This window comes from Leuciscus leuciscus (assembly GCF_965113295.1).
Source record: "Leuciscus leuciscus genome assembly, chromosome: 3".
Taxonomy (NCBI): domain Eukaryota; kingdom Metazoa; phylum Chordata; class Actinopteri; order Cypriniformes; family Leuciscidae; genus Leuciscus; species Leuciscus leuciscus.
In genome coordinates, this window is record NC_138727.1 from 29,651,717 (window position 1) to 29,723,805 (window position 72,089).

The following is a 72,089-nucleotide window of genomic DNA, read 5'->3' on the forward strand; positions in this document are numbered from 1 at the left end:
TGACTGTTCCCAGGAAAGATACACTCTGGCTGGGAGACAGTGTCCTTTTGGAAGCAGTGATCCTGAGACCTAGGCATTCTAGATGGCTGAGGAGCCAGGATCTGTGAGTTATTAACTGCGCCTCCGATTGGTCTATAACCAGCCAATCGTCGAGGTAGTGCAACACTCACACTCCCCGTTGACTCAGGGGGGTGAGAGCTGCATCCATGCACTTCGTAAACATACAGGGTGCTAGGGACAGACTGAACGGTAGGACTGTGTACTGATTAGCCTGCCCCCGAAGGCGAATCTCAAGAATGGCCTGTAATGGGGTGTTATCTGAATGTGAAAATAAGCATCTTTCAGATCCACTGAGAAAAACCGATCCCCTGGGCGAATTTACGCAAGGATTTGTTTGGTTGTCAGCATTCTGAACGGGCGTGTCATAAGCGCTTTACAGCCCCTTTTGCTAACAGTTTCGACACTTCGGTGCAAAGGACGTGAGCCACGTGATGTCTCGACCACGGCTAAAAAGCGTGGAGGTCTGCGAGCAAATGTAGCGAGTAGCCTCGTTTTATTAAGTTCAACACCCATTCTGATATACTGGGGATTGCTTCCCAGGCTTTGGCCTGCATAGCTAGGAGTTGAATGAAGTCTGGGGACGGGCCGCTTTGTGATAAGTCTGGGGACGGGCCGCTTCGTGATAGGGACCCGGCTGCCCAGCTGTTTTGTGCTTGTGATACTGTGTGAACAGTGCTTATGTGCAGGGGTGCGTACTTTATAGTGGGCACACAGCCTACATTTAGAACACCTCCAGCGCGAGCTGGAGGGAGAACCGACAGAGGAAGAGTGCTTATGTGCAGGGGTGCGTACTTTATAGTGGGCACACAGCCTACATTTAGACCATCTCCAGCGCGAGCTGGAGGGAGAACCGACAGAGGAACAGTGCTTATGTGCAGGGGTGCGTACTTTATAGTGGGCACACAGCCTACATTTAAAATATCTCCAGCGTGAGCTAGAGGGGGAACAGACAGAAAAGTGCTCTTTTTGTGTTTGTCTTTGTCTTTTTGGCTGAGGGAGCGCCGCTTTCTTGTGGCGGCCCGAAGCAGAGCTGGAGCATTTAGGGAGGAAGTGGCGCATAGCTTGCAACGCTTTCTGTGCCTCTGTGAAGCGTTCCACGAAACCCTTTACCGCTGGGCCGAACAGGTGGAGATAGGGGAGTCCAGGAAAGCGGCCCTGTCCACGTCCTTCATCTCTGTCAAGTCCAACCAGAGATGTCGCTCTAGCACCGTCCAAGTTCGCCATGCTCCAACCAATCGCCTGGGCGGTTGTTTTAGTGGCGTGCAGAGCCAAGTCTGTGGCACTGCGCAGGTCTTTGAAAGCTTCCGGGTCAGGTCCAGACTCGTCCATAGAGCGGAGAAGTTTGGCCTGAAAGACCTGGAGGACAGCCATGGTGTGAAGCGCCGAAGCAGCTTGGCTAGCGGAGGCATAAGCTCAGCCAGCGAGAGCTGAAGTAGTGCGGCAAGGCTTAGACAGGTTTAGCTTGCCATCCCATAGTGGTGGGCGGGCAAAGGTGTGCGGCCACTGCTCCTTCGAGGGGGAGAATTTTCTCGTATCCTTTCTCCTCAGCGCCGTCGACAGTCAAGAGCATTGAGGAGGTGGAGGGTTTGAGACAAGCTGAATGCGGCACTTTCCATGACTTCGTTAGCTCGTCGTGCACCTTGGGGAAGAAAGGAGCAGGCCTCTGCTGAGGGGCCTGTCGGCGCCCCTGCAGGAACCACTCGTCCAGCCTGCTTTGCGTGGGTTCCTCGGGTGAAGACCACTTGAGCCCGAGGTCTTCGACAGCCTTAGTTAGCACGCGGAGAAGCTCTGAGTCGAGGCTGGCTCTCATGCCGCTGGCGCTGGCTTGTGTTGAGGGTGCGGGGTCGGCTATGGAGCCCGTCCACCCCTTGCATTCAGATGCAGCAAGGGAAAGGCTGTCATCCTTCTCTTCCTCCTCCTCTGATCCTCCAAAGGAGACGAGACCGGCCGCTCGGTGAGAGGGGCGCTGGTCCGCCTGTGTGAACAGGACCAGCGAGGAGTTTTCTCTGGGTGAGAGCCAGGCACGTGGGGACTGGGCCCGGCGTGGGCTCGCTCGCATCTGTCCGCTCTGGTATCCTCTGTCCGCGGGTCATCGTCTGCGAAGCTGGCCAGTCGAGCCCGCAGGGTGGAGCCCGCCCTTAGAGAGTGCAGCCTCAGCATGGTCAGGGAGCAAAAGCGAACAAGATGTGACGATCCACGCCGAAGAGAGGGCCTCTGCACGAGGTGTCTCGAGGCATTTGTAACAACGACTTAGAGAATTTGCTCTTTTAGATAAGTGAGTCTATAGTTGAACTAATGTAGGGAATATTGAATGAGGGTATAGGGTGTGATTTGGAACACAGCCTCTGAGTGTCGACTATGAGCGCTGTTAATTCACAATATATTCCTGTTGGCTATTTTCTCGAAAACGACAAATACAGTATAACAAAGAATGCATTGTTTTCTACGGTAGATTACTGTTTTAATGGAAAATGGTATGATAATGTCAGAATTTGACCTTTTTTTCTCATAAACAAAAATACAATAGCATCATCCTTGTGGGGTTTGTGTGTATATGATATGAGCAGATCTAAGCCAGCACATTGTTTCAGAGGTCAGGAAATGGTGGGCATTTTCCTGAGAGATACAAGAGATTTTCACTGATGTTCTGCTGTGAGCTGAACCCTGCCATCCATAATTTACACTCTTCTCTCCCCCCTCAACTCTCTCCCCTTCCCCTCTTGCCCTCCCCTCCTGTCTATCTGTCTATTCTGAGCCTGGAGAAAACCGGAACAAGACAGGGGAACACAGTGTACCGTGCAAGCACAACGCTCAGACGCACTTGTTTTTCTATGATGATGGGGACTTTCCATTGACTTCTATTGTTTTTATAATGATCTAAAGGTACTTTTTATCTCATATATTTTAAACCTAACCATCACACAAATTATTTTTACTATTACAAACAACGTTTTTTTATTTTTTTATTATTATGTTTAGTAAACCATGTTCCTAACCCAAATGTCCACACTATGTATAGATAACATATTATCCACCTACACACACCACTTTCATTCATCCATGTATCTTCTCTCTCTCACTCTTACTGATATATAATGATGTTGTTTGGCAACAGATCTATAGAAATCATTATAATACTGTGAGGTATTGTGCATTTATGAAGACAATGACAGTATTACGATCTTTGCCACAAAGATCACATGGATGCTCCACCCCCACCTCCCAGACACAAGAACAGGCACTGGAGGCTTGAGAACATGTTTACCACCTGCACTAATAAAACACAGAATTAAGGACTGTTTGTAATAAATAAACTCTTAACTGAAACTGATTTGGTGGTTTATTACCTTATTTTTGTGCCCATAAACTGTCTTTACCTGTTACAGTACATACGCAATATTGCCTGGCTCTCTTACTGTTTGTTCGTGTGAGCACAAGTCTTGCACTGTAAAAAATGTCTAACCTCTCCAAGTCAAAATTTTCTAGTGACTGGTCACATCTAAATTTTTAAATTGGCCCAAGTGCAATTCTTGTTGCAATAGTCTGTTAACATTGGCTCAATGAGAAATAATACGTCAGACTAATTGAAAAATTTAGATGTTATCAGTCACTAGAAATTTTACAAGCAAGCAAATATTAACCTGAATGAAGTGTAATGGAAATGACAGCTCATCTGGGTTGTTTACAAAACATAAACTTCAATGAAGGATTTTTGCAAGATACAAGATACATTTTAAAAGCTTAGCAGATGTTATGTTACTGTAATCAAATCCTGGTATGATTTGTTTGATTGTTTCAGTTTAAATGTTGATCAGAAGTCTTCAGTTTTGAACTGATGGTGCACGTGGATAGGTTGAGTTGAGCTTCCTGACCTCAATTTCAGGATTACCGATTACCTTGTGTTTATGTAGCCTATTGTAAAGGCTGGCACACACTAAAAGATTTTTAACATTTTATCAGATTTCAAAATGTGAGAGACCACAATGTCATGTTACTTGCTCTGGCCCCTCTTAAAATTAGCTGATTCAGTCAAAAGATTCTGAAGTGTCGCTCAGCGCTGTCTTATATAGGTTGCGTTCCAGCCTCGATTTTGCGCACTTGAGCCCCATAGTCATTGCGGGGCAAATGGCATTAAGCAAATCAGGCTTCAGTACTAATGATGTTATATCCGTGGACACAGCGGATAATTTGTGGGTTGGGCGGTTCAGGTAATAAAACAATTAACATTCCAAAAATTGCGGGTGGTTCACGGATGGATGAGAGATGAATCTATGTGTTGATCTTAAAAATAAAATGCAACAAACGTGCATCAGTCTTTTACTTATGTTTTCAACAACAAAGTAATTCACTTCGGGGAAAACCAATCAAGAAAAAAAATGCCTAGAGCAACTCATAGTGGTCAAAACACACAATAACCTACATGAGACATTGCTTAATAACTTGTCAGCTTTAACTAAAAATGTACACAAGCTTAAGATAAATTATTCTGATAAGTGTTTTCCAACATAATGATGGTAGCAATTTTTCGTAAAATCTGTTTTAATTTGGTCAAATTTATGCAAATTTAACGGTGTTCTCTTCAACAAAAGCAATAGAATGGGCTTTTTTTATTTTATTTTATTCATCATCAGCTAATTTCAAAATCAAAGATCACAATGGGAGAGAGGGGCATCGATCAGCACTGGTAATATAATTTTGTCTTGCTATTTTTAACGAAGACTGTGTTGAGCTTTAGGATGCTGAACATTAAAGTTTAATTTGCGGCATTTTGCGGATAAGCTTGCTGAAGAGATACTGAGCTACTCGAAACACATGAAGCGACCAGCATGAGCGCTGTTTACACATGCATCACCACCATTGTGATGTGTGTGGAATGTTTAATGCAACTTTATATACTTGATATCTCTGAAATGTTTACCAATAACTTTGTTTTTTAAGAGCAACAAATAGCGGAACAAGCTGTAAGCTGTCAGTCAGTAACTTTTGTGTGACTGTGATGTGCACGCATGCTGCTTTGTATACAGTTTATCTACAATGCGTGTCCGTGGATTTTCCCCCACACAACAGAATTTATCATTGTAAATATTCAACATTTACGATTTGAGATTGGTGCGGCCTGACACTCTTCCAAGCAGATTCAGTCACTCTTAACACACATCACACCACAAGAAAATCGGATAAGATCATCTGTAGACCCATCAAGATAATTGGGAGTTTACCTAGGATTGTTGGAAGGGGATAATTGAGCCCCAAATGTGCCCTATTATCTTGTAGTGTGTGGGTGTCTTAAGCTGGGGCCACATTAAAATATTTTCAAAATGTGAGAGACAACAAACATGAGGATAAAAAAATCATAGTATTAACATTTTTGTTCCTCTAGTGTGTGGAGTGCAGCGATGTGACTAGGAAAGCACACCACACACTAACAGATTCCATTCACGAACAACCAGTATCCCATCTGTGAACACTGTAAATCTTGCAAAATATCGCTACCGACTGACACTCAAGAACATTTTCCATTTTCTTAAAAATGTCTCCATGTAATTGTGCATTGCTTTAGAAAACATAGCCACTAACCTGAACATGCCTTGTCATTAATGAGACATACATAAAGATAATCTTCAGATTAAAACAGTTAAACAGCAATTGTTGCTACATCCCTGCTTGTGTTGACTGCGCTATGTCCATTGTAATTTTCCTGTGTGTTGTTTAGAAAAAGTTTGAATCGCTCAATTTTGCTTCTTCCTGCAGGCCCCATCATAGCACAGAAACTGCGCTCATTAAAATGACAAATTACTTACTTCTAGCTTCTGACCAAGGCTGTATCTCAATACTAGTTTAACTTGATCTCAGTGCTGCATTCGACACTATAGATCATAAAAAGCTCTTAGATCGACTACAAAACTATGCTGGTATTCAGGGACAGGCATTAAGGTGGTTTAGATCATACCTATCAGACCATTATCATTTTGTCTATGTACAAGGGGAAAAATCTAACGTCAGTAAATTATGGAGTGGCGCAAGGATCTGTGTTAGGCCCTGCAAGTTTTTCAATATATATGCTGCCACTTGGTAATATAAGAAAACATGGAATCAGTTTCCACTGTTATGCCGATGATACTACGTTTTGTATATAGAAATATACTTTATATATTTCATCACGACCAGATGAAATCTCTCAATTATCCAAGTTAAAAGAGTGTGTTAAAGATATAACATATTGAATGACCTGTAATTTTCTTCTATATAATTCAGACAAGACGGAGGTACTACTTATTAGACAAAAAACCTGTACACAGAATCTCTTAGAATATAATCTGCATTTAGAAGGATGTACTGTTACTACATCCTTTACAGTAAAAGACCTGGGTGTTATATAAGACAGCTACTTGTCTTTCAAAAATCATATTTCATATCTTCCACCTCAGAAACATCGCTAAGCTACGGAACATCCTTTTTGTTTCTGATGCGGAAAAATTTGTTTATGCATTCATGGTGGTTGTCCTGCATCCTCAATACACAAGCTACAATTAGTCCAAAATGCAGCTACAGTAGTTCACTTTCAGTCGAGAACGTCAGACGTAGTCGACGTCGACTGAATGGGATCACGCTAGGGGGCCTATCTTCTTCGAGCATGCTTGAACGAGCCAATGTGCGCAATGGCGACGTGAATTGCATCACATGCTCCGCCCCGCGAGACAGGTATAAATACGGAAGCGGATGCATACACCATCTGTCTTTTACTTCGGAGCCGATCGTTCTTCACGTCGATGTCTCTGAAGAGTGTTGTTATATTACAACGAGCGAGTGTGTCGGTGCTTCTTCTAGGAAGACTCTCCCAGCTGCTGGTGATTCTACAGCGCGAGTGCAGCGGTGATCGCAAGCGTTGAGCTCTCAACTGCTGTTTTAACAGCATCAAATTGCTTCAAACAGCTTCACTGTTTCAGTTCACTGTTCAGTGTTGCCGCGGTCATTCCCCTGTGTGCTCCGGCACTGGTGATGTGTCCCATTTCCTGAAAGAGCAACACGGGTGCATTTGCATCTTTTTCAAGATACCTTTCCACCCGTGCGTTTCTGGATGCGATCGTTCCCTGTCCCCCCATATGGACGGTCACAATGGTTGTATCACGTGTTTATAATATATGTGTATATAATGTATGTGTATATATGCAGCACGTTGATGCAGCTTTTGTGGATAGTTTATGTTCTCATTGCGAGAATATGACTATCGCGGTGTTGAGATCGAGACTCTCCTTCATGCGTGAAGCTGGAGTCCCCATTACCACGCCCCACTACAGCGCCGTGTGGGATGGGTGATCAGAGGATCGTAGTGAGGCTTCCCCGCCCGGTTACCAATCCCTGTGGGCTCCTCACTCCTCTATCACATCGCAGCCGGTGGAGCCCCGTTGAGCGCGCTGGTCCCTCTGTAATGGACCGACCAGCCGTTTCATTCGGGGCCTCTCCAGGGGACTGGATGCCGATTGCAGCATCGGAGGGTGAGCTGACCTCTGGAAATGATGACTCTGCTGCGTTATCTCCCTCTGGGAGTGTAACATTGCCTGAGCCAGATCCAGTAACATCAGCTATGCTGAATCGGGCCGCCAAGGCAGTTGGGCTCGACTGGAATCTTCCACTGTGTCCCGAACAGTCTCGGTTGGATGATTGGTATCTCGGGACGGGCCGCACTGGTTCTCAGCTCGCCGCTCCAGTGCCTTTCCTTTCCTGCATGGAGAGCTTACCAGGTTGTAGACGGAACCTTTCTCTGCCAGAAACTTCCTGAATAAGTTTTTCCCCCCTCGCTACCCTTGACGGAGGAGCGGTGAAGGGTTGCGAGGCTGTCCCTCCAATGGAGTGGTCTGGCGCGACACAGGTGCACCTGTGTCCGGCGGCCGCTGCTTTTTGGATGCGGCCCCTCGTCTCTCCCCTAAGGCCTGTGAGTTCTCGCCCGTTCCGATGGGCAGCGCTTACAAAGCCTGTGGGCAAGCCGCCTCCTCTTGCGTGCCATGGCGCTGCTTCAGGTCTATCAGGCCAGGGCACTTATGGACATGCACAAGGGTAGTCCAGACCGTGCACTCATAGGTGAGCTCCGCACCGCATCCGACCTCGCCCTCCGGGGCAAGAGTGTCGTAGCGTGCGTGATCGGTCTGGCGATGTCCACGTTAGTGGTCCAGGAGCGCCATCGTTGGCTCAGCCTGGTTGTATGGTGGATGGGGACAAGGTTCGGTTCCTGGTCTCCCCAATTTCCCAGGTTGGGCTGGTCGGCGATGCGGCGGAGAACTGTGCCCAGCAGTTTTCTGCCACCCAAGCGCAGGTGGGTGGGCAGGAGGTATTCCTTCAGTGGCAGTTCCTTCGCCTGCTCGTCGCCGAGGGTGTTCGGTACCTTCAGACCCGGCTTGCGATTCATTTCGCTCGGCTTCTGCCCAGGCTCAGTGATATTCATCATACCTAGGTGTTGAGCAGAAATGCTCCTAGAATATTTTTTTTAGTGAGATCCATCACACCTAGGTGTTGAGCAGAGCTCCTGTCCTGTGTGTGTGCACCGCAGTCCTACTGGCGAAGGACGCGTGCTAGGTGGCCGTGGCAAAGCGACACCTATCACTCGTATGCACTGGTGGAACCTGTGTTAGGCTGGGTCCATATGTTGTGATCCCTACGGCGATCCCATTATCCCAGTATTATTCCACGGTACGGCTCCCTGCTGTGAGCCCGTGTCACTGTTGGTTGATCCTCCCCCCATTTATAGGCTGGAGTCATCCCAGTGACATTCCATATGTTGTACTGCCCGGTCATCCGCCCAGTCCATATGTGTATGTCGACTACGTCTGACGTTCTCGACTGAAAGGGAACGTCCTGGTTGTGTATGCAACCCACGAGGACGTAGTCCCTTTGCCACTATAGCTGGACCACCGCTGACTCCGAGTTACGCTCGGCTCCTCAGCGAAAAACAGATGGTGTATGCATCCGCTTCCGTATTTATACCCGTCTCGCGGGGCGGAGCGCGTGATGCAGTTCACGTCGCTCAAGCATGCTCGAAGAAGATAGGCTCCCTAGCGTGATCCCATTCAGTCGACGTCGACTACGTCCTCTGTTCCCTCCTTCAGGGAGCGGTGGGTTGCATATGCAACCAGGACGTTCTTAATATACTGTATGTCAAGAAAATATGATCATATAACACCAATTTTATCATCTCTACACTGGTATACCTATTAAGTTCTGTATCGATTAAATTGTTTTGCTACTGACCTAAAAGGCCCTAAATGATTAAGGTCCTGTGTATTTAACCAATCTTCTATCGCCCTACAATCCATCACACTCTTTAAGGTCCCAAAACTCTGGACTTTTAGTTGTACATATCTAAGTCCACTAAAAGAGGGAGAGCATTTTCTCATTTAGCTCCTAAACTCTGGAATAGCTTTCCTGATAATGTTCGGGGTTCAGACTCAGTCTCCCAGTTTAAATCTAGATTAAAGACACATCTCTTTAGCCAAGCATTCACGTAATGCATCTCATAAGCTTCTACTCCAGTTATATCAGATCAAATGCACATGATTATCTTTGCTTAATGTTATGAACAGCAGCTACGCTAATTACTCATTTGCTTTTCTGTTTTATCTCGGGATGCCCATCCTGAGGTAACTAGAGAGAATGTCAGCTCCAGTTTCAATCCAGCCTTATGAATACTTCAGATGCCCCAACACCTGTGAAGAAATGACTTGAGAGGACTCCAACTCCTGGGAGGACTTCAGATGAAGCTAACTCTGAATCAACATCCAGCTGTGCTATATTTTCTATATTCTAATCATTTTGTTAACAATATGTATACTTCAATGAGATCCTTGTGTCTGCCTTAAATGAATACAATGTAAGCATGATTTGTATATGTACATTTCTGTAATACATTATTTGGACACAGTCACCTCTGATAACAGATCACTCTAAATTGTAACACATGCATTTTCTGTAAAGCTGTTTTGAAACGATATGTATTGTGAAAAGTGCTATACAAATAAATGTGAATTGAATTGAATTTAGTTATATGGCCTTTGAGTGTCCCTTGATAAAGGCAATCCCAGTCACCCATCTATCTGTCTGACAGGTTTATATCCGGTACTGTATTTGCCACACACACTAGTCTATAGCTGCTGATGTGAGATGTACTAAGGCAGTGGAATGTCTTATGAAGACAGAAAAGTGAGGATCAGTGTTTTGCAACACAAGGACAAATAACTATTTTTTCACATGTATAAAATTCCTAAATGCTAGTCTATAATCAAAACATTTAATAAAAAAAACACATTTTATTTCCCATTTAAAAGAGGCCAGCGTTTTTGTGTTGTTTTGTCTGCACTGTTTTGCCTCTTCAAGCTCCCAGACTATTTCAGCTCATTGGTCTGCCTCAGGCTATCCACATTAATCTGGATAAATTTGAAAAAGCCACACTGAGATGGAGTTTTTTTTTTTTTTTTTTACCAAGTGGAAAAGCTTGAAAATGCTGATTTCCCATTGTAGTATGGACTGTGAAAACAGTGGTTTTTTTAGGCATGTAACACAGTAATCAACCCAAAACAATCAAGATGCAATCCCTATTTAACATTATTGTTGTGCCTGCTGTCCACTTGCATATATAGTTTTGATAAAGATTTTTTAATAATTTTACTTTTATTATTATTTCATTCCTGTCCTGAGACAACACATAAGGACAATTGCATTTAGACCATACTGGACATGAAATGGCCATTTTCTATGCAATCTGGACACAGAGATGGGGTATTTTGCTAATAAAATCATTATGCCTGAAGACTGACTTGAGAACTTTGTGTTTGGTCTCTCAGTATCATCTCAGTGAGCTTGTATGGATTTTAATACATGCACAATACAGTGATTTAAGTGTTTACAGATGTTTGTGGATAAGCAATGTTTGGGAAATGTGGACAGAGTGTTTTGAAATGAAAACATTGTTTTCAAATGTATCCAGATTAATGTGGATTTAGTTATTTACTGGAAGTACTGTGGTTTGCACTGTCCCTTCAAAAAGGCTTAAATATCTCTTTGAGGAACTGTAACACAGCACAACATATTGAAAGGTTAATTTAAGTTCATGTTGAGGTCAGAAAGTCAAAACAGCTTTCAGTCATATGACACAAAGACTAAAGGAAATGAAAGTCAAATCCCTCAAAATGAGCATCATCTCTTTGATTTCCCGTCAGCTTAGAGCCTGCACCTGTGGGCCAAAAGGTAAAAGTCAAATGAATCTGTATAGTGCTTTAAAGTCAAAGTTTTAAAGTCATACTGTTATGTCTATAATGCCTTAATGTCACTTGGCACAGGCTGCGAATTGCAATCGTTGGGCATCAACACATAATGGTATGGTACATCCTATAGGCCAAAGTTGGATCTAGAAGGCCCTGGTACCCTTGGGATATAATGCCATGGTTGAAAAGAGAGGGAAACGCAATAACATTACTGCAGATGCCATTCACATGTAAATTGTTTCCAGTTCTAATACAGTATGACTATGAAATGAAGAATAAAAAGTGTATGCTAGGCTAAAAAGATGAGTATTAAGCCTATACTTACACTGAGAGTGTGTGTCTGAATCCTAGGAAGACTATTTCAAAGTTCAGGAGCCATGCAGGAAAAGCATCTACCTCCTTTTGTGGAATTTTGGGTACTATCAACAGACTGGAATTTTGTAACTGTGGTGACTGTGATTGATTATAGCAAGATAAAAAATTACATATATACTGCGGCGCTAGATCATTCGAGGCTTTGTAAGTAATTCGAATTTTTAAATCCATACGAGCGGGTTGAGATGATCAAATTTGGCTGATGTGATCATATTTCTTAGTTCTAGAAAGCATTCTAGCTACTGCACTGAACCAACTAGCTTATTTATAAAGCCAACAGGGCAACCACCCAATAAGGCACTACAATAATCTAGTCTTGAGGTCATGAGCACATTAATTAGTTTAGTAAGCATCAGAAACAGCATGTGCTGCAGTTAAGGTAAAAGAAGGCTGTCCTAAAAAATATTGTCAATGTCACTATCTAAGGATAGATTGCTATCAAACATAATACTCAGGTTTGTAACTGTAGAGGATGACACAACTGTACAATTATCAAGTGACTGATTATATTATAGCATTTTCTGTCTAGATATGTTTGTTTCAATAAAGAGAAAGATTTTTTTTTAATCTATGTTTGCTCTGAAAAAACATTGTACACTTTATTTCTAATGCAATGTGAACTGTAAAGCTAGTGCCAGATTGTCTTGTTCATGAACTTGAGGTGCACCCTCTTCCCAGATGTAGTGGGTGAACACGACAGATGATTTGAGATATTATTCCCTAAAGGCAAGATACTGAAGATAGTATGGTGCTATTATTTTAAAACAAAAACATTTGCCATGAGGCACTGGTTTCCATTACAAATACCAATCCTGCGTTGAAATTCTTCTTTCTTCAAGATCATAAAAAAAAAAAAAACATAAATATGGGAGACTGAACAACAGTGTCTTAAATGCATCCATAAAAGTTCCTTACATTTACATTCAATCATTTAGCAGACACTTTTATCCAAAGTGACTTACAAATGAGGTGAGCAATAGAAGTAAAAAAAACAACAATAGGGCAACAACATGCAAGTGCCATGGCCAGTCCCAGTTAGTCCAAAGAAATAGAATAGTCAGTGTTAATATTAATGGGTCAAGTGTTGCTGAAAAAGATGCTTCTTCGGCAGTTTCTTGAAAATGGCTAAAGACTCAGCAGCTCGGTTAGAGATGGGTAGGTCATTCCACCATCTTGGAACAGTCAGGGTAATGGTCCGTGAAAGGGATTTTGTTCCTCTTTGCACTGTAAAAATAAATCCTAATTGTACAGAAAATAACGATTTATTAATAAAGATTTTTTGACGTTCATTTTCTTTAATTTTAAATTGTACTCAAAACTCATAAATAAATAAAAATGTATGTAAAATTACAAATATAATCTGTAATTAAACAGTAACAAAACAGTTTAATGATTATTTAACTGGTATTTCCTGAATTATCACGATCATATACCTTTATTGTAAAAAAAAATCTTTAAAAAAAGGGTCAAATGACTGACAGCCCAAACAAAAAACATAAAATGTAAGTAAAATATGCTAATTTAAATAAAGTGCTAACAACTTTAACAGAACGCTGATGTCACCATGATGGAGATCAGTGTTTGCTTGGGCTCATGACCCTTGAATTATTAACATTAGCTTTTCCCTGGCAGCTTTAACTGTGTTTTGGATACACATTTCTTATGGCAAGAATTTCTCATCAGATCATGTTGGTCACTTTGATGTTATAGTCATCACATGGTGGCCTGATTCACTGATATGAATTGTTTCAAATCTCTGAGTGAATTAGTTGAGTTTATGTAATATATAGAGAGAAAGAATTTAATTTTATAAATGTATGTTTAATGTAACAGTTTTTCACATGACCCTTTTGATATTGTGGCATCAGTATTATGCCATTCTGAAAAAAAAAAAATATATATTATACAGAAAATGTTTTGAGCTGTGTTTTAATTATTTTTTAATTTTTTTTAGGAGTATAGAGACATCAATAGCCTAATCAACATATGATTCTCAACAATGGTGACAATGAAAAAAAGCTTTTTGTGACTTTAGTAGCTTGTTTTGTGACGAGTTCCCCAGCTAACAAAAATATGTCCTAAGAACGTTGTGGGAACGTTGACTTGAAACGTTCTAAAAATGTTGAAATGTCCAGTTTGCGAAACGTTGCTGGAATGGTATCTTAATGTTAGGAAAAACATTGCTGGAACGTTATCTTAAGGTAAGCATAACGTTGCCGGAACGTTAGCATAACGTTGCTGGAACATTGTCTTAAGGTTTGCATAACGTTGCTGGAACGTTAACTTAAGGTTAGCATAACGTTGCTGGAACGTTAGCACAACATTGCTGGAACATTATCTTAAGGTTTGCATAACGTTCATGGAACGTTATCTTAAGGTTAGCATAACGTTGCCGGAACATTAGCATTACGTTGCCGGAACATTAGCATAACGTTGCTGGAACATTGTATTAAGGTTTGCAGAACATTGCTGGAACGTTATCTTAAGGTTAGCATAACGTTTCTGGAACGTTAGCACAACATTGATGGAACATTCTTGAGGTTAGCATAACGTTCATGGAATGTTATCTTAAGGTTAGCATAACGTTTATGGAACGTTATCTTAAGGTTAGCATAATGTTCATGGAACGTTATCTTAAGGTTAGCATAACGTTCATGGAACGTTATCTTAAGGTTTGCATAACGTTGCTGGAATGTTATCTTAAGGTTAGCATAATGTTGCTGGAACATTAGCACAACATTGCTTGAACATTCTTAAGGTTAGCATAACGTTCATGGAATGTTATCTTAAGGTTAGCATAACGTTCATCTTAAGGTTAGCATAACGTTCATGCAACGTTATCTTAAGGTTAGCATAACATTGCCGGAACATTGGCATAACGTTGCTGGAACATCATCTTAAGGTAAGCATAACATTCCTGCAACGTTATTTCCCCCAAAATGTTATTAACAATACAACATTCAAAGAAAATTAAAATGTCCACTTTCTTTCAAGTTAAAATGTTATTTTAAGGTTATAAAAAAAATTCTGCACAATTCGTCCAACTTTATTTTTTATTAACACAACCATGTGAATTATAAGCGAATTTCATATGATTATCATACATTTTAAACACTACATTATAGCTTAAAAAAACAACAACAAATATTTTCATATAAGCATTTAAATGAAATGAAAACAGTGTTTACCAAAAAATTCTGTCAGTATTCACTCACCCTCATGTTATTCCAACCCCGTAAGACTCCCGTTCATCTTCAGAACACAAATTAAGATATTTTTGATTAAATCTGATAGCTGGCTCACTCCTCCATAGGCTTCTAGGCAATTTTATTCTGGTGAGTTTATCAAGTGACGACAATAATTTTTATGCACAAAAAAACAAAATAAAGACTTTATTCAACTATTCATTTTCTTCCGTATGGGCCTCTGAGTGACTTCACTAGTGCTGGGAGAAAAAATCGATTCACCTAGGCTAGGTATCGTGTTGTTGTTTTTTAAACAATCTTAAAATGGATTATTTTTTTATTACAGAATCGATATTAATTCAAATTAAATTGCTTTATTTTTGTCCTTGCTTATAGACGAGGTTGACCGAAGTAAGTCACTTTCGTTCCAACAAAGGATGAAATGTGTTGTTAAATTTTGAGTGTCGAGTAACGTAATATCCCTTTCAAGTGGACGCGTGCATAAGCAACGTGAGATTAAATGCATTGATAAGCCCTCGCGCTACTCATACTGGGAGAGATATAAGACAATAGAGCTGCACGATTCATATTTAAAAAAATGTGATCTCGATTCAAACACCCACACAATCTGCTTCCATTTCGTCTGTCTATTAAACCTTTGACAAAATCATATCGCAACATTTAAAGCTGTGCTGACCTGGAGAGAGTCGTCATGAAACAGCTTCACAAACAGTCTTTTCAACCTCATAGTATCATTATTTCTGTGATACAATAGGCTAGTTCAAATTATCATAGAAGTACTAGGATAAAAGTTTAAATTTCAAATATAAACACTGATGTTTATGATAGCGATCAAAATAGAGTAAAGCCCCAATCACACCTAACGCGTTTTTCCGGTTCGAAAACGCGAGGCGCACAGCACTGCCCCAATCACATAGAACGAGCAGTGAACTGCGTTTTTTGTTGCTAGGCAAACACAGAAACTGCTGTCCTGTCAGTCAAGTAAACGTCAAATCAGACTTTTATTAACTTTGTTTATTTTCTGTTAACATTGTGGTAGTTACGATTCGTGAAGTCATTAAGCTCCTGGTAACCCGCGAGAGCACCACAAGTTTATCCTCCATCATCGCTCTCTCCGGCGTTCAAAGCAACTGTAGCTTTCATCACTACAATGGAAGACCCGCCTCTCCATTCATTCGATTCGAGTTGATTTTTTTTTCGACAGCTGGCGGTTAAACGCGAGGCGCCTAGGGCGCATAAACACAAGTGAATGTTACAAAATGTATTTGTTATTGAATCATTTATTAAAGAGAATGTAGTACTAACTGTATGATGCTTCTGAAATAAGTCAGAAAGATGTGATGAATTGTTTTTGTAAATATGACTCATTTTATACATCATGTAGGCTATACAGTCTGTAAAAGTGTATGATTTAACATTTTCTGATGGTCTATTGTTAAAAATAAAATAAAAATCGCAATATCGAATCGCAATTCTTAAAAAAAAATCGTAATACCAGCAGTATCATCACCAAAGTATCGTGATAGTATCGAATCGGGAGATAGTTGTATCGTCCCGGCCCTAGAGTTCACGAGAGCAGCGAGAACTGAGATGATGACGCAGATGGGTCTCGATGTAGTGCGGCACTTTTGTGAACTCACTCAGAGGCCCACACATAAGAAAATGAATAGTTGAATAAAGTTGTTATTTTTGCACACAAAAATTATTGTTGTTGCTTGATGAACTTAAGGTTGAGCCAGTCACTTGGACTATTTTAACAATGTCTTTACTAACTTTCTGGGCAGCTCTCATATTTCATAAAAAATATCTTAATTTGTGTTCTGAAGATGAACGGAAGTCTTAAACAAGGCTCGAAATTGCGACCATTTTGGTCGCATATGCTCCTGAAATTTAATCTGTGCGACCTAAAAATATATTTGGGAGCATTTGTGCGACTAATTGTAATTCAGGGTTCGTACACATTTTTACCATTAAATTTCCATGACTTTTCCATGACTTTTCCATGACTTAAAGGTAAATATTCATGACATAATGTTCCATAAAATGTCTGTGTATACATGTAAAATAAGAATAAAAATCCATGTTCAAATTTACCACCCCATATCTTGAATAAAATAAATGAACAAGCAATGTTTTAATACAAAATAAATATTTATTCAAATATGCTGGCATAGTAACACAAATAATGTCAAACCCTGACAACTCCTTAGACATTTATTAACGTAAATCCATAGGATAATGAACTCCTTGCGGGCAGGTATGGAAGCTTGTTTCCGCCACTGAATAATAAATAAATAATAATAATTGCGACTTTATTTCTCAGAATTGCGATATATAAAGTCATAATTGCGTGAAATAAAGTCACAATTGCGTGTTATAAAGTCAGAATTGCGTGTTATAAAGTCAGAATTGCGTGTTATAAAGTCAGAATTGCGAGATATAGTCAGAATTTCTTCTGGCAATTGCGACTTTATATCACGCAATTCTGACTTTATAACACATAATTGCGAGTTTATATCTCGCAATTCTGACATCTTTTCTCAGAATTGTGAGATATAAACTCACAATTGTGAGATATAAAGTCCAATTCTAAGGGGGAAAAAGACGGATTTTTTTTTTTTTCAGAATAGTTTATATCTCACAATTCTGAATTTATAACACGCAATTGCGACTTTATATCATGCAATTCTGACTTTATATCTCCCAATTGCGTGTTATAAAGTCAGAATTGCGAGATATAAAGTCAGAATTGCGTGTTATAAAGTCAGAATTGCGAGATATAAAATCAGAATTGTGTGTTATAAAGTCAGAATTGCGAGATATAAAGTCAGAATTGCGTGATATAAAGTCGCAATTGCGAGAAAAAAAGTCAGAATTCTGACTTTATAAGACGCAATTCTGACTTTATAACACGCAATTGCGACTTTATTTCACGCAAATCTGACTTTATATCTCGCAATTCTGACTTTATAACACGCAATTCTGACTTTATATCTCGCAATTCTGAGAAATAAAGTCAGAATTGCGAGATGTAAACTCGCAATTGTGAGATAAAAAGTCGCAATTATCTTTTAAAATGTTTTATTCTGTGGCGGAAACAAGCTTCCATAAAAATGTGCTTGAAGAGCTCTTTTCCAAAACGCGATAAACGCCATAAAAAAAAACGAGATTGTCCCTATTCACTGCTCCATCAACGTTTCATGCCAAATCGCTATATTTCCTTGTTTAAAATGTAGGCCACTGCAAGATGCAGTTTCTTTCCAAACCGAGAAGCGCCGACCCTATTTTTAGCCTAAACGGATAAATCCTCTCGACTAATCAGAATTCGGTGAACGTTCTATCTTAACAGATCATTATAAGTCCTCAAAATGAGTCAAACTAATCATATATTCTCTCTCTCTCTCAATTTTAATTGTTTATTAATAAACAAGTATTTTCTGTGTCGACTGCAAAGACGAAGTTGACTGACTCGCGATCTTCTTAGTAGTGAACACGCCGGAGAGAAATGCACATTTCATACGGATTAGGCTACATCGGTTTATTTTGTTTTGAATGGTTCTGTTTAAAAGTAGAGATTTCTGTAGATAATAGATATAGGCCTATTTCAGTTTTGTTTAGGTCTGTGAGGCGAGTAGGCTACCTTTTATGCTGAGTTTCGGTTCATGGATGATAGCTTAAGCTCCAGTTCACTCCGGCGCCACTGTGTCGTGATTATCTATTTTCTGCTATTTACTTTTTATTTATTAAGCAATTGGTTAATGAAACATATTTTAAAATCAAGATACAATTAATACAAAACGAATTTTTTTGAAAAAGGCTTTGTGCTTTCTGTTTGAGGTCTCTGTGTAAGTTTTAAAGTCTTTTAGTGCCGCATTCAGAGCACTCATTACCGTAATGGAGAACGGTCACGTAACATTGTTTTTTCCTCATAAATGCCAACACGGAAAATAAAAGACAAAATAATTTTTTTTAAAGAAAAAATCATCCATATTAATTTGTATATATTTTAAATGTTTAACAAAGAGGCAAAAAGTCATCACAATCAAGGGAGAAACATGAAGAAACTTAGCCTATATATGTGCTGTTTTTCATAAGGGTCTTTCCCTGACATTAATGCTTGGATAAGACACGTCTCCTTCCATTAATAATAATAATTTGTAGGGCGGTGGCTGAGATATAAACCTACTAACGTCCTCCGTTGCCATGATTTTTGGAATGACTGATCGCGAGAGGAAAAAAATAAGTTTTAGTTGCTTAACATCGGTTAATGGAAACGCCGTCATTTTGCAATAGTTATTTATCGATATTTAGAAGAAAAAAAAAGTTTTGCTCAAATCTGTAATGGAAAGTCGCATACAGACGGTAGCTAGCCTATAGCTAATATGAAAACGCAAAGCAGCTTATTTTCATTTGAAGCACTGAGCTGAGGACAGCGACACAAGAGCCACACAGGTATGGCTACTAGTCGCTGTCCTCAGTGCCGCAGAAAAGCGCTGAAACGGACATGAAGGGGAACCCATTTCTTTTGGTCCATCTAGTTTTCTGGAGGCCCACCTACAATCAAAATCCGCCGCAAGTGAGTCACGTGATTCGACTGATCACCCTAACGAAAAAAGTATTGCAATTTGTTTCACCAATATTATTAATTAAACAAATTCAAGTACACGGATATTTTGAAAAACAAATTTCCATGACTTTTCCAAAACTTTCTGAGTTTATTCATTTTCCAAAACTTTTCCAGGCCTGGAAATTGCCATTTTAAAATTCCATGACTTTTCCAGGTTTTTCATGACCGTACGAACCCTTTGCAAATTACTTCACAGTGTATACCTTAAGTGCGCTGATACGCGATGGCCGGACCGTCATTCTATCCAACGTTATATAACCAATCCAGGGGTTTTCCTGCATTGAATTTTTTATTTGAGCCTTATTTGCCTTATTTGATCGGTGAGTGACTGCTGCGCTTGACAGGGCCGCGCGCGCGCGCACTCTCACGCTCTCTCTCTCTCTCCCTCGCGCATATGAATCAAAATCATTTACACGATAGAAAAAGGGCGGAAGACCGAAGTTTCATGTGGAGCATTCGAAGATTTGTTTTCTCCTGAATTACCGCGGAGTGTGAATTGTGCTAAAAAAAAGAAACTGCCGGGATAATCAGACAACGCTGGCTACACGTCCACTAATGACACGTCCGATTCGCGAACTAATGACTCATTTGAACCGATTCACTTTAATGAATGTTCCATATATTAAATTCTAGTTAACTACATTAGTTAACATGTACTATTAATAAACTGCACTTTGTTAATTTGTTAACCATTGTTAATGTTAATTTCAACATTAGGCTACTAATAATAGCCTACATTATTTATTTTTTATTTATTTTTTTTGTTAAAGGAGAACTCCGGTCAATTTTAACATTGAGCTAATTTTTTTTGTAAATTTGGAGTGCTGTCAATACAGAGAACAACGACAAAAATCGGTGTTGCCTACACCGTGTTATCCTCTTTTTAAAATTTGCACCCTGTTGACTTCAATGGGGCAAGTTTTAAACCTGCTTTTAGCCTCTTAACGTCCTTGATGTGTCATTACAAGTGCACAGCCATGTGAGTGATTCCTTCAGAGTGAACATGGGTCAATCTGACTGCAGTAGATGTGAAAGATATGAATAAAAATGATGTTATTTCAGCCAGCGCACATAGGCTACCTGTATTTACATCCTGTTTTCGGTCGAAGTCCATAGTAATCGATTGTCGAGTTCACGCGCATAGGTTTAGTTACTATGATCACGCGCGTGAACTCGACAATCTAAATTAACGACCGATTTTTGTCGTTGTTCTCTGTATTGACAACACTCCAAATTTACAAAAAAATGAGCTCAATGTTAAAATTTACCGGAGTTCTCCTTTAACATTAGTTAATGCACTGTGAAGTAACATGAACGAACAATGAACAGCTGTATTTTTATTAACTAAGATTAACAAAGATTAATACAGCATATTAATAGCAATAGAGTGCCAAAAAATGCAGGGACAGGTGTGTGGCAAACAAATCAGGTTCATCAGGTTCGATTATTAAGGCTTTTAATGGGCAGGATGCTGCTGGTCGTTCCGCTCTATCGGCAAAGCTAATTATACGTCAGATATAACACCGCATACACCATCGCCCAAGAAGAGCTTGCCTTCACTAAATTTAACCCTATGTTGCAGCTCATGGAAAAAGAACGGAGTTGCGATTAACATGACGTATGCAAATGACAAATCATGTGCCAATATCATCGGGGTGAGATGATATAGAGCCAGAAGACCAAATTTCAAATCTTGGCCACAGGATGTGTAAAGCCCCAGTGAAATGAAATATGTTAATATATAATTTGTAGTTGTGGTGCTCCTAAATTTTTGCTGGTCCTCCTAACTTTTTGAAGTTGGGAGCACCAGTGCTACCAAGTAAAAAAGTTAATTTCGAGCCCTGTTAAAGGATAATTCCGGTATTTAGCACTTTGAGTCTCTTTTCTGGTTTGTTTTGGATGAACTAGAGTGGTGGACACAGAAATGTTGACGATGGGTCCTGTCTCGACTTTTTGACTCGTTTAGAATCACCTTTGACCGCTACAGAGTGGCTGACTATGGGTATGCACGAACATGTCCTTAAAACAACCCTTAACGTTCGTTTTCAAAACTATGCAACTCACCGAGTGGTTTGTGGTGTTCGTTGATGATTAAAAACAAGTAGCGTAGGGCAATTCCATGCAAAGGTCATCTTTACCATGAAAAAATAAAGTTTTAACCAAAAGAACAAAACCCTTTTTAAGTTCAGAATCATTTCAGACAGTCTTCTTAATGTCAAAACAGCCATTATGCGTCAACAAAAGTGCCATGATGGTTTGATTGTTGATTTTCCAAACAGATTCTATGTAGGCTATTTCAGACGCGTCACATCCATAACAGGGTTTTTGTCACATCCATAACGCTGGTTTTTCCTCATAATACACTTCATAAAAATATATATATATTAAACATTGATATTTTTATGTTCAGCTAAGACCCCTTCATCATGTGGATAGCAATATTTATACATTGGACTCAAAAGTTCACAGACTTTAAAGGAAATCGAACAGTATACCAAAAACTCTGTCATTTCCCGTCACATCCATAACGCATGCATATTTTCCTTTTTTGGGGGTGCTTAAATATATTTTAGAAAAACATATTTTGCCTGTCAATTCCCCAGATTGGGTGCTCTGAGAATATGCATTTCTAATTTAAATATTATAAGAAGTTTTTTTTTTCTGAGACATTTCACCTGTCATTATGAGTTCAAATGTCACATCCATAACGCTGGAATTGCCCCGTAGCGAAATACAGTTTCTGTCGTGTTTTATTTGCCATTTTGTAAAATCCCATTGATTTCTGTTGGAGGACTCATTGCTCGTTGATATTACTGCGCTACCGGGAACGGAAAAGATGCTTCAGACTCAAATATCGAGCAGAAGTTTATACGCAGTTGTGAGTTATCTGAAAAGATAGTTCCACTATAGCAAATAACACGGATTGAAATCATACATTGTGCCGATATATTTGTTTTTAATCATTAACGAACACCACTAATCACTCGGTGAGTTGCACAGTTTTGAAAACGAACGTTAAGGGTTGTTTTAAGGACATTTTTCGTGCATGCCCGTAGCCAGCCACTCTGAAGCCGTCAAAGGCGATTCTAAACAAGTCAAAAAGTCGAGACAGGACCCATCGTCAACATTTCTGTGTCCACAACTCTAGTTCATCCAAAACAAACCAGAAAAGAGACTTCAAGTGCTAAATACTGGAATTATCCTTTAAGGGGTTGTAGGCCGCTGTCAGTAGCCTAAAAGAGGCCTAGAAATAGGGTTTCGTTCCACCAAGTGGGGCACTAATTTTTCTTTTGCTCAATATGTTCAACGTTAATAAATGGTATCCAAGCAAAAAGTTCTCCACGCATTATCCTGCAGTTAATGAGAAAAGTGTATTTATTGGCGCACTATATTGACTGCGTATTGAGACGTCTAAACCGGTTGAGCTCGATTTTCAACCAATCAGCATCGAAAATGTAAGTAGGTCACAGCTGAAATCAAGCCAATATCACTACGTACATGTAAACATGGAGGAGGACGTAAGCAGCGCATCTTCATCTGATAGCGGCGATCAAGCTCGATTAACACCCGTAAAGTGTATTCTTCATGTCGGAAAAGATGGTGGGAAAGGTCCGCAGCCCTTTACTGAAGTCCGATGGGAAAAAATCAAGCAATGTGCGTAGGAATGGCTCAAAACGTCGGACACTACGGAGCTAACGTTAGCTATTGCTAATAAACATGTTGCCCTCCTAGACAAACTGGTCTCTGATGTCCCAACAACTACGGGTTTCACCCGGCCTGATATCGGCGTTTTATAGGCTAGACAAAAAAAACGCTTGACTTGTGTGTATGTGTGTGATGGGTAGGTTAAGGGGTCGGGTTAGTGTGTGTGAGTGTGAGTGAGAGAGAGAGAGAGAGAGAGAGAGATGGGTAGGTTTAGGGGTCGGGTTAGTGTGTGTGTGTGTGTGTGTGTGTGTGTGTGTGTGTGTGTGTGTGTGTGTGTGAGAGAGAGAGATGGGTAGGTTTAGGGGTTGGGTTAGTGTGTGTGTGTGTGAGAGAGAGATGGGTAGGTAAATAAATAAATCAAAATTAAATCTTGTTTACAATAATCATTCCTGTGAATATGTACATGTAGTGCAGTTACTGCTCGTGTATGCAAATTAACAATTCACCATTAAATGTGTTATTTTTAAAAGTGTTTTTCTTTGTATACTTTTGAGTTTAACTTGGAGTGAGATTTGGGGGGGGGGTTTGCAAAAAAAAAACTTGCATCACAATAAGTGTATTGTGATTGTCAAAACATTTTAGTAACTAAACTGAATTTTGACAACATGTTACAATGTTTATATGGTACAATTTCTGGTAAGCTAAGTTTTTTTTGTTTTGTTTTTTGTTACAAATTTCGACTCATTTGGATAAATATTAGGTACACAAGATAGGCGTTCATTTTTCTCAAGAAAAATAGGCTACACACAGACAGCCCTATCAGCTGGTAGTATTATTTAAGGTTAAAAATAACTCAAATTAAATATAATGTGTTTTTTATTATAATAACAACTTTATTTAATTATATAAGTACAAATATAATAAATATGTAATATAGTACACATATTTAGCAAAATACTCTCTATAGCTCTTTTTCTAGCCAACTAACGTGTCTATATTATGGTCAATAAATGGCTTTCCTGAGAATGGATGTGTGGTGTGAGAGCGTGTGAAAATTGTCAATTGCGTGAGTCTCACAGTGAATGCGTGAGAGTTGGCAGCTCGGTTATTATATTTTGGCTTAATTCTATTTGTTATTCAGATTTTACCTCAAATATTACCTTTGAATTGGAACAACATAATGAGAAGTAATTGGGATGTTAATGTTACAGTAAGTTTTCTTGATAATCTTATCATGTTTACTGTCCCTAGATAGCAACTTCAGGTATATCACACATTTCAAACTGGTTTAAAATTTCAAAATTTTATTTTGTACTTCAAGTGGTAATTCGGCATTTTTGGGTTTATATGATAACAGGTTTGAAAGTGCAAAATTCCCTATGTTTTCCCTTTTTTTCAAAATGGGCACCTTTAGCATAATTTTTCTCAAAAACTGCAAGATTGTGTGTGGAGAACTTTTTCCTAAGGAATCTCTATATATTTCTGATATTAAATATGTGGAACGAAACCCTGTTTCTAGGCCTCTTTTAGGCTACTGACAGCAGCCTATCTCTCTCTCCTCACACACTAACCTGACCCCTAAACCTATCCATCTCTCTCTCTCTCTCACACACACACACACACACACACACACACACACTAACCCGACCCCTAAACCTACCCATCTCTCTCTCTCTCTCTCTCTCTCTCTCTCTCTCTCTCTCTCTCACATACACACACTAACCCGACCCCTTAACCTACCCATCACGCACATACACACAAGTCAAGCGTTTTTTTTGTCTAGCCTATAAAACGCAGATATCAGGCCGGGTGAAACCCGTAGTTGTTGGGACATCAGAGACCAGTTTGTCTAGGAGGGCAACATGTTTATTAGCAATAGCTAACGTTAGCTCCGTAGTGTCCGACGTTTTGAGCCATTCCTACGCACATTGCTTGATTTTTTCCCATCGGACTTCAGTAAAGGGCTGCGGACCTTTCCCACCATCTTTTCCGACATGAAGAATACACTTTACGGGTGTTAATCGAGCTTGATCGCCGCTATCAGATGAAGATGCGCTGCTTACGTCCTCCTCTGTTTACATGTGCGTAGTGATATTGGCTTGATTTCGGCTGTGACCTACTTACATTTTCGATGCTGATTGGTTGAAAATCGAGCTCAACCGTTTTAGACGTCTCAATACGCAATCAATATAGTGCGCCAATAAATTACAATTTCTCATTAACTGCAGGATAATGCGTGGAGAACTTTTTGCTTGGATATCTTTTATTAACGTTGAACATATTGAGCAAAAGAAAAATTAGTGCCCCACTTGGTGGAACGAAACTGAACGATACAGCTCACGTACAGCGGCCTATTGGAACAACATGAGGGTGTATAATTACTGACAGAATATACATTTTTGGGTGAACTAACCCTTAAATATAAGTAGTGTGGGGGTGCCAAACTAGCACTGTGGTCCAGTCTGGGGTCCAGTCTCTTCATGCCCTGTCTGTAAAGTGAACAGATTGACTGATGTTACTAATGGTGATTTATTATTTCATAAACATTTAATAATAACAGTGTGACTACTCCATAAATGTTAACCCTTAAGTTATTTTGGCTGTGCTTTGAGTACTATAAATATTAAACCACACAAGATTAAAATGTAGGTTACAAATGTTATACAATGGAAAGGTTCAATAACACATTGTAAAGGATTAGCTACACCTGAAAATGAAAACTTCCATCATTGGGGGGGAAAGATAATGTGCATCAAAATTCTGTACCTAATAAACTTTTCTAATTTGTGCTAATTTGCCATACTATGGAAGTAGGAATATAATACTTTCACTGTATGACAATAGCAGCATTGAGAAAGGTCTTATGAAGTTTTTATAATAAAATTATAAAAATGTATAAACCAGGGCTTGGCATTAACCCTGGTGTTGCACTTGTCCTTTGGACAAATAAATCGTTCATTCACTTGTAAGAAAAAAAAAAAAAGTAGCTTGTCCAGGAATATATAATTTTTTTGAAGTAAGGTTATTAATCTGTGTGTAACGTATGTGTGTGTGTGTACGGCTGTATGCTTAAATTAAAAGAGCACATTAAGTTAATATAAAACGGTGATTCAACTGACTTACCTGCGAATTAAGCGATTGCGTGACATTAATGTTAATACTAGGCATGATGAAATTATAAAACCCCAATTTGCCCTCCAGGTGGGCATTCCATCACGTGAAAACTATGAATTAACCGTCCAGTGAATACTTTTTAGTTTAACGTTACATCCATGTGTGGTGGTTTTAAAAATATATAAAACTAGTAATAATTAGTGTCATCAATATGTCGTCATTGAAAAATAAACTGAATGTCATTAATGCACAGTATATGATTTTGGATGATGGCGATTGGTATTCCTTGCCTAGTATGGATGATTGATCATTTGATTATTTTTGCCTTGGGGATTTTCACCTGCTGGGGGAGGGGCGCGCTGCTCAGACAATACAGACTCAGAAGATATTGCAGCAGCTCCGTGTCCTGTGTCTTTTATTGACTCTTTATCTCCCCTAATCAGGTATGATATTACTAAATTGTAGTGAAAATACACTTTATATAAGTCAAGGCTGTGAAAAATGGCAAGTGTCATTGTTTGAAGTGTATTCATTGTGTATATATATATATGTCTAAAAGTTCGGTTCAAGTTAACCGCGTGTGTATCACGTGTACAACTGGTGAATGCTAAACTGATGGCAGAGACCATGCGGTCATATAAATGTGAAAACGAGTAAATTAATATTATATTGGTGTTTTTGAGAAATAATTTAAGAGTTAAGTAACAGATGACACTGTTTAACAAAGGAATCTGTTGGTTCAGAGAGAGTATGTGGTTATGTTAATGAAAGTGTGTAACTAGATAGAGTATAAAATGTGAATATTGTATTCAATATACTGTACACAGTATTAAGAATGTGCATTTTAATGAGCTTATATTGAAATTATTTGTGTAATTTGTGGAAAGAGCACCTGTTGAGAAGCTGTATAGAAGCTGAGAATAATTCTGTTTTCTTTCTGTATATGTGTTTTTCTCTAAAGAGATCTGAAATCTGTTATCATATGTTTCATTGAAATATGAGAATGCAGAAATATTTGCATTAGTCAGACAATACAGACTCAGAAGATATTGCAGCAGCTCCGTGTCCTGTGTCTTTTATTGACTCTTTATCTCCCCTAATCAGGTGGTTAGGGTGCTACATTTTTGGAGGCCCCGCTGGGATGAAATGCAGTGAAGGTCGGCGTCCATAGATGATGGTCTACCTCCAGTGTCATTCATTCTGACTTGCGGCTGAGGAGAACAGAGTGAGAACGTCTGGCGTCCACGTTGAGTCCGGAAGAACTGTGCGTGCTGTCTGAGGTTGATCGTTGATACCCGGAACATTGCCATTTTCCGACCAGCTAAGACTGCTTTTCTGCATCACACACTGCACACACCCACAGCCCAAGTGAACCATGGATCAGTTAGAGGACTTAAGACTTGAAGTGATAGGAGCATTGTATTCACTATCAAGAGAAAACATTGTGAAATTGTGTGATTTTCTGCATATTGAACATGATATCGACAAAAGCCGCTCATTTGTAATTTCTGTGCTTGTGAGACATCTTGAAAGGGAGGGGTTAGAAGAACTGGAAGATGAGGGCATGTCAGAACTTTTGTGTGTAAGAGACAAAATTTGTGAACTTCAACAGGGGGGTGAAAATATCTCCGAGCAACAGACAGCACAGGTGGTTCAGAGCGTGACTGTAGACTCAGTAGTGCAGGTCACAGAGCAAGAAAAGCTACAAAAAGAAATTGATACATTGCAGTTAGCCTTGCAAAAACTAATTGAACAAAAACATAACACTGTTACAAGCACACAGCAAAATGTTAGTGTCCCACACCACACAAACACAAACATTCAGCTAAGCTATGACACACAGCAAAGCTCAAAAACACAAACTACCAACCTAAATTGGCCCTCAGCGTCGACACGACCAGTTATGTCAACATGGAGCAGAGAGTTTAAAATATCTGGACAGATAGGTGAACCTGGGCAAAAAGATAAACTCTCCTTCTCAAGTCTAGCTCACCAAATTGAACATGGACGGAGCAGAGGTTTCTCTGAGCTTGAAATTGTTGATGCTGTAATCCGAGCAATTGCACCAGGCATGCAGCTTCGTAGCTACCTAGAGGGAAAGACAAACCTTACACTGCCCACATTAAGACGGATTCTCAGAGCTCATTTCCAAGAAAAGGGTGCAACTGAGCTGTATAAACAACTTACCTCAGAGGTACAGAGCAGCAGAGAGACCCCGCAAAGCTTTCTTGTCCGCTGTCTGGATTTAAGACAAAAGATTCTGTTTGCTTCACAGGAGGCCGAATCCAGTTTGAAGTATGACCCAAAGCTAGTCCAAAGCATGTTTCTCCATACTATCCTGACAGGCCTACAGAATGACAGCATTAGAGGTGATCTGCGACCCTATTTGACACAAACTGATGTAAGTGACGAACTACTCTTTGATAAAGTCAATCTGGCGTGCGCCCACGAAGCTGAGCGCCAAAGTAAAAAGAAACTCGTCCAGCCATGCACCACTAAAGTACACACAGTTCAATCCAGTGATACCACCATGGAGAAAAAGGGAAAAACACCACCTCAGCACAATCCAGAGAAGACCGAACTTCAGATCTTAAGTGAGCTGAGAGAAATGCGTTCAGGCATGGCACTGTTGAAAGACCTCAGTGCGGAGGTATCTCAAATTAAAGAGTCAATCAAGCAACCTCAGGTCATGTCCACTCAGTGCCCCCCTCTAACTAGCGTGTCCCCGCCACAGACTCAATACCCTGCACAGACTCAATACCCACCTCAATATTACTGGCAGCCTTATGACCAGAGGAGAGAGACAGTTCCACGACCACAGTGGCTCCCAGCACAACGCTATCACCCTCCTGCGACTCGAGTAAGGAAATGCTTTGCATGTCAACAAAGTGGATTGGATGTCTACTGTAGTCACTGTTACAAGTGTGGTGGTAGCGACCATTTCTCAGCTGGCTGTCGAGCACGGATGCCCATGACACATAGAGATGGTTCTTTAAACGAGGACGGGTCACGACCGCGGGACAGGCAGTGACCAGTGCGATGGAAGGGTCCCCTCAAAGCTGTTCATTTTGTGGCACCATCCGCCCTGACCTCATATTGAGACACTGTGAAACTGGTAAACAAACATTGTATTGCTCTAAAGCCTGTCAATCGAATTACTGGAAGGAAAATAAGAAACAATGCAATCAGTCCTCCAATGTTATTATAAATTCTGCCATGCCAAAAAGAAAATCGAAAGAAAAACGGTCTATGGGTACTGCTCTTGTAGGGAAGCAATGTCTTGTACAGTGTTACATCCAAGGCCAGCTTGTTGATGCATTATGGGACACCGGATCTCAAGTGTGTATAGTGGATGAACTGTGGAAAAACAAGCACTTACCAAATATCACACTGAGAAATGTTGCAGAGGTAATTGATGCGCCTGAAGGACTCTGCCTTGTGGCGGCAAACGGACAGGACATACCTTATGCAGGGTGGGTGGAAGTGACTTTTGGGTTGGCATCAAATGAAGTGAAAACAAAAGAACTGGTCATACCTGTGTTGGTAATGAAGGGCAGAGAGCTTCGTCATCCTATCATCGGATACAACGTGATTGAGCAAATGATGAACAACAAGGAATTAACTCAGCCAATCACCAATGAATCTGTGGAAAGAGAAAAAGTTCAAGCTTTCATTGAGCAAGTTCATGCAGACGCGACATGTGAATATTTAGTCAAAACAAAAAAAGAAAATGTTCATGTGCCCAAACACACATCAGTACAAATTGAATGCAGAGTGCAGTCACACCGACCAAAAGGAAATACATTGCTAATTTTTGAGCCTGACGTTAACCCACAGTGGGTGGAGGGGTTGGAGTTCTGTGAGACGATTGTAACACTGCGACAACATACAGCTCCCCACATAATTGTCAGTGTACAGAACCCTACGGATCATGACCTACTGTTAGCAGGCAAGATGGTCATAGGCACAGTGCAACCTGTACAGGCAGTGTATCCAACTGCTACTTGTGAGGGACCTGATTTAACTTCTGTGAGGGTCAATCAAATAACAAATGAAATCAGCCATAACTCTGACATCGCATGGGAACCACCGCTGGACTTAAGCCATCTCAGTGAGTCGAGAAGACAAATTGTAAGACAGATGCTGAGAGAGGAAGCAGCTTCCTTTTCAAAATCCGATGATGACATTGGCTGTATAGATGGGCTGCAGTTGACTATCAAACTAACAGACACGATCCCAGTCGCACGCACTTACCAGTCAGTACCGCGTCCCCTGTACAAAGAGATGAAGGATTACCTACACGATCTCATTGCCCAAGGATGGGTTAAACAGTCAAACTCGTCGTATTCCTCACCAGTGGTCTGCGTCCGGAAAAAGGATGGTAGCTTGCGATTGTGTATTGACTACAGAGAATTAAATCGGAAAACAACCCCCGACCGACAGCCCATTCCACGTGTTCAAGATATCATGGACAGTCTCGGAGGAAACAGCTGGTTCTCACTACTTGACCAAGGAAAAGCATACCATCAGGGTTTCATGGCCAAAGAGAGTAGACCCATGACAGCTTTTGTGACGCCATGGGGATTGTATGAATGGATTCGTATCCCTTTTGGTCTGATGAACGCTCCCGCGGCTTTCCAACGCTGCATGGAAGAGTGCCTGAAAGATCTCCGAGACGATTGCTGTGTCCCCTACCTTGATGACACGCTAGTGTTCAGCAAATCCTTTGAAGACCATGTCAATGATGTGAGAAGAGTCCTGCAGCATTTAAGGCGATATGGGATCAAGCTCAAGCCTAGTAAATGTGAGGTGTTCAAGCGGGAAGTTCGTTACCTGGGGAGGATTGTGTCCGCGGAAGGAAGTAAAATTGACCCTGCTGACACCGAGGCTGTGAGAGCCCTGAGAGAGAAAAGACCTAGCACGGTGGGTCAGTTGAGAGCCGTACTTGGCCTGTTAAGTTACTATAGGCAATACATCAAAGATTTCTCCAAGATCGCCGGGCCGCTCTATGACTTGCTGAAAGGAGAAGTGGAGACAAAGGGTGAAGGACACAATAGAACCACCACCAAGTGTACAAAAAACAAAAAGAGAGGAGTGCCTTCCCAGAAGCTCATTTTATGGACAGAAAAACATCAGCAGAGATTGGAGACACTAATAGACTGCTTGGCGGAACCTCCGGTCCTTGGATTTCCTGATTTCTCACAGCCGTTTATACTCCATACAGACGCCTCAAACCAGGGACTTGGTGCTGTTCTGTACCAAAGGCAAGATGGGAAACTTAGAGTAATTGCTTATGGATCCCGTACACTAACAGCCTCTGAAAGAAACTATCATCTTCACTCTGGGAAATTGGAGTTTTTAGCTTTGAAGTGGTCCATCACAGAGAAGTTCCGTGATTATCTGTACTACGCACCTACCTTCACTGTGTACAGCGACAACAATCCGCTGACTTATGTATTGACCAGTGCCAAGCTCAATGCGACTGGATCCAGGTGGGTTGCGGAGCTCGCGGATTTCCATTTCACCATAAAATACCGCCCTGGCAAAGAAAACATTGATGCAGACAGTTTATCCAGGATGCCACTGGAAGTTGGAACAATGATGGAGCAATGTACGGAGGAACTCTCATCCGATTGTGTCGAAGCAACCATACAGGCTGTAGAAGTTCAAGATCTGGCCATGTCATGGACAGCCATGAGTTCGCCATATGACCCTACGGAGTGTGCTGAGTCCGGCCAGTCTTTTTCCACCGATGATATACGTCAAGCGCAGAGTAGTGACACCCACATTGGACCTGTAGTACAATGTAAGATGGCTGGCGAAAAACCCTCCAGACACTTATTAAGGACATTCAGTGCACAGGGTAGAAGTTTGCTGCGTCAATGGGACAAACTGTGCATTGGAGAAGATGGAATACTCCGCCGGAAGACAGCTACCCGATCTCAGCTTGTGCTGCCTGAAATATATAAACAACGGGTCCTTCAGGAGTTACATAGTAAAATGGGGCATCAAGGAGTGGAGAGGACGACGTCATTGATTGGAGACAGATTCTTCTGGCCAAAAATGCAGGGTGAAATTGAACATTTTGTGACCAAGAGTTGTAACTGTCTGAAACAAAAGAAACCAAGTAGAGAAACCAGAGCACCACTCATGAATATTGTCACCACTCACCCATTTGAACTCATTTCCATTGACTTTCTGCACCTGGACAGGAGTAAAGGAGGGTATGAATATATCCTGGTGATAATTGATCACTTCACAAGATTTGCACAAGTGTACGCCACCACATCAAAATCTGCAAAAACTGTCGCTGATCGAATATTCAATGACTATGCACTAAAATTCGGATTTCCCCAAAGGATTCATCATGACCAGGGAGCAGAATTCGAGAATCAGTTGCTTCACCAGTTAAAAAAGAATTGTGGAATTGCAGGATCGCGAACAACCCCATATCACCCGCAAGGAAACGGACAGGTTGAACGTTTCAACCGGACGTTGCTCCAGATGTTAAAAACCTTGACGGAAACGCAGAAGTCCAACTGGAAGGAGTCATTGAACAAACTTACTTTTGCCTACAACAGTACGCGATGTGAGGTTACTGGATTTTCGCCATTCTATCTCTTGTTTGGGAGATCGCCGAGACTACCCATTGACTTGCTCTTTGGATTAACGGCAGCGGAAGGGACTAACAACCATAAGGAATACGTTAAGAGATGGAGGCAAGGAATGCAGGAAGCTTTCGAGATTGCCAAAGAGAACAGCAAGAAGACAGCAGAAAGAAACAAAAGGAACCATGAGGGTAAAGTGAGGAACTCAGTGTTGCACCCGGGAGATCGTGTTCTGGTGCGAAATCTCACACCTAGAGGAGGTACAGGAAAGCTTCGCAATCACTGGGAAGATGATATACACACAGTTATTCGTCGAGTGGGAGAAGAAGGCCCTGTTTATGAAGTCAAGCCGGAACGAGGGAAGGGAAGATCAAGAGTCCTACATCGAAATCTCTTGCTACCGTGTGATTACCTGCCAATGGAATTGGAGCTCAGAACACAGCCAAAAACAAAGAAAAAAGTGGATAAACCTACCTCTGTAGAAAGAGATGATTCTAGCTCAGAGGAAGACGATGAAGGATGTAGTCAGTGGTATTTACCTGCGGTCCAGTCTCAGCAACCTGTGGAGGGAAAAAGTGAGTTAGCAAGTGGAAACTTACCAGTTATCTGGCCCAGTGAACCTGAAAAGGAAAGGGAAGAAATTGGTCAAAAGGTCGTGGAGGAACAGGAAACAGAAGTTCAAAAGGAAAATAAGGAGATACCTCAACAGGAAGCTGATCAACAGGAAGCTGATCAACAGGAAGCTGATGTGATGGGGGAGGAACAACTTGGAGAAAAATCTGACGACACAGCAGATGGACATCGAGTCCTGGGGGAAACAAACAGTGAAGAGGAACAGGCGTGTAGATTGCCTAAGAGAGAGAGGAGACCACCAAAGACATTCACCTATGATTACCTGGGTACCCCGGCATGCTATAATGTAGAGCATATGAACACAATAGCGTTTCAGCCCACGCCATATGAAATACACAGCATGACTCCATGGACTTACCCAGCATCACAGTATCAGCCAGTATACTTTTACCCATACAAAGACTTGTATGCACACTGAAAAGAATGGATTAGAAAAAAAAAGCAGTATTAGGAGGACAAGAGATACACATACCTTTATTGATGAACTGAACATACAGTTAACCGGGAGTGCATACATAAATTAGAACATTTGCATATAAAACAGCACCACCTAAAGAAAGAAAGTGAAAACAAAGTAATGTCGGGACGACATGTATTTTCGAAGGGGAGAGTGTGGTGGTTTTAAAAATATATAAAACTAGTAATAATTAGTGTCATCAATATGTCGTCATTGAAAAATAAACTGAATGTCATTAATGCACAGTATATGATTTTGGATGATGGCGATTGGTATTCCTTGCCTAGTATGGATGATTGATCATTTGATTATTTTTGCCTTGGGGATTTTCACCTGCTGGGGGAGGGGCGCGCTGCTCAGACAATACAGACTCAGAAGATATTGCAGCAGCTCCGTGTCCTGTGTCTTTTATTGACTCTTTATCTCCCCTAATCAGGTATGATATTACTAAATTGTAGTGAAAATACACTTTATATAAGTCAAGGCTGTGAAAAATGGCAAGTGTCATTGTTTGAAGTGTATTCATTGTGTATATATATATATGTCTAAAAGTTCGGTTCAAGTTAACCGCGTGTGTATCACGTGTACAACTGGTGAATGCTAAACTGATGGCAGAGACCATGCGGTCATATAAATGTGAAAACGAGTAAATTAATATTATATTGGTGTTTTTGAGAAATAATTTAAGAGTTAAGTAACAGATGACACTGTTTAACAAAGGAATCTGTTGGTTCAGAGAGAGTATGTGGTTATGTTAATGAAAGTGTGTAACTAGATAGAGTATAAAATGTGAATATTGTATTCAATATACTGTACACAGTATTAAGAATGTGCATTTTAATGAGCTTATATTGAAATTATTTGTGTAATTTGTGGAAAGAGCACCTGTTGAGAAGCTGTATAGAAGCTGAGAATAATTCTGTTTTCTTTCTGTATATGTGTTTTTCTCTAAAGAGATCTGAAATCTGTTATCATATGTTTCATTGAAATATGAGAATGCAGAAATATTTGCATTAGTCAGACAATACAGACTCAGAAGATATTGCAGCAGCTCCGTGTCCTGTGTCTTTTATTGACTCTTTATCTCCCCTAATCAGGTGGTTAGGGTGCTACACATGCACATTGAAAAATTGCCAGCAAAACTTTTACAAAACCTCAAATCAACACATAAGATTAAAAGCCTAAAGCCTAAACTTACAGCTAAAGTCTAATCAACCTAACCTTACCTCTATCATTAGATAACGTTAGCCTAAAAGTTGAGATGCTAACGGACTTTTCCCGTTAAGTTACACTAAAGACACTAAACCATTTCTATAAAATATTCAACTGAAGCGTGTCATTTACATGAAAGAATGTGTCAGAAACATTTTTTTGTACTATTTGTGTAATGTTGGTGACTAAACTTACCTGAAATTAGCGAAGACAACAGTGAGAGACGGAGCTGCAGCTTGTCGTCAGTTGAGCTCCCCGCCCGTTTCCATGGTAACTCAGTTCAAATCTGGTTCAAATGTAACTCGAGTGCGCGCGCCAATTAAAAGACGTAACGTTAGAAGTCACGCAGAATTTACATAAAAGAAGAATTGATGGAGGGAATTATTTGATAATCAGATAAAATATCCTGAAATGTGAGGTTAACATTATTAAGTGTATAGGCTAGTGGCCATCACCAAACTGTAAACGGAATGAGTATATGAAGCATGAGTGTATGTTTACAAAATCATTTATATAATAGGTTATAATAGGCTATATTATAATATAATGTAATATGTAATAGCCTATAATATTATATAGCTTTATAAATGGTTAACGTGGTGTAGAAATAAAATTGCAAAAACATTTATTAAAAACTAAACATGATATAGGCTAAGGCATGAATATATTTTGTGAAATATACACAATATGTACACATATTTACAGATGTAACATGAGGAACAATTTAAAAGATGTATGTTCAATGTATTTTTGAAATAATATATTTTCAAAATGTATTTCAATATATTTAACAGTGTTTCACATATGTGAATAGCATATCTATCTATACATCTATCTATAAATTATAGGAAGGTCTGTCTGTCTGTCTGTTAACAACATTTTCAAACTCGACAGGTTTCTTGCCACGGGCACAAGTAAGTGCAGTGTAAAGTTTGACGTTGTTTGGATTAGAAATGCAAAAGATATTGTTAAATATATCGGTAAAAGAAGGTAATTGTTTAAACATTCTGGCATAAACACTCTGTCAGCTACACTGTTTACTTCTGAATATTGTATTTTATCGGAGTTCACTGTGTAGCCTGATCCCTGAATTGTGTAGTTAAATTTTCCGTGGTGCTTTCTTCCATGCATAAATAAAAATGTCACTGAACTTTTGCTGTGTAATTGTAACAATGAGCACTCAAACACACCAAAACAAAAATGATTAAAAACACACACAAAAACTGATTTTGCACGGGCAGTTTGCCATCATTTGTAGTAACCTATTCACACTGTTTGCTCAAGCGTAGCGTTTTCTCTGAGTTCACTGTGTAGCCTGCTCCCTGAATCGTCACGCTTACTCATTTGTGCATGTTAACCGAATCTGTAAGTCAGCTATGCTGTTTGCTTCTGAATATTATATTTCATTCTGGTGCTTAACATTATCACTACTGTGTAATAGTAGCATGCTATTAACCAACAAAACATATCCTCCTGGGACCCAAGAATAGACTTTTGTCCACTGTAGTGGACATTATATTTTAGTGAATTTCTCTGACATCATACATGTCACATGACACAACCTGGGTGTCCTGTAAAGAGCACATTCAGGACTTTTCAGAGATACCAAATGTTTGGAGGTTTCACCATGAAAACAACTTCTCCTTGGTCTTTAAAAATGTCTGACATTAATTTAGTGATCAAATGTAGCATTCTTATGAAAATATGATAATATATTGCAATTATAATTTAAATTGGACTACTTTTCAAATTGTATTTCATAAAACAACATTTCAGGAAAATGTTATGGGGTTTCAAATAAAAAAAATACTTTCTGTTACAGAACAGGACGTTGATTTCATACGTGTCCACTGTAGAGGACATCAGGACTTAAATCATGTTTATCAGGCATTTTAGGAGACACAACAAGTGAATATGGAAATAAATTATACATCAATATTCCTATGAAATATTAGATATTATTATTAAAATGTTGCCAATTATTACTCCAATTATTACACTTCTTTTTTCATTAAATGTTGCTCCAAGAACACATTAATGTGCAAATTAGATACAGTTTATAGATACATTGCAGTGAATGGGAATATTAATTTATGGCCATTTTACCCACATATTGCATAAAGTAAAATGGTGTATCAATTCATTCCGTTATTTCTTTCATAACATAGTTGAGAATAATCTTTATACAAATTTTGGTTGAAAAAATCCTGAAACCCCAAAATTTATTGGGGATTGAAAAAAAATCCCATTGTTTTTGCCTATACATATAATTTCATGGCATGTTATTTTTTAAACAACTTAGTCCTGGTGTCCACTACAGAGGACATAGCATAACATATGAATAAAATATTATTTTTCAAAAATGTTTTTTTACCATTTGTTTATTGTGCTCTAAACAGTGTGATGACATGGAAAAAAACGAATTTCAAAAAACTTTTTTTTTCTGGGTCTCAGGAGGATATCATATTCAATGCGTTCACAATCTCTTTCACGGGCATCATTTGTAGTAGCCTATTCACAAACTATTTTTACTCAAGCGTAGCATTTTCTCTGAGTTCACTGTGTAGTCTGCTCCCTGTATTGTCTAGTTAAATTTTCCACATTTATTTTATGCCATTATTTCAGGTTCAGTATTTGCTTTCTACTATACACAAATAAAAATGTCACTGAACTTTTGCTGTGTAATTGTAACAATGAGCACTCAAACACACCAAACCAACAATTACTAAAAACACACAAAAAAAAAATTAGATTTTGCACAGGCATTTTGCACTAGTTAATATTCATTTATTAATAGGCTATAGTGCTAGTTTATTGGGGTGGTGTTATAAACTACTGTGATGTTTAAAATGTTTATATGGATATATAGTCAAATTATACAAATCTAGTGATTGTAAACTGTTAAGAAGCAAACAACATGTTCCCAGAACGTTTTATAGCCTAAATATAACATTCAGAAAATACTAATAACATTATAAGGACATTCTGAGAATGTTGTTTTAAGAACGTTTTCTATCAACGTTATGAGAACTTTCATCAATCACAAAATAACGTCATAAAGACATTCCAAGAACGTTGTTCTAAGAACGTTTTCTATCAACGTTATGAGAACTTTCATCAATCACAAATAATGTCATAAAGACGTTCCAAGAACCTTGTTCTAAGAACGTTTTCTATCAACGTTATGAGAACTTTCATCAATCACAAAATAACGTCATAAAGACATTCCAAGAACCTTGTTCTAAGAACGTTTTCTATCAACGTTATGAGAACTTTCATCAATCACAAATAATGTCATAAAGACGTTCCAAGAACCTTGTTCTAAGAACGTTTTCTATCAACGTTATGAGAACTTTCATCAATCACAAAATAACGTCATAAAGACGTTCCAAGAATGTTGTTCTAAGAACGTTTTCTATCAACGTTATGAGAACTTTCATCAATCACAAAATAACGTCATAAAGACGTTCCAAGAATGTTGTTCTAAAAACATTTTCTATCAACGTTATGAGAACTTTCATCAATCATAAATAACGCCATAAAGACGTTCCAAGAACCTTGTTCTAAGAACGTTTTCTATCAACGTTATGAGAACTTTCATCAATCACAAATAACGTCATAAAGACATTCCAAGAACCTTGTTCTAAGAACGTTTTCTATCAACGTTATGAGAACTTTCATCAATCACAAAATAACGTGAAAAAGAAGTTCCAAGAACCTTGTTCTAAGAACATTTTCTATCAACGTTATGAAAACTTTCATCAATCATAAAAAAACATCAAAAAGACGTTCCAAGAACGTCGTTCTAAGAACGTTTTCTATCAACGTTATGAGAACTTTCATCAATCACAAAATAACGTCAAAAAGACGTTCCACCTTGTTCTAAGAACATTTTCTATCAACGTTATGAAAACTTTCATCAATCACAAAATAACGTCAAAAAGACGTTCCAAGAACGTTGTTCTAAAAACGTTTTCTATCAACGTTATGAGAACTTTCATCAATCAGAAATAACGTCAAAAAGACGTTCCAAGAACCTTGTTCTAAGAACATTTTCTATCAACGTTATGAAAACTTTCATCAATCACAAAATAACGTCAAAAAGACGTTCCAAGAACGTCGTTCTAAGAACGTTTTCTATCAACGTTATGAGAACTTTCATCAATCACAAAATAACGTCAAAAAGACGTTCCAAGAATGTTGTTCTAAAAACGTTTTCTATCAACGTTATGAGAACTTTCATCAATCACAAATAACGTCATGAAGACGTTCCAAGAATGTTGTTCTAAAAACGTTTTCTATCAACGTTATGAGAACTTTCATCAATCACAAATAACGCCATAAAGACGTTCCAAGAACCTTGTTCTAAGAATGTTTTCTATCAACGTTATGATAACTTTCATCAATCACAAAATAACGTCAAAAAGACGTTCCAAGAATGTTGTTCTAAAAACATTTTCTATCAACGTTATGAGAACTTTCATCAATCATAAATAACGCCATAAAGACGTTCCAAGAACCTTGTTCTAAGAACGTTTTCTATCAACGTTATGAGAAATTTCATCAATCACAAAATAACGTCATAAATACGTTCCTGAATGTTGTTCTAAAAACGTTTTCTATCAACGTTATGAGAACTTTCATCAATCACAAATAACGCCATAAAGACGTTCCAAGAACCTTGTTCTAAGAACGTTTTCTATCAACGTTATGAGAACTTTCATCAATCACAAAAAACGTCAAAAAGACGTTCCAAGAACGTTGTTCTAAGAACGTTTTCTATCAACTTTATGAGAACTTTCATCAATCACAAAATAACATCAAAAAGACGTTCCAAGAATGTTGTTCTAAAAACGTTTTCTATCAACGTTATGAGAACTTTCATCAATCAGAAATAACGTTATAAAGACATTCCAAGAACCTTGTTCTAAGAACGTTTTCTATCAACGTTATGAGAACTTTCATCAATCACAAATAACGTCATAAAGACGTTCCAAGAACCTTGTTCTAAGGACGTTTTCTATCAACGTTATGAGAACTTTCATCAATCACAAAATAACGTCAAAAAGACGTTCCAAGAACCTTGTTCTAAGAACATTTTCTATCAACGCTATGATAACTTTCATCAATCACAAATAACGTCATAAAGACGTTCCAAGAACGTTGTTCTAAAAACGTTTTCTATCAACGTTATGAGAACTTTCATCAATCAGAAATAATGCCAAAAAGACGTTCCAAGAACGTTGTTCTAAGAACGTTTTCTATCAACGTTATGAGAACTTTCATCAATCACAAATAACGTCATGAAGACGTTCCAAGAATGTTGTTCTAAAAACGTTTTCTATCAACGTTATGAGAACTTTCATCAATCACAAATAACGCCATAAAGACGTTCCAAGAACCTTGTTCTAAGAATGTTTTCTATCAACGTTATGATAACTTTCATCAATCACAAAATAACGTCAAAAAGACGTTCCAAGAATGTTGTTCTAAAAAGATTTTCTATCAACGTTATGAGAACTTTCATCAATCATAAATAACGCCATAAAGACGTTCCAAGAACCTTGTTCTAAGAACGTTTTCTATCAACGTTATGAGAAATTTCATCAATCACAAAATAACGTCATAAATACGTTCCTGAATGTTGTTCTAAAAATGTTTTCTATCAACGTTATGAGAACTTTCATCAATCACAAATAACGCCATAAAGACGTTCCAAGAACCTTGTTCTAAGAACGTTTTCTATCAACGTTATGAGAACTTTCATCAATCACAAAAAACGTCAAAAAGACGTTCCAAGAACGTTGTTCTAAGAACGTTTTCTATCAACTTTATGAGAACTTTCATCAATCACAAAATAACATCAAAAAGACGTTCCAAGAATGTTGTTCTAAAAACGTTTTCTATCAACGTTATGAGAACTTTCATCAATCAGAAATAACGTTATAAAGACATTCCAAGAACCTTGTTCTAAGAACGTTTTCTATCAACGTTATGAGAACTTTCATCAATCAGAAATAACGCCATAAAGACGTTCCAAGAACCTTGTTCTAAGGACGTTTTCTATCAACGTTATGAGAACTTTCATCAATCACAAAATAACGTCAAAAAGACGTTCCAAGAACCTTGTTCTAAGAACATTTTCTATCAACGCTATGATAACTTTCATCAATCACAAATAACGTCATAAAGACGTTCCAAGAACGTTGTTCTAAAAACGTTTTCTATCAACGTTATGAGAACTTTCATCAATCAGAAATAATGCCAAGAACGTTGTTCTAAGAACGTTTTCTATCAACGTTATGAGAACTTTCATCAATCACAAATAACGTCAAAAGGACGTTCCAAGAATGTTGTTCTAAGAACGTTTTCTATCAATGTTATGAGAACGTTCATCAATCAGAAATAACGTCAAAAAGACGTTCCAAGAACGTTGTTCTAAGAATGTTTTCTATCAACGTTATGAGAACGTTCATCAATCAGAAATAACGTCAAAAAGACGTTCCAAGAACGTTGTTCTAATAACGTTTTCTATCAACGTTATGAGAATGTTCATCAATCACAAATAACGTCATAAAGACGTTCCAAGAACATTGTTCTAAGAACGTTTTTTCTCAACGTTACCAGAACGTTAATAACGTTGTATGAACGTTCGGAAAACATTATTTTAATAACGTTTGGTGCTAACATTTACACAACTTTTAAAGAACGTTAGTGAAAGTTGTGGGAACGTTCCCTGTTAACAGAGTTGAGCTGAATATTTTGCATTGACATTTTTTATTTTATTTTTATTTCATATGATCAGGTCAAAACAAATATCTTTCAGAGTATCACAGGACAGTATTGGCATGGAAAATTTACAACCAATATTTAACAACTTAATCAGATTCAGGTGGTATCAATAAATCAGGCCACTACATGATGACAATCATCACTAAAAAAGTGACCAAGATCATCTGATCTGAGTTTCTCTTGGATTCCTACCATAACAAATATGTGTCAAAGACACACAGTTAAAGCAGCCAGAGAAAAACTAATGTTAAAAACTGAAAGGTCAAGAGCCCAACTAAAGCAAAAACTGATCATCAAACTTTATTATTTTCAATAAAACATCAACTTCTAAACCTCTGTTAATACTAAATAAGAATTTTAGTCTAAAAGAAATGAAGTCTGGATTGTAATAAGTGAAGATGCTGATATCTTGAGAGATCTGTTAGTACTTAATGTTCTGTTGGGGTTTAAAGTGTTTCTGTATTGTGTGTCACCATTGTGTTGAAGAATAAAGCCTGTGCTTCAGTCCAGGATGAGCAGAAAAACACTGATGATATGCTGCATGTTACTGTAATTCTGAAAGTAAAAAAAAATAAAAATCATGAGCACAAAATATATTGCTCAAGTTTATCATGCAGTCACACTCAGACATCATTTTTTTTGCATATGAATTACAACAACGGTGACAATCAAAACAAAAAAGCTTCATGCTGCAATGCATGATGGGTGGCTTCATGTATAATACAAAACTCATCCTTGATTCCCAAGCTTTTTTTGTTTTTATTGTCACCATTGTTGCAATCATCAGTGGTTGGAGAGAGCTGTGATGAGGAGACCTGAAACACCAGCCAGCAGCCATCAACCTGAAGCTTTCTTCTGTACTCCCACCGAAACTCAGGAGGGTTGAGCCCAGTATTCATCAGGATGAGAGATCTCTGGGAGACCAGGTAGCTGCTGGAAGAGGTGTTAGAGGCCAGCAGGTCTGATCAACCGGAGGCCTGAGTGGGTCCTAACGCCCCAGTACAGTTGCAATAAGTTGTACTGTAAAAGAGGGAAACCCTGGTGTAAAATAGTCAGTATACAGCACACACTGTATCACCAACGCCCCAGTACAGTCACCATAAACTGTACTGAATAAAGGGTTAAAATAAACCCCAGACAATAAGGGGTGTAACCCTTGGGCAAAAAATAATCCCTAATATCACATACCTATTTAGTCAGTTTCACATAACAAATGATATAGTACTTTATTTAGTTCTACCAGAAAGACTCGGGAGAATGAATACTGTGACAATTATACATTTATTAACAGCCCAGCAAGCAATAAAGTTATTAGGCGTAGTCCATAGCTCGCAATCTGAGGGTCTGGACTCTGCATATCCTGCCTGAAGACAAAGGCAGGGGTGCAGCAGACCCCCTGTGAGGTATAGGAAGGGACCATCCTGGTGGTGGTGGTGGGGAGGATGGAGGGAAGGGACCATCCTGGTGGTGGTGGTGGGGAGGATGGAGGGAAGGGACCATCCTGGTGGTGGTGGTGGGGAGGATGGAGGGAAGGGACCATCCTGGTGGTGGTGGTGGGGAGGATGGAGGGAAGGGACCATCCTGGTGGTGGTGGTGGGGAGGATGGAGGGAAGGATCCATCTTGGAGGTGGTGGGGAGGATGGAGGGAAGGATCCATCTTGGAGGTGGTGGGGAGGATGGAGGTGAATGGAAGCGTCACCATCCACGTTTGAGCAAACTCAAACGTGTGTAAGTACCAATCTTTTATACCACGAGTATTAGAATGTGATTGGATAGATGAGAAGGTAAAGTGACGTAACAATTGAGTCTTCCGGGCAGAACTTATGCTAAAGCTTTCATTTCTTACAACTACATCATTTTTTTTTCTTTTTTTTTTAAAGTCTCTTATGCTCATCAAGCCTGCATTTATTTGATCAAATATAAAAAAAAACAAAAAAAAACTGTAATATTGTGAAATATTATTACAATTTAAAATAATGGTTTTCTATTTTGATATACTTTAAATATAATTTATTTCTGTGATGTAAAGCTGAATTTTCAGCATCATTATTCCAGTCTTCAGTGTCAAATGATCCTTCAGAAATCATTCTGCATGCTGTTTCTGGAGGGCCACTATCCTGCAGAGTTTAGCTAAATAAATACATAAAATAAATAAATAACCCAAATAAACATACCTGGACCAGCTAATCAAGACCTTCAGACACAGAAAAAAATCCAGTGTTAAATTAGCTCAGCATTTATTTGGCTACGTTCAGATTGTCAGCCCTAATCAAATTTTTGTGCATATCTGATTTGGTCTACTCTATCACTTACAGCGTATATGAATCTCAACAATGGTGACAATCAAAAAGTATGCTTCAGTGCATTCTGGGTGCACCAATCAAAATTCATCCATGGCTCCCAGCATGCAATCCGGCATGAATAAATTATGAGCTGAATTGTCTTAGTAATTTCTGTTAATTTGACTATTTTCTTTTTGCTCTTTTGATGTGACTTTTTAGCTTGCTTTGTGATGTTCAAAGCTCTGTTTATCTGTTTGATTGTCACCATTGTTGAGATTCATATGTTGATTCTTGGTGTGTATGTGTCTGAATGACTTTTTTGTGCAAAGTGTCATGCTGGTAAGTCACAGGGCTGCTTTAATTAATAATGTAAAAACAACACATCACCCATATAATAAAATGAGATAATTGATTCAGGCCACTACATGGTGATTGCACCCATCAAAATATAATCAACATTTGATGATTACATTTTTGCTGGGCTTTCTTTGCTATAATAAACATGCCTTACAAACACACAATCATACCAACCAGAATAATAATAATGTTAAAAAGTCAAGGTTCAAGAGCCCAACTACATCAAACACTGAATAGTGAACACTTAAATAGTGAATCTTTCTCTCAGTGATTCTGCTTGTTAACAGCAAATGTTCATCACTAATGTTCAATCAACACTCAATTAATCACTTTAACTCTAACGCTTTTCCGATGTTGTTACTTTTAACACCCTGCTGGTGGTTCACACATAAACACTGAGCGGTGTTGATTTAACACCGTGGATTTTATTGGAGATGAGACTCGAGAATGGATTTGAAGCGCCCAGATGGCAGGTCAGTTTCATCTGTGAATAGCCTTTTTTTTTCTTTGTTTACTTAGTTAAGCATTAAACTGCTAGCAGCTGATAGTAGCAGCAGCCAATTACTATTATCACTCAAAGGACATTATTATCTATTGTAAAGTTACAGTAGTAATTTAGCAGACAAATATTCACATCGTTTTATAATGGGTTTAGAAGGAGCTATAGGGCAGACAATAACAGAACCCTTACGCAAATGAACCATGGTTTTACTACAGATTTCCCAGCCTGAAATTTTGTCCCAGTCCGGTCCTGTTCTACATGGTGGTTGTTCAGCCTGGATACATTCATTAGCTAACAAAATTTGAAATGTAAGTTCATTTGTATTAATGTATTAATTCAATTCAATTCAAATTTATTTGTATAGCGCTTTTCACAATACATATTGTTTCAAAGCAGCTTTACAGAAAGTGCATTTCAGAAATGTACATAGAAAAATAGTTAATCATGTATTAATTTAGGGCATAACATATCGCCAGCGTTGAGTCGTCTCTTCACAGGCGTCGAGTCGTCTCTTCACAGGTGTTGGGGCATCTGAAGTTTCCATGAGAGGCTGGATACAAACTGGATTAAAACTATTAAAACTATTAATATGATGTGGGGTCCAGTTACCAGCATGACATTAAAACAGGTAGTAGTACTGACTACACATTTGTACCCGAGACTTTTTAAACATGAGTATCTGTACTTCTACTTTAGTGAAGCATGTGTGAAGCTACTTTTGCCATCTGTGAGGACAGAACAGTAGTGATGGGATACAGGAATAATGTTTTGTGGGCACCTTTTTACAATCTTTTTTATTATAGGCTACACAATAGAAAGAAGGATTTACTTTGATTTTAGTGGACAAAAATGAAAGTCAACGTTTTACCCAAAATGATGGCGCATAACATTATATTTTCAATAAAAACGAAGGCTAGAAATACTTATGTTAGATGTAGTTCTGCCAAGTTTTAGTGCTCTGGTTTCCCCCACGGTCCAAACTCATGCAGGACAAGTGAACTGGAGAAAGTAAATATAGGTGGATTTTTTTTTCTTTCAAATATTTGACTTTAACTGCAAGATATTCACTTTTAACAGTGAATGTGTTTGTCAGTAAAAATTCAGAAAATATATGTGAAATAACTGTGTTTCTGTTTAAGTTTAATGAAGCACTTTATTTAAATTAGGATATTTTACATTCATTTTATGTTTTTTTTTTTGTTTTGTTTTTATGGCAGCCATTGCTGACAGTCATTTGACCATTTTTATGTTTTAGTTTTATTTTTTACAGTGAAGGTGTTTGAACGTAATCAGGAAATAGCAGTAAAATAACAGTGTTTTTCTGTAAAACATTTACGGAAAATGTATGTAAAACTTTTTTTGCACTTTATTTAAATTAGGATATTTTACTTCATTTTTACGTTTTTTTTATTTGGCAGCAGTAGCTGACAGTCATTGACTGTTTTTTTAAGATTACATTTTTTACAGTGTGGGATGGCACCACAAGGCACAATTAACTTGCCGAGCGCAAGCTTCTGGAGGGCACATAGGTCTGAAGCAGTGAGTTTAGGTATTGGGGTGTAGAGCCAGTGGTTGTTCTGTAGGCAAATGTCAGTGACTTGAATTTGATGCGAGCGGCAATTGGCAACCAGTGCAATTTTATGAGGAAAGGTGTGACGTGCACTTTCTTCTGGTCTCCCAACCGAGGTTGTTGAGACCCATCCTTTACTCCAGAGCTCCCTTTACGAGAAAACTCTATGCCCGAAGTGGAAAGCGTTCACTTCATGGTGCAACGGTCATCAGCTGAACATAGTTGGTACAGTGCTGAAGTTTCTGCAAGAGCAATTCGCTGCAGGGTTATCCCCGTCCACCTTAAAGGTTTGTTGCAGCCATAGCTGCTTACCACATTCCTTTGGGTGTGAAATGTGTCGGGTGACACATTTGTTACCCGTTTCCTCCGTGGCACCTTGGGGCTGAGGCCTGCAGTTCACACTAGGATGGTCTGGTATTTGGCCATTGTTTTACAAGGCCTGTCCCTGGCTCCCTCAGACCCTATTGAGGAGGTTCCAGTCAAGTTCCTGACTCTTAATGCTTTGTTCCTTCTTGCTGTCATGTCTCTTAAAATAGTAGGTGATTTTCAAACCCTGCATTGTTTGGAATTTGCATCTGGTATGGTGAAGGCATTTCTTCACCCAAGACCAGGTTACATTCCTAAGGTGCCCACCAATATGGCTAGACCTATTGTGCTGCAGGCCTTCTGTCCTTTCGAAATCCAGACAAGTTCAAGTTGTCAAGTTCGGACTTTAGATGCTTACTTAGAGGATGAGTAAGTGGATAGTTGAGGCCATCTTTCTTGCATATGAGTCGGCCGGACAACCTTCACCTATGTTAGTCCAGGCCCACTCTACTAGGAGTATGGCTGCCTCTAAGGCATATCGGTCTCTGTTACTGAAAATGTTTCTATTCACCTGACACCATCCTGCATGGGTTGGAAATAACAATTCTAAATAACAATTGTTTGGTTAATTAAAAAAATAATACATTAAATAATTAAGTAAATGCCCAAATTAATAATTTGTGAGGGTTTTAAGTACTTAACATGTTCGATAAAGTGGAAATTCTGGAACATGCTGGTTATTTATGGTCATTAGCGGGTCTAGATTATGAATAAGATTGATTATCAAAGCTGGTTAGACGACCCCGAATCAGTAACATATCAGCTACCATTTAAAAAAAAAGAAAAAAAAAAGAAAAAAAGAAATTGACACATGGTTTTCCAGCAGAAACTTTTGTCACTTTTTATATAAAATATTTTTTTTCAGTGAAATACAGTGTTCATCATTACCACAAAGATATTGTTAAATATTGTTTCATTATATATTTACATTTTCAAGTGTTGTGCCATCACACACACATGGTATTTGTCATTTGTTAAATTAACAGTCAATTTAAATGAATAATTTAAAACCAATCTTCTTATTCAGCAGTCTATTTGAGGTCACCCATTAGGGTCTCTCACTCTCTGCATCTCCCATCTGTAAACAAGCCTGCCTTGTTTTCTTGAACGCTCACAAATCATTGTTTGTACATCTTATCCTACAATTACTATGTTCCCTCAGTTCAACCCGACTGCATGTTGATATTCAGCTGTTTTTTTCTGCATGATTTAATTGTTAAAAGCCTCTTAGTGTGAATTGGCCCAATTGAGAAGGAAAGCAGGACAATGTGTTATAAAAGCATAACCATAAGCTGTTTCAATCGGTTGCTGTGGCAGAGCCAACAAAGGCTATTTTCAGTTTGAAAATAACTGATTTGTAGCACCACACACACTTGACTTTGAAAACAACTAAATATTGAAGACATAATTGATCACTTGAATATCAAGAACACATACTTTGACTTCATACACACATACACACACACACACACACACACACACACACACACACACACACACACACACACACACACACACACACACACACACACACACACACACTCTCTCTCTCTCACACACACACACACACACACACACACACACACACACACACACACACACACACACACACACACACACACACATATTATATTAGTTGATATGTGGACATTAATCAATAATATTACTGCACTGTGACATGAGTCACTGAAAAATATGTGTTTTGAGAATCCTTTTCAGTAGCAGCAAAGGCACAATCTACTTTTTGACTCAGATGTGTCCAAGGAATTTTGAGTAACTTTGAGTCGCTGATCTCAAAGTCCGTCCATTCTGATATTCCATTAAGAGATCTGAGAGATAGGCCGGTGCGAGTGCATGCAAGGATTTGTACACCAATAACAGAAGTTTAAAATCAATTATATAATAGACTGGAAGCCAATGCAGGGAGATCAGGGTAGGAGTAATATGTTCACGTTTTTTTTATATCCCCATTAAGTCTAGCAGCAGAGTTTTGAATTTTTTGCAGGTGAAAAATATAGATGACTGACTACTTCTCTTATATAACGCGTTGCAATAGTCAATAATTGATGTGGTCATTACCTGGCGCCCGCTGACAATCATGATCGTTGCCTCTGGGCGTGTCTGGGTATCAAGCACGCTAGGGGCTAACCCGCCGAGTCAGCCTCCGTGGGCCCCCCACTGCACACCGTAACCTAAGGAGCTTCCGGCTGAGAGTGCTGGTCCTTCTCATGGGGGACCAGTCGTTTTATTCGGTGCTCTGCCAAACGATCAGATATCGATCAATGCATTGGAGGGTGAGCTTGAGTCCTCCGGGGATGAAGACTCGGTTACTTTGCCCTCTTCGGGGAGAGTAGTGTTGCCCGAGCCTGACCCAGAGCTGACGGCTTTCCCGGGCTCGAGTTGAGGCCTCCACCGTGTCCTGAACCCTCAAGGTTGGACGATTGGTTTCTTGGGACGGCTCGTGCTGGTTCTCAGTGCCCCATCTCGGTACCTTTCTTTCCGGAAATGCATGAAGAGGTCCCCAAATCGTGGACGGCACCCTCACTACCCTCGATGGTGGGGCAGCCAAGTGGAACATGGATATACACGGTGGAGCGCGTGGTTGCGATGCAATTGTGTCCAAAGAGCGCTGCCACTTGGAAGGGTAATCCACATCTCCCATCCAAGGCCTACAAGTTCTCGTCCCTTCTCACAGGCAAGGCTTACAGAGCCGGTGGACATGCCATGGCTCTCCTGCAGGTCTATCAGGCAATGGCACTTAAGGAGTTGCACGAGGGTAGTGCTGACCCAGGACTTATGCAGGAGCAGCACACAGTCGCCCTATGTGCAACGAAAGTCACTGCTTGCTCCCTGGGTCAGACAATGTCCACACTACTGGTCCAAGAATGGCATCTCTGGCTGAACCTGGCAGATATATGGGAGGCAGACAAGTGTCGGTTCCTTGAGTCCCCTATCTCCTAGGCGGGCCTCTTCGGCGACGTGGTTGGGAACTTAGCCCAGCAGTTCTCAGCCACACAGAGCCAGACGGAGGCGATCAGACACATCCTGCCCCGGTGGTCAGCTGCTGCTTCCACCCTGCTGCCAGCTGCAGCCCCCCTGCCTGCTCGTCGCTGAGGGCGTCCCCCTGTCATAGGAAGGCCATCCATCCCATCCAGGCCCCTGCCAAACCAGGCGGTAAGTGCAAGAGCAAGTGGCCCTCAGATAGGTGACCGCATCACTCCCTCCCCCGGAGGAGGGCCAGGTGGGGAATCTTTTGTTCAGTTTTGTTTCTGTTCCGCCACTGGCCCCACAGCCAGCTGTACCCAATTTTTCTCTGGGTCCAAAGAGGGCGCGGATGGCAGTGTGAGACACATTGCCTTGCCACCCTCAACCACCTCTTCTGTCGCCAGCAGACAGCAGCGTGTGCTTCGAGGACACGAGGAAGCCTCCTCAAGCACCCCCTGCCCTACCGTGGAACCAGGTAAGTGTTGCACCCCACACTAAGACCCCATTTTGGGACGCCATACCTTCGGAGTCGGGTCCCTGCGTTCCACCTCGCTGCCCCACTGCGGGTACGTCTGTGGTCCCCCCTGGCCCTTGTACGGTCTCTGAGGGCCTGGCTAGCATTCCCCAGCCCATCTCGCTGGCTCATGCGGACCATCAGACTCGGCTATGTGATTCAGTTCACCCGGCGTCCCTCCAAGTTCAGGGGCATTCAGCTCACCTCTGTGCGGGGTCCTGTCTTACGGGCAGAGATCGCAGTCCTACTGGCGAAGGACGCGATAGAGCCGGTCCCTCCAGACAGGGTTTTACAGCCCCTACTTCTTTGTACCCAAGAAAGGTGGTGGGTTACGGCCAAGCTTAGACCTGCGAGTATTGAATCTTCACAGGCTCCCTTTCAAAATGTTAACGCAGAAACAAATCTTTGGACGCATCCGTCCCAGCGACTGGATGGCAGCGATCAACCTGAAGGACGCATAATTTCTCCCTCGACATAAACTGTTCCTACGCTTTGCATTCGAAGAGCGGGCATATCAGTACAAAGTTCTCCCCTTCGGGCTGTCGCTGTCACCTCGCGTCTTCACACAGGTCTATTTCGATGACTGGCTCATACTGGCCCAGTCACGAGAACAGCTGTGCGAACACAGGGACATGGTGCTCAGACACCTCAGCCAGTCGGGGCTTCGGGTCAACTAGGAAAAGAGCAAACTCTCCCCTGTGCAGTATGGAGTTGGACTCGGTCAACCAGACAGGACGGCAGCCCCACTAAAACTTTTTCAGAGGTTCCTGGTGCACATGGCACCCGCAGACACAGTAACGCCACTTGGATTGCTTCATATGAGGCCGCTTCAGCACTGGCTTTACGGCCGAGTCCAGAGATAGGAGATGGTCGTGCCCGGGCTGTGTTTCTTCGGGCAGGAGTTCACCTAGAGCAAGTGTCCAGGCATGCTGTTATCTCAACAGATGCCTCCTCCACCGGCTGAGGTGCCTCGTACAACGGGCATGCAGTTTCGGGTATTTAGACGAGTCCATAACAACTGCCCCAAATTGCTAGCAATATGTCTTGGGCTAGGCCGCCTCAAATCGCCGCTACGATGCAAGAACGTACTGGTCCGTACGAACAGCACTCCGACCGTTGCATACATCAAACATCAGTGTGGTTTACGTTCCCGTGGAAAGTTAGCACAGCTAGACCTGTTTGCTGCCCCGGACATGTCTCATTATCAGTTGTTTTACTCCCTGACCGAGGGATCCCTCTGCACGGATGTGCTGGCACACAGCTGGCCCCAGGGCCTACCCAAGTATGTGTTTCCCCCAGCAAGCCTACTTGCACAGACACTGTGCAAAGTCAGGGAGGATGAGGAGCAGGTCATGCTAGTTGTGCTGTATTGGCTCAACCGAACCTGATTCCCAGAACTGGTGCTCCTCGCGACAGCCCCTTCCTGCGCATTCCTCTGAGGAAGGACCTGCTTTCTCAGAGACGGGGTACCCTATGGCACCCGGGTCCAGACCTCTGGAATCTCCACATCTGGTCTCTGGATGGGACACGGAGGACTTAGGTGATCTACCCCAGGTGGTGGAAGACACCATTAATTCAGCGAGAGCACCCTCCACGAGGCACGCTTATGCTCTAAATGCCCTGCTCCTTGAGTGGTGTTTTTCTTGCCGGGAAGCCCCCTGGAGATGCCCGATCAGAACTGTGCATTCCTTCTAGCAGGAAGCGTTGGAGTGAAGGCTGTCTCCCTCCACCCTGAAAGTGTAACCCTGTTGAGTTCTTCCACCACCCTCAGCAGTCAGACATGGCGGACATGCCTCCGACGCCAGGCCTAACACTCATAAGTACGCCCAATGGTTGACCCCTGTGAAATGCTAGGTGCCATATGTTGCGATTCCCTACGGTGATCCCATATGTGTATTCTTCCACGGTACGGCTTCCCTGACAGCGAACCAGTGTCTTTCCCTTGGCAAAGTCCGCTCTGCCATCCCTGCCGGTGTTGACTCCCCCCTAACTAGGCTGAAGCTACCTCAGGGACATTCCATATGTTTCACTGCCCTAATGGGCAGTCCATTTGTTTAACTTCCACATGATACCTCCCTTTGGGCAGGATGTGGACTCCGTGGCGTCCCTTTCTGCTTAGAAAGGGCATGCTTTCCCAATGTTATCCAATAGTCTCGCAGAATGGGTCATGCTGAAAAGCAGTGATCGATTTTCTCAGCGTAAGCCCTGTCCCATCTTCTGCCCCAGGAAAACCTGAATTTGCAATGCATCTGTTTCCGTATATATTCCCGCGCTGCGGGGCGGAATGTGAGATACAAATCTCGCAACGCCAATGTCCATAGGCTCGATTAGTTTACACGCAAAGGTGATTGGGCTCTCATGTGAGATCCCAATTCGTCGACGTGACGTCTCTGTTCCCTCCTTCAGGGAACAAGGGTTACATACGTGACTGAGACATTCCCCCGGAGAACTGAACGTGTGTGCTCCTTTCCCAAACACATAACACACAAGTCATGTGTCCTCAAGTGTCGTCTCTGATACGGAGGCACATACTTCCTGAAACGCTTGGCTGAGTGATCGTGTTCAAAAGTACATAAACAAACGGATCCTGAAGACAAAATAAATTGTTGACATGCACTACACAGGCGTCCTTTTATATTCTGGTCGCACTGGTAGTGACAAAAAAAAAAAAGGTGACTTCACTTGACTTGACACACATACACACAGATATATTGCAATTGTCTAAAGTTTCATACTCGTCCACATGTGCTACCACAGAAACCGAAAATTCTCGGGCCAGCAGCATTTGTCCAAATTTCAATCTTAACCATTGTATTTCATCAGAAACGATCTGAAAACAGGGCTTTAAGTGTAAAATACCGAACTTGTCCTTTAATTTAACTTTTCCCCACCATTGACTGAATTTTCCAGCTATCCATGTTTTCACTGGTATACGGTAGGGGGCGCTATGACACATCTTCTAGTATAGAATCTCTGGATCAAAACACAGGGGTGTTGGACTCGATCTACTCCACCTGTGTTTTGATCATCGTTCTGAATCTAATCAAGGCGTAGTCTTTGACAAAAATTTGATTTTCTCAACTATTTTGTTTAAAATGTTGCCTTTATGAAACTTACTGACATTCAAGTGTTGATAAAAAAGGATGCATGAATCTAATAAAATGTTTTTAAAATTAAAGTAGAGTTAAAGGTATTTTTCAAGAATAAAAAAAATAACATTTGAACATAGTAGTATAGGCCTACTGCAACTGCAAAAATTGTATATAAATAGTAAACTATAAGTATAATGTTAAGTTCACTTAAAGAAAACTTGTAGAATAAAACTACTAAACTAGTAGTTTACTGAGAGTACATTAAATGAAAACTTGTAGAATAAAACTACTAAACTAGTAGTTTACTGAGAGTACACTAAAAGAGTAAAAATAATATATAAATGGTAAACTATAAGTATGATGTTAAGTTCACTTAAAGAAAACTTGTAGTATAAAACTACTAAACTAGTAGTTTACTGAGAGTACATTAAAATAAAACGTAATCGGTTACTAACGTAACTCCGGTTCTCTCTAGAAGAGGGAACGAGTATTGCGTAAGTTAGCTTACGCTACGGGTAAAGTCATCTTTTCTCGAGATATGAAGCCAAAAAATTATCCTTAATTTGTATTCATTGTCAACGCAGTGCAGCAGCTGGCAGACCTAGAGCAGGCTATCTAGCGCGCTCATTGGCTGCTCTGCGGCAACTGCAGCAGCCTACCAGTGAGCCTGGCGTGACGTCACGCCCAATGAGGGCGCGTGCGCCCTCACGCATCACAGCCCGCCAGAATGGGAGTGGCTTAGCGTATAAAAGGAAGGCTCGGAGGCTGATACCCTGGTTTTCGTCGACTGAAGTGAAATGAGCTCGTGGCGTGAGCATGGCGGGTTACGCAATACTCGTTCCCTCTTCTAGAGAGAACCGAGGTTACGTTAGTAACCGATTACGTTCTCTTACGAGAGGTTCTCTCGTATTGCGTAAGTTAGCTTACGCTACGGGAACCCCTTGTCAACGCCGTGCGCGCCCAGCATCCACTACATGAGTCCCAGGGGAAGCCCGGGGAACACTGATAAGTGGGAAACAGGTGGCCGACAGAGTGGGCCAGCACATGTTCATAAGCACACATTAGGGGGTGTAGAGCGGCTCGGCCGGTCTATACAGATACTGACACAACCCTTTCTAGTGCAGCTCAACCAGGAGAGCTAAATCGAGTAAGTAGCCCGCGCACAAAAGTCTGGGCAGGGCATACACACGACTTAGACTGATAGAAGTTTAGCCTGCAGGGCGGGAACTTCCAGGTCATAAAACCTAACAAATGTAGAGGGGGAGGCCCAACCTGCCGCTGTACAAATGTCATGAATGGAAATCCCGCTGGACCAAGCCCACGATGAGGCCATGCCTCTGGTGGAATGAGCCCGGATGCCCAAGGGGCACTGCAGGTTTCTGGACGCATAAGCTGCCGCAATAGCGTCCACTATCCATCTGGACAGACTGTGTTTCGAGGCGGTGAGACCCTTGGTGCGCCCTCCAAACGAAACGAAAAGCTGACGTAATTCCTCAGAACCCTGACAGGGCAGAGGAGGTTACTATCAACCTCGCTGCCGGATGCCGGTAGGGCTGAGAGGGAAATGACCTGCGCTCTGAAAGGAGTGACCATCACCTTGGGGACGTAACCATGTCTCGGTTTGAGAATGACTATTGAGTCATTAGGTCCGAACTCAAGACACGCCGCGTTAACTGATAACGCGTGCCAGTCACCCACGTGTTTAACTGAAGACAGAGCTATCAGAAAAACGGTTTTGAACGTGAGGTACTTCAGATCCACAGTGTCCAAAGGTTCGAAGGGATAATCTTTCAGGGCCTCTAGGACCAAAGACAAATCCCAAATCGGAACCGAGGGGGGCCGCGGGGGATTCATCCTCCTGGCTCCTCTGAGGAAGCGGATGATGAATTCATTCCTTCCTAATGCGCGGCCGCGCGCCGAGTCGGCGAACGCTGCAATAGCCGCAACATAAACTTTGAGCGTGGAAGGGGACCTGCCCACGTCCAGCAGCTCCTGAAGGAAGCACGAAACCCCACAAAATCGTGTGTTTCGATTTTTCCCCCGTGCACCACTTGTTAAACACAGACCATTTTGACGCGTAGAGCCGTCTCGTAGAGGGGGCTCTAGACTGCGTGATCGTGTTCACGACCCCTTTTGGCAAATCAACGAGTATCCGTTGATTATCCACGCATGCAGAGACGAGCGCTCTGGATGGGGATGCCAGATCGAACCGCGGGCTTGAGAGAGAAGGTCTCTTCTCACCGGGATCGGCCATGGGGCTGAGTCTGCCAGCCGCATTTATTCCGGGAACCATGTCTGGTTCTCCCAGTGCGGGGCTATGAGGAGCACTGAGTGGCGCGTTTCTCTGATCCTCCCGATCACCTGAGGTAACAGCGAGATCGGGGGAAAAGCGTACAGCGGGACGCTGGGCCAGGCTTGGGCCAGCGCGTCCTCGCTCTTCGAGAAGAATATCGGGCAGTGGGCGTTGTCGTCTGACGCAAATAGGTCGACTTTCGCTCTGCCGAAAAGGCGCCATAGAAGCTGGACCGTCTGGTGGTGCAGAGACCATTCCCCGGGGGGAACGTTGTCTCTGGACAGTCTGTCTGGGCCGTCGTTCAGGTGACCGGGCACATGCGCGGCTCTCAGCGAGCGCAGTGAGCCCTGAGCCCAAATGAGGAGGCGTTCCGCCAGTGCGCAGAGGATTTTGGATCTGATCCCGCCCTGACGGTTCACGTAGGACACCACTGACATGTTGTCTGTGCGAACTAGTACATGGTGTCCTCGTAGGTATGGGATTCTCGACCGCTAGCATCTCCCGACAGTTTATGTGAAGGCATTTCTCCCGGTCTGACCAGAGGCCATAGACCGTTCTGCCCTCGAGAAGCGCCCCCCAACCTAGGTTGGAGGCGTCTGTCGAGATCGTTTTCCGGTGCGAGATAACTCCCATTGTAACTCCCCGTTGGTACCATCCGGCCGCCAGCCAGGGCTGCAGGGCTGAGACGCAGCCCTGATTCACACTGACTCGCGATCCGCCGGCAATCCACGCTCTGCGGGGCGCTCTCGCTCTCAGCCAGCGCTGAAGCGGGCGCATGCGCAGTAAGCCCGGCTGAAGCACCGCTGCAGCTGAAGCCATGTGGCCCAACATCATCTGAAATGTTTTCAGGGGGAAACACCTGCCTTTCTGAAGAGACGCGGCGAGATGTCGAATACGGCGCGCGCGCTGTGTCGACAGTCTGGCCGTCATAGCCACCGAGTCCAGCTCTATTCCCAAAAAAGAGATTGAATGACTGGGTATTAATGAGCTCTTGGTCCAGTTGACCGAGAGACCCAAGCTTTTCAGATGGCTGAGAAGCGCTAGTCTGTGGGATATGAGTTCTTCCTCTGACTGCGCTAGAATCAACCAGTCGTCCAAATAGTTCAGAATTCGCATGCCCTGTGTTCTCAGGGGAGCGAGGGCCGAGTCCATGCACTTCGTGAACGTAGGAACTCGTAGCAGAGGAATTTGCGCGGTGCGCGCGCTGTCGATGCTGGGGAACGGGAGCTCGCTGATAGCGATAACTGGCTGGACAGCACTCAATGACTCGGTCACTTGGGACGGAGAACGTTTTGCAGTGAGAAACCCGTGACGCGAGAGCGGCGTGGGTGTTAATGTGTTTATCAGTAAGTGTGAGCGCTCGTGGGCGGGCACAGGGCTTACATTCATAACACGGCCAGTGTTGGGGAGCTTTATGTGATCTAACCCCAGGGGCAGCTGTGTGACAGAGCGGGCAGTGGGTAGGTCGGACTCGTGGGCACAATTCCTACGCTTATCACTCGAGCGGCGCGTGCCCGCTTTGTGAGAGTGAGCTCTGTGAGAGACACAGGGGAGATCGTGCTTGTGTGTAGGGGTGAGCACTGGGCTGTGGGCACATTTCCTACACTCAAAACACCGTCGGCGTGAGCCGAATAACCAGAATTAATACTCTTTTTCAGATTTCTCTGGGTCGCTGTGCGAACGGCGTTTGTGTGCAGGCGAGCGAGTTGTGTAACTGACTCGTTGGCTGCAAAATACACATCTGCAGTCGCCTTTTTAGGTGACTGACAGCGCAAAATGCTTTGAAGGCTCAAATGTTTAGACTCTCATAATTACTCAAGCACTATCATGTGAGCGGGAGGGTGCGAGGGGCGGGTTCACTTTCTGCATGTGAGAAGCTGGCCGCGAGCTCGGAGCAGCGAACAGCATAAATTTATTTTATTAATTTTTTTGCCGCCACAGCCGGACTCGAACACGGGTCTCTGGCGCGAAAGCCTAAGATTCTGCCACTGAGCCACAGGGGGAGAATACATAGGCTATCGGTTCGCGCGAGCATATGATAGAGCGTTGTCGTATGATAGGCTTGCGTGTGTTGTAACAGGCTCGTTTACTGCAATATTAATATTTCCAGCCGCCTGAACTCAGAGGGGACTGAGAAATGTGTGAGAATTGGAGATTGGCCCGGCCTCAGCGGGGCTACAAACACTCTCTCTCCTCCTTTCGCCAGTGAGTGAGGCACGCGGGGTGCTGAACATTGCTCGTGACCGTCCGCTCTGACATCCCTTGAGAACGGCGCAGTTTGCGCGGCACAAGCAAAGGGAGAGAGCGCGGGAAGCGGGGCGAGTAGCCAAAGAGCGTCATCATGTTTTGCAGGCGTGCGTGTACTATAAACAGGCTCGTTTACTGCAGTATTGATATTACCAGTCGCCTGAACTTGGGAGGGGACTGAGAACTATGTGAGACATGGCGGTCAGTCAAGCCTCGGCGGGACTCACACACTCTCGTTTCTCCTTTCGCCGGGAGACGGGCGCGGGGGGCGGGGTAGCTTTCTTGTAACGCAAAGAAAAACTAGCCCCGTGACCGTACGCTTCTGCAATCCCTTGTGAGCGGCGCAGTTTGCGCGACTCGAACAGAGGGAGAGAGCGAGCCCTGTAATCGTCCGCATCTCTGACATCCCTTGTCAACGGCGCAGTTGCGCGGCTCGAACAGAGGGAGAGAGAGAGCGGGGAGTGGTGCGAGGCATTTGAAACAACACCTTGTAGGAAATTTCTCTTTTAGAAGCGAGAGTATAGAGACAGAGCGCAACGCGTCATAATCTGAAGACCACGCCCACCAAGGGGGAAAACAAACCAACTGTCTCCATTGACTTTGCATTGCGAGAGGCTGCCTCCTTGTCATTTCTTGCTTCTAACAAAAGACAGAATAATGCCTAAAAGCTGCTGTGTGACAAGGTGTACAGCAAACAAGCTAAGAAACCCAGAAATAAGTTTTCATAAGCTGTCGACCCCAAAAAACGAGCGTTTGAGGACATAAAAGTGGATACAGGCTGGAATGAATGGGTAAATTGTGGGATCCTGACACTCAGTATGCACTAAAAATACACTACGTGTGCAGTAAGTTAAACATTTGGTCACTGGTGAGTCAAATATCCGAATGTCAGTTTTATATATTATATTTCTGTAAGATAAACTATCCTGTGTTGCCGATTACGGTCTCCTCCGGCGGGCGTACGTTAGTTCTCATAGTAATGAGACACGTGACGCTCTGTCTCAACTGCCTGTATCCACTTTTATGTCCTAAACACTCGTTTTTTGGGGTCGAGAGCTAATTAAAACGTATTTCTGGGTTTTTTAGCTTGTTTGCTGTACACCTTGTCACACAGCAGCTTTTAGGCATTTTTCTGTCTTTTGTTAGAAGCAAGAAATGACAAGGAGGCAGCCTCTCGCAATGCAAAGTCAATGGGGACGGTTGGTTTGTTTTCCCCCTGGGTGTGGGCGTGGCCTAAATGCGCTCTGTCTCTATGTGTCGCAGCGGCGAACACACACAGCAGTAAAAGGATATGACTCCGGATAGCGTAGCAGGCACGGATGGCTGAAGGCGGCGAAGAATCGTCCGGCTTCCTCAGGCGCTGTCCTCTGCTTGCTCTGTCGCTTGCTTCGATGGCGGCGGCTTCTCTCAGAGATCCAGCGATGCAGAAAGCTTCGCTGAAGAGACAAAAATCAGGGTATCAGCCTCCGAGCCTTCCTTTTATACGCTAAGCCACTCCCATTCTGGCGGGCTGTGACGCGTGGGCGTGACGTCACGCCAGGCTCACTGGTAGGCTGCTGCAGTTGCTGCAGAGCAGCCAATGAGCGCGCTAGATAGCCTGCTCTAGGTCTGCCAGCTGCTGCACTGCGTTGACAATGAATAAAAATTAAGGATAATTTTTTGGCTTCATATCTCGAGAAAAGATGACTTTACCCGTAGCGTAAGCTAACTTACGCAATACGAGAGAACCTCTCGTAAGAGAACTTGTAGTATAAAACTACTAAACTAGTAGTTTACTGAGAGTATACTTCAAAGTTTCTACAAGTATTAAAATAGTAAACTACTAGTATACTCATAAGTTCACTTGCAGTACAAATGAGAAACATAATTATGAACTAGTTGTGCACTTAAAGTTTACTACTGTTACACTTATAGTACACTTAAACATATACTTTTATATACTTCAAGTGGGCCAATTTAGTCCCAAGCGGTATTAAAATAGTACACTTACAAGTTTACTACTAGTACATATTGACATTAGTATACTTACTACATAAAGTATACTTAAAATATACTTGAACATTACTCAAGTATACTTCATAAAATGAACTTGAAGTATACTTTTTTTTCGTAAGGGTATCTACTGCTCTGTATCTCTGAGGAGCATGTGAGCAATGGCTGGTAGGTTGCATTGTGTAGATGCAGAAATTATAGCTATTACTGTGACCTCCGCTGCAGCCTGAGGTTTGTGGAGAAGTATTTGTTCAAATCTGTGCACCGACCTGATTTCAGTAATAGACTGAGAGGTGGAGGAGATATACAGTACACTTAGACTATCTGATATGCAACGTGATTTATCTCCTATTTTGTTTGATATTGACACAAGGAGATCACATATGCTTTTGTTTATTGGATGAATATTTGAATGCTACTGATCTGAACTCTGACTTGTGATGCAGCCTGAATCATAATCACATCGTGTGCTGCTCCTTCTCTTGCTTTAGTGCACACAGAAATTCAAGAGCAAAGTGTTGTTTGGATATTTTTATAGCTTATTTTGAATGACTATTCAACAATTGCTCTGTAAACTGTATGCAAGTAAAATAATGGTGCCCTGTAAGGAGTTCACCTTAAATTTAACCAAGCAGAGAGGTTTTTAAAAACAATCTCACTCACAGATCATTTTTAATAATTTTTACATTTTATTTTGATTCAGATATGAAAAAGTAATGATGCCCAAGCGGGTGAGTTGTTATAGTTAATCCTATTATTTTCACCAGTTTGACCTAATTTTCTGACTATTTACTGACAAGATAGGTGGGCATTATAACATTAACAGAGTATTCGGCCAATCAAAGTGCAATAAAGGCATTGGCTCTTGTCAGGTGCTTTTTTGCTTGTATTTCGCAGTTCCTCCCTCACATTTGCACCACGTTAGTACATGGGTAGGCATTTCTTGCCCTCAAGATCCACTTCCTGCAGAGTTTACAGATCCAACCATAATCAAACACACAAACAAGCTAATTATGGTCTTCTAGAAAGCTACAAGGTGAGTTTTATCAGGGTTGAATCCATAGGCGTAATTTGCGGGTGGGACGGGTGGGACATGTCCCCACCACTTTTTGCCAGGGTCGATATTGTCCCCATCACTTTTTAAAACATCTCGCGGCACGAATGTACCAATTCTACAAATAAATAAAACATCTCCAGTTAACTGGCAGAGCATTCATTTCGTTCGTTTTTTAAATAAAAGACGATCTAGCGCTCAAATGTGTTTTTTAAATCAAGTGATCAAAGTGCTCGTTGGCGCTGCGATCAGTGGCGCGGATACAGTGTTTTCGGTGGACCGCACAGTCTTCACTCGGACGCGCGCTTCAGTCCGTTGCGGATACTCTCTATTCGTTCTGGTGAAATCACAAAACATAATGCACACAAACGTGCCCCTGCTTGATATACAACCACTGATGAACATAAACGGTTTTGATGAGAAAAAAAAAATTTATATGAAAAAAAAACAAAAAAAAACTATGCGAGAGCAGATTAGAACCCAGAACCTCTGACACGGTTGGCGAAAGTTCTACCACTGGACCATTAAGATACACGTCAATCAAGCAGCGGATACATATATCAGGTTACATCTCATTAAACGACAAATTAAACCCCATGTAGCCTACTATTTAAATCGATTGAAGGTCATCGTAATGTTATTGTTCATATATCTGATTTAGCATTTTATTAGCAACCCCCCCACCCCACCCCACCCCACCTGTCCCACCCACTTTTTAAAACAAAGTTACGCCACTGGTTGAATCTAAACTCTACAGAAAAGTGGATCATGAGGGCCAGAGTTGTCTGGCCCTGCTTTAGAAGTTTAATGAAAATACAAAGAGATTTAAGGAGGCAAAGGAGATATTGAATGCTTTCCCCAGAAACTTTATCCAGTAGTGCAGATTAAAGAAAAATGTTTGTTTGATCTCAATTTTTTTTATATATATGTATTTTTTTATCTGCAAAAACACTCCTGATAAATACATAGGATCAGAGACCAACATAAGGGGTAAAATATTTATATATATTAACTAGCCAACTAGCCTGAAACGTTCTTAAAAGGTGAGGGTCATTCTAAATTTGGGGAAGAAGGTCAAGCAACTTAGCAGATGTTGGAATAAGACTAACACATAGAGATGTGTGTGTGCATTTATGGTGCTCAGTATAAACCCTCTGGCTGTGCAATGATACTCTGTTTACATGGAGCACATTTCAGTCTCAGTTTAGAGGCAGAAAGAGGTCATCGTATAAATTGCTGTGTAACAAGTACAGCAATGCCCAACCTTTAAAGGGATACATGTTCCCTGGAACACAGAAGATGTTTTGAAGAATGTTTCAACAGCTTTTGTACATACAATGAAAGCCAGTGACTTTCACTGTATGGAAAAAATGAGACATTTTTCAAAATATATTATTTTGAGAAGAAACAAATGCATACAGGTTACAAAGGCATACAAGACTACATGAGGTTGAGGAAATGATGACAGAATTTTCATTTTTGAGCAGCCAGGCCTTTCAGTTCTTCCTCTACTAAGCCACAAGAAAGTTGAAGTGTTTATATTCCAGTTTTATAAATTTGTCTTGTCATAGTTGGAGAAAGGGAGATAGCTGGAGTTAGGTTGCATGGTCCTACTCCATTATATTGTGTGATTGTGCACAAAAAGAGAATTCCACATCCAACATCATTGTCCCATGGGATTAGTGAGAAAGACACAGAGGAAGACATATTTTAAGAAAATAACTTAAAATGAGAATGTCAAGTATAAATTGCTCCCTCAATGCAGGTCAGAGACTACAGAATAGCAATTTCTAAATAGCCTCTTACTTGCATTCCCTTACGAAAAAGAAGTTTATTCAAGTGTTCTATTAGTATACTTTCAACTAAAAATAAGAAAGTATACTTTCAGTCTACATTTTATATACTTCTAAAAAAAAAACTTTATTTACTTCTCAGAAATATACTTAAAATTACATTTAAGTGTACTTGACTTATAATGAGAGAAAAGTCCAAGTATATTTGTGCCTGTACTTGAACTCAATCTTTTGATCGAGATATACTAAAAGTATAATTAAGTATTCAAAGTATACATGGCTTGTAGTTGTGTTAACTCTTTTGATCGAGTAGCCTATTAAATATACTTTTTTTTACATAGTTTTTCATATACAGTCTTATGAAACTTTGTTTGAAATTATTGAATAGAATATTGATATAAAACAAATATGTTTCTAATTCTGCGTATCTGAATTTTTGTGTAGGGTAGTCCACTGGTAGTGTATAGGAATTTACTCTAATTCTACTTTTCCCCACCATTGACCATTTTCCAGCTATCCATGTTTTCACTGTTATATGCTATATGACACATCTTCTAGTACAGAATCTCCAGATCAAAACACAAGAGAAGAAGAAGCTGAAACAAGTGATAGAAGATTGCTCACTGAAATGTAAAATAAAGTGATCATCAAACATTAAACAGCGTGTAAATCAAAACTGCTTAATATTACCAAATTAAATAAAGCGTAACCCATGAAGAGGAAACGACTGTGAAGCTTTGGGGGTGTTAGACTCGATCTACTCCATCGTTCTGAATCAGATCAAGGCGTAGTCTTTGACAAAAATGTGATTTTCTCAACTAAAAAAAAATAAAAAATGTTGCCTTTCTTTATGAAACTTACCGACATTCAAGTGTTGATTAAAAATGGATGCATGAAGCTAATAAAACGTTTTTAAAAATAAAGTACAGTTAAAGGTATTTTTCAAGTATAAAAAATAATATTTACATTTGAACATAATATATAGAACAAAATAATATATAAATAGTAAACTATAAGTATAATATTATGTTCACTTAAAGAAAACTTACAAGTATATTTGCAGTAAAACTACTAAACTAGTAGTTTACTGAGCGTACACTAAAGTACTGAACACGTGTGTACTTTCATAAACTAAAAAAATTACTACTTGTATTAAAATAGTATACTAAGTAGTTTACTACTCTTACACTTAAACGTATACTTTTACTAAAAGTGGGCCAATTTAGTCCCAAGCAGTATTGAAATAGTACACTTACAAGTTTACTATAATTGATATTAGTATACTTACTACATAAAGTAAAAATATACTTGAACATTACTTAAGTATACTTCATAAAATTAACTTGAAGTATACTTCTTTTTCAAAAGGGTTGTCATGGTGGTCCCTGGCCTCTATCTGATTATGACTATGGAGTATGAAGAAGTACTGCTGAAGTCATCTGATGTGCAGTGCATTGAGTAATCCTATGGAGATTAAAACAGCAATAACCTACAGTAGCTCTCATACAATAGTTGGGAATATGTATGCGTGTGGGTAAAGAGAGAGAGAGAGAGAGAGAGAGAGAGAGAGAGAGAGAGAGAGAGAGAGAGAGAGAGAGAGAGAGAGAGAGAGAGAGAGAGAGATCAGGGCATGGTGATTTTGTCACATCAGCTGACCTGAAGTATCTCTGACAACAGAGCATTGTCCATGCACTAAACCTCCTCTAAACCCTCTACACAACACACACACACACACACACACACACACACACACACACACACACACACACACACACACACACACACACTGTTAGGGTTCGACTTGAAAATGGACTCCTCACCACAAATGCTGACGTCAGTTGTTTACCATTTTCCAGCTCAGCGCTCTCTCTTGCTCTGTTACCTCTAGCACACTAATGTAGATATCTGCACAATCACACATGTGGAGTGTTATGCAATGAACTTTTTCTGACTGCCTGATGTGCCTCATTGTCATGCATGTAATTGTGTTTGATATGTAGTCTCTAGCCATTGGTAGCACTGATGTTGTCGTTTCTGAGGGATGGAATAAAAGAGATCGGTAGAATGGGAGGGTTGGCGGGGGAGGTAGCTGTCCCTTCAATGGATTTTCTGCTGCTGCAGGACCGTGTTATAAACAAGCCAGGGTGGTAATGACACAGTTCCAGCAGTGCAGTTTCATATCTGTGTTTATTAGGGAAAGTACTCCCCTCTAGTGGCGAATAAATAAATTGCAAACGTAAAAAATTTCACACTGCTGGCCTGTTGATGATATTTTTGCATTCTGCCTACCTCCAGGCGCGCTGGAAGCTGTTTCATGCGAGGGGGGCTGGGGGCTGAGGGCTGGGTTGGAAAATATGTGACGTCATTATGTTGTGGCTGACGACATGACATTTCTCTTTACTGTATATGTGTTGTAGCCATTAAAGAAAACATTTAGTTTCATATTTATGTTTAAATATTATAGGCTAATGTTATTTTTTGATGGCAATATGACTGGGGCGATTCTAGGATTTTCATTTTAGGGGGGCTCAGCCCCCAATGAGGGTATGATGTAAAAAATTTTTTTTAAAAAAAAGGTTAGTTTATGGTCTAATGCTCATTATTAAGTAGTTTCATTCATTCATCCAGTAACATGCATATGGCACGGTTTTATAATCACTGAGGTACCGAATGTGAGGTAGTTAGGGGGGTTTGGGGGCATGCTCCCCCGAGAAAATTTTGATTTCTCTGATCTACATATGTGCATTTTAAGATGTTTTGAAGGCCAAAAAAATTGGATGACAATAGCTTTAAAACCATGTGCGGGCAGCTGTTTTTTTCTCACCTCATCAGCATCACACTCTTTTTCTCTTTGTTTTTATCTTGCTCTGTCTTTTCCCCTCCTAAAGCTGAGCTTTGACTGATACAGGCTTTTAATTTTTGTCTGTCAGTGAAGAAAGTAAACATAGGGTCAACTGATAGGTTGATTTATGAATCATTTTCTCAGACAAAGCTACCAGGAAAGCTAGGTAACTAAGTCCATCTACAATGAAATATAAATTATTTATTTTATTTTTTAAGCTTTTTAGCCTTTGTAATCAACAATACGGTTGGTTATTCATCAAGTCACCCCGTGAAAATCTATTTAATTTCAAATCATTTAACTAACCAGCTAAACGTGTATTAATGTAACTGTCTATTGGCAATATGATTAATCTGTTCTATATTTATTTCTATTTATTAAAAATAACAACATGAATTATCAATTTGCCACTTCTATAAATCAAGTGCTTAACTCTTTACTCTACTCTTACTCTAATATATGTAGGCTATACACTTCTACTGATTCATTATTACTTAATACAAAACTATATTTATTAATACAAAACCAAATAACTCCACATGATGTTTCTCTCTCAAGGCCATCTAGTGCTTTCAGACAATGATGTGTGTCTTTAATCATTTCTGTGCATGGCAGCATAATGTAATAACGAAATACAAAATAATATGTTTTAAAGTTTAAAAAGTAAATTAAAATAAATCATGATCGTTTTCTAAAGTATGTTTTCATGGGTGTTAATCGCTTCATTTTTGTTTTGTAGAAAAAAACAACTATCACACTGATAAGGGCTGAAGGTGAACGCAGCGAAACGTATTGGTATTGGAAGAGAAACCGAACCGTCCCGTGTTGCTCCCAATGCTCCAGTAACATTACATTATGTAAACTGCAATGCATAAATGACAAAGAACTGCACCGATGCAGATGTAATATCATAGCAATCTATCAATAAATGCACTCACGACACACCTCGCTCTGCTCGGAGCCCCCCTAAAAAGGGCCTAGTGACGCCCCTGGTCCACAGCCCCCTACTTGGGGGTGCTGATGCTGAGGAGGGGGCTGCAGCCCCCACAGCACCCCCCTTCCCGCGCTACTGCCTACCTCAGCCCCTATTCCAGTTTTTGAGGTCATGGGTTTATTTTCGCACATTCCATTATGCCTGGTACCCTGGTTTATTTTAAGGGCTCAGGATTTTTTTTTTCTCAAAAGATCTTCCCTGAGCAAAGAAGGATTCCTAAAAATGTGGAGTGCATAAACAGTGCTTAAACTTTAAGATTTTAAATGAATGAACATGAGCAATTTCTCTCTTTTTGATTTTTGCTCTATAGTAAAACACAATTTATTAAAAAAACGTCTAAAACGCCTATAAACCTTCAAAACGTTTTTATTGCCATCATTTAAAGTTTGTCTTGACTAACCTTGCCATTGCATAAAAAAAAAAAGTAATTTAATATATAAACTGAAAAATAAATGCACTATATACATTTTATTGCTACATCCCTGGATTCAATTTGCAATTCTGCATTCTGTTTTTCTACCTCAGTTGAATTCAATATAGGAATTGAATTGGAATTTTTAAGACACTCTTAATTCAACTTTAAATGTTTAGGAAACTGAAAATGCTCTGTAAACATATTGATCAACACAATAATTTTGTTTATATAGCAAAGCTATATAATAATAGAGCAAACATTGTTTGAAAAAACACGTGTGAGGCAGTTCCAGCCGCTAACTGAATCCAGACGAGAGCAGTTTATATACAATATGGGGTCTAGGTTCTATATAGATATAAATGGATGTATATGTGGTCCTTTTAATGTATATTATATTAAATTTACAATGGCCCATTCATAATCATTTTAGAATTTATGGCTGCATTAAAATAATTATTCAAAGTAGTAACCAAAATCGCTTCATTTTCTATCTACAGCTCTGTTGTGTCGCTTAGGGTCCCCTCTGTAGAAAACGTGGGGGCCAGTAGCTCTGGACCCCCTGTATTATGGAATTGGCCAGGCAAACCATGGGAGCGTATAAATGTTTTGCTGGGCCATGTGAGGGCCATATGTACCTGGTTTATGGTTGACGCACATTCAAAGTGCCCAGAAGTGCAGTTAGTGACATCAACAACATGTGAAACACATCAGCTCAGCTCCACATCACCCAGCGACCAATGGGCAGACTAAAAGGTTTGTTCAGACATTTAAACAAACACTGAAGACCTCCAGGGGTTCATTTACTCTTCAGAGACTGCTTGAAACATTATTGTTGACATTTTGCAACACACCACACCCAACAACAAAGGACTCCCTCTTCCCTTTTGGATTTGAGACGCAGCTGTGCACTTTTCTAGATGCCTTTAAACCCAGTGTGACAGCTGCTGTGAGACTCACATAAACCCCAAAGGTTCTCCACTGAGCTGGTCGTTTAAAGCCTAGACAGTTTGTCATCAGTGCCACTGTGCTTTCTCGTGATAACAGCTTAAGAGAGCGATGGCCATCAGGTGAGCTGGCGAGGTGACTGCTGAAGGTAGTCCAGTCTCAAACACTGTGGGTGTTGAAGTTTCTGAGGATTGGAGATGCCATGCCAATTAACTATTATCCATTCTGAATAGAACAGCTGAAACTCAGGTGACACAACCATCTTACACAATCATTATGCCCACTGCTGTACTTCTTAACAATCTGTAGTATGCACTGACACTATTGGATGAGAACTGAACTTAGATGGATGATAACATCACTGTTTTTTGGATGAGATCTGAACTTAGATGGATGATAACATCACTGTTTTCTCCAGAGCTGCTTTATAAATGAATTGAACTCATTCCTTAATTGATCAACTTTAACACAGTTATTGAATCGAACTGAATCAACAGTGAACTGATTTCAGCTGAGTAATGACTGCTTACTATGGTCTTTTTAGAGCTGCTTTACAGTATAATTGAATGGGCTTTATGCACAGCTGCACTACTTCCTGAACTTCAGCCAGCTCTTTGTTTCCTGTCTGCCATTATTGGACAAACTGATTAATCCAGGTGTGTCTGATTATTGTTACTGAGGTCAGGCACACCTGGATTAATCAGTTTGTCCAATAATGGCAGACAGGAAACAAAGAGCTGGCTGAAGTTCAGGAAGTAGTGCAGCTGTGCATAAAGCCCATTCAACACATTAACACATTAATGATGTAAAGGAAAAACAATATAAGCCTAAAACATATGATTTATTGGAATATATATATATATATATATATATATATATATATATATATATAAAACAATTATTCTGTTATGTATGTCTTTAGTTTCGTTTTCATAGACTTTTAATTTGCATTCATCAATTCCTGTTTTCCTTTGTTCAGTTTTCCCTACTCCTTTGTTGTCATGGTTACTAATATGGTTTGCCATCATGTTCAGTTGTGTCTTCCATTAATCACCTCATTTGCCTGTGTATTGAAGTTCCTGTGTTTTCAGTTCAATTTGTCTGGTCTTGTCTGTGTTTGTATTGCATGTGGTGAATTAAAGACTCGGAATCTTTGTGTGTTTGCTTGATAATAGTTGACAAATGTTTATAATACATTACAAGCTGGGACATTGTAAATGTAATTTTTTTCCCCTTTTTTTCCCCAAAATGATACTGATAAATGATAAAGCAAAATGAAATGAAATGATAAATACATAAATATTTAAAATATATTGCAGTAGGCCTAAGTATTTATAAAGTACCCTATATATTTTAAACCCACTAAAAGCTTAATAATTTTGCTATGTTCTTAAACAAAGTACACATAAAATGTACTCTAAGTAAGAGCAACATAAGTGTTTTCTGTAAATACACTAAAACTTCACTGAAAGTATGCTTGTGTTTAGCATATTTCTTAAAAGTGTAACTAAGCATGTATTTATTTTAGAAATATGTTAAAAGTATGCTTGTGTTTAGCTTATTTCTTAAAAGTGTAACGTCTCGGTTACTAATGTAACCCTCGTTCCCTTAAGGAGGGAACTTGAGACGTAACGTCGACGTGACGACGTAATTGGGATCGCCTTGAGAGACCAATCTACTTCGAGAATATTAAAACGAGCCAATGCATATTGGCAATGCGATAATTGCATCAGCTGCTCTGCTTGCAGCGCGAGCATATAACGAGCAGAAGGTGCGTCGCATATTGTTTTACGCTGAGGAGCCGAGACGCGTTCGGCCAAACAGCGATGGTCAGAAACCGTGGCGACGGGACGTTACGTCTCCCATTCCCTCCTTCAGGGAACGAGGGTTACATTAGTAACCGAGACGTTCCCTTTCATTCGCTCACGTTCGGCGTAACGCCGATGTGACGACGTAATTGGGATCCCATGGAAAACGCCACGGTTGCTGCCACATCCAGCGCCCTACACAAGACTCTCAGACCCCCAACTGGCTGGGGCGGAAGACCTGCATAGAGGGAGTTCACTTGCTGTTCCGTTATACCCCACACAGTGGAACTCTTGGATAACACTGGGAAAGCATGCTTTTCCAGGGGAGAAGGACGCTGCGGAAGCCACATCCTGTCCGAAGGGATGTACCATGTGGAGAATACACATATGGACTGGACAGTTAGGAGCAGTGCAACATATGGAATGTCACTGGGGTGGCTCCAGCCTGAGAAGGGGGGAGGCTACACCAGACAGTGACGGCAGAGCGAACTCTGCCAAGCGAAAGACACGGGCTCACCGCAGGGAGCTGGTCGTGGAAGAATACTCATATGGGATCGCCGCAGGGATCACCACATATGGAACCCAGCCTAGCACAAGTTACACAAGCATACGAGCACTAGGCCTGGCGTCGGACGCTCTGCAACGTCTGACTGCCGAAGGGGTGCGGAGGAACTCTACAGGGTTCGCCAAGTGGGGAACTCGACTGGAGCCAAAAAGCGCACGTATCCGCTCCATGTGGAGGGGAGTGGCGCAGCAAGCCGACACAAGAGCGGGAACTTCAGTGTTACTGGCTGGTTGAAGCGAGCACACAGGAAGAAACTGACTCAACACATAGGCTATAAAACCTAGTGAACGTGTTACGCCATGTTCGAACGCAAAGCGAAGAAACGGTCTGTGTCGAGGGAGAATCGAGACATGAAAATACGCGTCCTTCAGGTCGATTGCTGCAAACCAATCTTGGGGACAGATGCATTTGAAAATGCGTTTCTGCGTAAGCATCTTGAACGGCAGCCTGTGAAGGGACCGGTTCAGGACACGCAGGTCCAAGATAGGTCATGACCCACCACTTTTCTTGGGTACAATGAAGTACGGGCTGTAGAAGCCGGTCGGTCGGCTGAAGGGACCGGCTCGATTGCGTCCTTCGCCAGAAGGACTGCAATCTCTGCCCGGTGAAGGCCAGGGGATGCCGGGCGAACTGAATCGCATAGCCGAGTCTGATGGTACGGATGAGCCAGCGAGACGGGCTGGGAAGCGCTAGCCAGGCTCCCAGACACCGTACAAGCGGGACCAACGGCACGACAGACGTACCCGAGGTGGGGCAGCGTGGCGGAATGCAGGGACCCGACTCGGACGGCATAGCGGCCCGAAGTGGGGTCTGAGTGTGCAACACTAACCTGACTCCACCGATCGGCAGGGGATGAGTGAGACGGCATAGGCGCGGCCTCGAGCCCATCAGGCTACCGCTGGCGAAGCAAGGGGGGGCCGAAGGTGGCAAGGCATAGCGTGCACACCGCCAACCTCGCTCTCTTGGGACCCAGAAGCTGCTTTTGCTGAGAATGTGGTACCGCTGGCTGAGACGCCAGTGGCAGAACAGTACGATTCAACAAAAGTTCTCTGCCCGGCCCTCCTCCGGGGAAGAGAAGCTTACTCTGGGTCGCCCGTCTCAGAGCTGCTGAGATGGGTGGTGCCGTCTTCCTGCGAAGCTCAACATCACAGTAGAGCTGGCTGTGGCGGAGGGTTTTTTTTTCCTCGCAGGGGACTGACACCCTTTGCGACAAGCAGACTGAGGGCCCACCAGTGACTCAGGGAGCACATTGCGGCAAGCTTTTGGTTACTTCAGCCTGCTTTTGAACTGCGGAGAACCGCTGGGCACAGTCTCCAACAGTGTCGCCGAAAGGCCACCTTGTGAGATGGAAGCATCGAGAAAGCAAACTTTGGTGATGTCTCACACCTCTGCAAGGTTTAGCCAGGGACCACTAGGGTGGACATCATCCGGCCGAGGGCCAGCGTTGTGACTTTAACACGGCCAGTCACCAGGCGCAGCTCAACCCCGACTC

The 72,089-nt window shown here is 41.1% G+C and overlaps 1 long non-coding RNA gene across 1 annotated transcript; it reads right to left on the reverse strand.

Moving 5' to 3' along the window:
- Positions 1–12,092: 12,092 nt before the first annotated feature.
- Positions 12,093–43,474, reverse strand: LOC309495681. The gene is made up of 3 exons (XR_014204788.1): positions 42,797–43,474; positions 42,455–42,536; positions 12,093–12,926 (listed from the first exon to the last, which is right to left on the reverse strand). It is a non-coding gene; the product is annotated as an uncharacterized lncRNA (long non-coding RNA).
- Between the last annotated feature and the right edge of the window lie 28,615 nt (positions 43,475–72,089).